At 32.1% G+C, this 60,948-nt stretch overlaps 2 protein-coding genes across 2 annotated transcripts; both read right to left on the reverse strand.

Annotated features, from left to right (window-relative positions):
- Positions 1-15,465: 15,465 nt before the first annotated feature.
- Positions 15,466-30,092, reverse strand: LOC139499526 (solute carrier organic anion transporter family member 2B1-like). Its single transcript, XM_071288242.1, has 11 exons — positions 30,019-30,092; positions 28,809-29,114; positions 27,473-27,831; positions 26,494-26,580; positions 25,188-25,379; positions 23,113-23,277; positions 21,569-21,755; positions 20,924-21,035; positions 19,150-19,304; positions 16,956-17,020; positions 15,466-15,730 (listed from the first exon to the last, which is right to left on the reverse strand). Exons 2-11 carry the CDS (start codon positions 29,099-29,101, stop codon positions 15,471-15,473), a joined length of 1,875 nt encoding a protein of 624 aa, XP_071144343.1. The 5' UTR covers positions 29,102-29,114; positions 30,019-30,092; the 3' UTR covers positions 15,466-15,470.
- A 13,041-nt stretch (positions 30,093-43,133) lies between these two features.
- Positions 43,134-58,539, reverse strand: LOC139499527 (uncharacterized). Its single transcript, XM_071288243.1, has 5 exons — positions 57,417-58,539; positions 51,317-51,403; positions 49,076-49,159; positions 45,120-45,215; positions 43,134-44,495 (listed from the first exon to the last, which is right to left on the reverse strand). Exons 1-5 carry the CDS (start codon positions 57,948-57,950, stop codon positions 43,260-43,262), a joined length of 2,037 nt encoding a protein of 678 aa, XP_071144344.1. The 5' UTR covers positions 57,951-58,539; the 3' UTR covers positions 43,134-43,259.
- Between the last annotated feature and the right edge of the window lie 2,409 nt (positions 58,540-60,948).

Consider the following 60,948-nt stretch of genomic DNA (forward strand, 5'->3'; position numbering starts at 1 on the left):
ACATCAGCAATCAACATTCTCATAATCATGATAATGAAAAAAAAGAATAAATCTTAAAAACTAGATTATATATAATTTCAAATGATTGTATACTGTTTAAAATTTACATTACAGAAACGTCTATCTGACAATCGTAATGCTTCTTATTTAGAAGGAGTTTGATTTTGGTGTATCTTTTTCAACCAGGTCTTTTAATTGGAATCGTGATGTTCAGTCTTACGTTTTCTATGTTTTTGTTATTTTTTTTTTTTGTTGTTGTTGTAAAATCACAAAAACGGCAGTGTTGAATTCTCGCCAATAGAATACAGGGTCTTGCAGAACAGTTGACCATCATGCAGTTATAAAAACCATCAGTTTTAACTGAACCAACTGGAAAAGCAATGTTAAATGACCCCTTTGAAACAAAAATGAATATAGTTTCTAATCTCAGTAAAAAGCAAACTGAATGAGCCAGATTAATCGATCTGAGTACCATCTTGGGTTTAAAATTCGCCTGTAAAACAAAATTACGCTATTTTCACCTAATTGAAACGCGTGTTTTTTTCTTATCGCTCCCTATTCGGTTTTAAATATGCATGAAAGTGTTTCCTGACAATGAATTATATTACACAGCGAATAATAAATAACATTTATTTCTCATATATAGAAAAATAACGAAATAGACATACATCACTTTTATACTCGACTTCGGCACTAAAATCTAATTCTGAATCTATTTCCAAAGGACTTCAACTATTATAGTTAATATTGTACGTTTGAATCACTGAATTACCTCGTCGTTTGAATCACTGATTTACCTTGTCATTTAAATCACTGAATTACCATGTCGTTTGAATCACTGAATTACCATGTTGTTTGAATCACTGAATTACCTTGTCGTTTGAATCACACAATTACGTTGTCGTTTGAATCACTGAACTACCTTGTCGTTTGAATCACTGAACTACCTTGTCGTTTGAATCACTGAACTACCTTGTCGTTTCGACTGTAAAATTAGTGTTTGCATATTCACAATAAGCAAACAATGGTGTTACCTTAGATTTGGTTCTCTTGGTCTTCGAAGAAGTGTTTACTGATTCCACGAGTCTGGATTGTTTGCTTACATCCTGAAAAAAGTGCATACATAAAAGCTGTCCGTCCAATGTTGTTCGAAGCATTTAAGTTCGCACTATTATCTAAAAAACACTTGATGATCTGTAATTTGTTTGGTATATATTCCTCGTAAACTTTTAAATTACACGCCAACAGGTGATACAACAGATCTATTACAACAGTTCACATTGTGTCCTCCTTCAATTAAAAGTTTTGAAAGTTTGAGTTTCCCAAACGATAAGGCAATCACCAATGAATTTTCCATTTTCTAAATTCCTTTGGTTAAGCAATAAAGAAATGTATGTTCAACTTCTGTTTCAAAAAAACAATGAAAGGTGTAAAGAATTGTTTGGTACTGTGTCTGCTTTATATGCCTCAGAATACTTTGAACGTCATACCACAGCATGGTGTGGTCCATAACGAGACTTTTAGAATACTTTGAACGTCATACCACAGCATGGTGTGGTACATAACGAGACTTTCAGAATACTTTGAACGTCATACCACAGCATGGTGTGGTCCATAACGAGACTTTCATAATACTTTGAACGTCATACCACAGCATGGTGTGGTCCATAACGAGACTTTCATAATACTTTGAACGTCATAACACAGCATGGTGTGGTCCATAACGAGACTTTCAGGATATAACATCTCAATCACAAATAAAAGTAGAAATGACAAGATTTATTCGTTAAGTCTTTTTGCGCTATCAATATTGTAAGGACAATGATACGTATGAATTTAAGTTAACCATGTGACGTTATGATACCTACATGACATGATTATTTAGTAAAATTGAGAATGGAAATGGGGAATATGTCAAAGAGATAACAACCCGACTAAAGAGCAGACAATAGTCGAAGGCCACTAATTAGTCTTCAACGCAGCGAGAAAGTAGAATTAGGAGTCTTGTGCCCTTATTTAATTGAGATACAAATATTTGAAATTTAAAAACAACCAAACTTGATTATTTTTACAAATCAATGTTTATTTCTTTGAATGGTTTAACACTAGTATTTTTGGGGGCCTTTTATAGCTTGGTGTTCGGACTGAACCAATGCTCCGAGTTGAAGACCGTACTTTGACCTAGAATGGTTTACGTTTACAAATTGTGACTGGGATGGAGAGTTGTCTCATTGGTACTAATACCACATCTTCTTATATCTATTTGTTTTAATGTTATAGACACACTAGTAAAGATCGATATCTGAGCAAACAAGATGCATCACTGCGCACACTATAGGGAAACCTTGGCGGCTTTCAAGGTTTAATGCAAAGAAACAGATATTGCAGGGCCAAACAAATTTTTCTAACTTATGTAAAATTAAAACCAACAGATTACAAAACAGTAGCGCAGTTATGAACTTCATTAATCTACTTATTAAGCATCCAATTAAACTAATTCGTAGAAAAGAAGAACAAAAAGACTTAACAACATTGTATAATACACATAGAAAACTAAAGATTGAACATCACGATTCAAATTAAAAACAACGGGGTTGGCAAAAATAATGCAACAAATCAAACTCTTTTTAGGGAAACATATGCAAGCATTGCGGTTGTCAGCTAAACATTACTGAAAATTACTAAAAAAAAAAATGTTTTCTATTGTTTGTCAATCAACAGAAAATAAAATGTATGTTTTACACATGTAACACCTACATGTGTAAGAATATTAAGTGATAATCATTTCAGGTAGTGTCTGTGACATAATAACATTTAAAATAATTGATTTGACCTGATGGTATTAGCGACATTTTGAGTTTGCTATCATCCGTATGACATAATTTACAGGTTAAGGATGTCAACTCGTTAATTTCAAAATAACAGGTTTGTTTAAAGACTGTTATAAATTAATAGCATATAAATAACTGAACTTAAAAAGAATGCGAGAAATGATTATCTCTAGATTTTCATACATTTAATATTTGCGGGTTTAATTCGCCATTTTCTACATGAGAAAAGGCGTGTACCAAGTCAGGAATATGACAAGTTGCTATCCATTCGTTTGATGTATTTGAGTTATTGCTTTTCGTCATTTGATTAGGTACTTTCCTTTTTGAATTTTCCTTAGAGTTAGGTATTTTTGTGATTTGACTTTTATTTTGCATCGTTTTTCATGTAAAAATTATGACAAAATAGCAGAGATTGTATAAGATTTTCAAAAATGGCTATTCAAACTATATGAAATAAAACTATAAAAAAGAAAAATGGCTTTAACGGTAATTTTTTTATCGGCATTCCATGGCTGAAATTGAAGATTTCGAATATCTGACAAAAAAGTCAAATACAAGAATAATGAACACCCTTAAATCCGACAATATAGGTAGTCATAAACATATCTAAAATTTAACTCCCAAAAATAAAGACTTATGAAGTTCCAAATAATGAACAATTTGAAATTGATCATTCTAACCAACAAAAAGACAACAACCCGACCAAAAAGTAGAAAACAGCCGAAGGCCACCAATGGCCACCAACACAGCTAGAAAATCCTGCACCCGAAAGACGTGCTTCAGTTGACCTCTTAACACATTTACTATTGCAGTGATAATGTACATCATACTTAACTCCGAAACATATAAATGAACTAAAATAAAAAATAAAACAAGACTTAGAAAGGCTAAGGCTCTTGACATTGGACAGGCACAGTAAAACTCAGTTTGAAAGAATTCCGAGTCCGATGTCAGAATAAGTCATGAAAGCAACTAGGCAAATGCCAATGATACATACAGTAACAGAGGACTACTAGCGGTTACTGACATGCAAGCTCCAAACCTCAATTAAACGTATTGAAAAATTATGTCTTCATCATATGAAAATCAAGCACAATCCCTCCCGTTAGGAGTTAAGTATTATAAAAATCATTCAATAATTAGGAAGAACATAACCCGTATCCTTTTCTTTCCCTTTTTTTTAACATTAATTAAAATGCCGTCACCGTCAGTGAAATACTACAGATTAGGTACTGTACCAAATGTATCGATCAATAAAACAAACATTATAAACCCTCAACTACGACCCTGCAGGGTAAACAGGTGTAATTCTAAAGACAATCAACAATGAAAAAAGCTATGTTCCTGGTAGCCATGTCCAGGTCAGGTGCTGAATGTAACACATTTATAACTTTGCCTTTATAGTATGTATATACTATATATCGTAATAATTAAAATACAAAATCAATTCTGTTCTGGTTACAAAAAAACCAGTTGATTTCAATACCTAATGGTTACTAACTGATACTCCACCTTCAGAGTCACAAAATATGCTTCTCAGTAGTAGATTCCGAGTTTCTAAAAAGCACTTTGAGATACCATCAAATAATCGTTTTAAAATGTTTTAGGAGCTAAACTTTTGACATAAGTAGTTCCAGGTTTAAATTAAGCACATTGACAAAATTATATATTCTATTTTGATCAAAGAAAAAAAGGTTATGTTACAAATGCATGCGCTAGATAATTAAGATTATTATTTAGGCAGGATCTTCGCAATTACTTTCATAATACTATGCAACTGATAGAGTTAGTGTTGTTTGGTTTGTTCTGTTTTGTTGTTTTGTTCTTATTTTTTAATACGACTTAGAAAGGTTTTTTTTTTATAAAATGCATGGGTTCACAAAGTGGCATACAAAAAACAGATAACAATCTTTTAAACCCTATATATTTAATATAAATAAAGTATGAAACAATGACTTAGCAGTACTCCTTGCACAAATCATTAACTATATATATAACAATATTTTAACTTCATTTTTTTATAACTTTAATATAATAGCATGTTCGTGTTACTTATAAATAAAATTAACAATGCAACAAAATTTTATACAAAATGAAGAGTTATCTCCCCTTTTCAATGCATTTTCAGTGCTTTCTATGTATTTTTATTTCTCTTTATTTGTTGCAGTTAATAAAAAAACAAAATTTAACTGAGAAAGAATGAATTTGTGATATGAAATAGATGAAAAAATTTTGAAAACAAAATATATCATGTGCCATCCACTGCCTGGTTTTTCCATGGACACCCTCTTAACAACTACCAAAAAGTGAATTGTCCTTAGATTTGGTTCTCTTGGTTCTTGAACGTGTATTAACCGAGTCCATCAGTCCGTGGCGTTTAAGTAACTGTATTGTTTGTTTACATCATGACAACAATGCATACATCAGTGCTGTTCGTCCGTGTAAATCTACTGCATTCAGGTTTGCTTTATTTTCTAGAAGACAATTGATGAGCTGCAATTTCTTTGATATATTTTCACTCACTACTTTTAGAATACTCGCAAGCATTAGAGGTGTAACACCTGATGAGTTACAGCAATTAACATTTTGTCCTCCTTCAATTAGAAGTTTAGCAAGTTTCATTTTCCCGTCAGAAAGTGCGTTTATTAATGTATTTTCCATTATTTGAATTCAAACACTATTGAACAACGACAAAAGAACAATATATTATACTTCTGTTTCTACAAAGTCAAACAACTGCGAATGAATTTTCCCTTCTCTTTTCTGCCTTAAGTAATAAGTGATACGTCATAGCTTATAAAATACACTAAATTGGTTTTTAGAGTATTACGCTTTTAGTTAAATACGTCTAGTTAAAATGTCAAAAACTTAATCATCAACACCAACCTTTACAATTTTGAAGATTGTATAATAACCTAAGATAAAAGTACGAGTTCGCACGAAATCTTTAATGTTTCAGGGGAAAAAATACGTTCTGTTAATTGAGACCTTATATATTGAATGTTTTGTTTCACACACACAGGGTAAAAGGAAATTATTTTGACAAGTAATAATTATTCAGAATTATGACATACCAATGCCTACTTTCTTTTGATATTCTACGTCATTTCAAAGAAAGTGAAAATAATTGTTGATAAACATTTTCAATTTATAAACCTATTCTGGTTTCACAACATTAGAATGACCTAATTCAATGTAGTAGTATCGACGACACATTTATATACTATTTAGCTTCCAGCTTATACTAAACGACTAAAAAACACAAATTCATTGCTTTCTTTGATGATTTTATTTATAACTTATAACTTTTTTTAATTTAGAATTGAAATCAGTAAAAAAAAAAAACAATAAACAATGTTTCTGAAGACATAAACACTAATTTGTGAACAATCTTGATTTTTTAAATCTCGGGAAAAAAGTAAAATCACAAAAAATAACGAGCTACGAGGAAAATTCAAAACGGAAAATCCCTCAGCAAATGGCATAATCAAATGATAAAAAACATCAAACTAATGACTTGGTACAGACATTTTGAAATTTAGAAAATAGTGAATTGAACCTGGTTTAATTTTATAGCGCTAAACTTCTCACTTGTATGACAGTCGCATCAAATTTCATTATATTTTCTACGATGCGTGAACAAAACAGACACAATAGGTAAAAAAGTCAAAATATGGGTACAGCAGTCATCAATGTGTAACAATCTCAAAACAAACAAACATTTAACAAAAAAAGCACAAAAAGCACCTATCAAATTCAAAAATCACAGACATTGCTTCGCATGTTGACGTCAGAAATTTAAACGTCACTTAGGAAGAAATATAAAATAATTTTGTCGTTCAAAGTATTTTCAAAAAAAATATTTTTTCACATAGGGAATGGTGGTACACAGGATTAAAAAATCAAAAGTTATGTAAGAACTAATTTTTTAACACATTTTAACGGCAAACATAAAATTGTAGGATATTGCCAAATTTTGGAAAACTATATTTATTATATTCATGTGTATCTTTTCACAAAACAACGTAAGTTACTCAGATTTTCAGGGGTTTTCTTCAAATACGTTTCAAATGACCAATTCGAAGTAGACTCCTCTTTGATATCTCTGTTGTCGTCACTAAAATTAAAATATCTCTGTAAACTTTTCATTGATTCTAATGTTATGTGCAAAAAACAAGTAATTATGAAGCTGTTATTTATTTAAAAATGTGGTGCGTTTTGTGTTTTGATAAGTATAAATTAAACTTACACGGCTGTTGTCGAACATTTATAGAAAATCTGATTATATAAGGTACATTATCGGTCGTCCCACTGTCTATATCACTCTGTTCAGCTCTTAATATTATTCCGTATCATGTCTTTGTGACGTCAAATACGTTGACCCGGCCTTAATAACTTTGACCCGGACATATCAGCGACGTCATAATGTTTGAACCGACGTTAATAACTTTGACCCGAACTTATCAAGTCATCTTTTGTGTGCTGGTGAAACAAAGAAAACACTTCTGAAACACGCAAATATAGCCCGATAAATCGATTATCAGATTATCTGCATATTGATATTGTAAAATATCAGCTGCTTGACATAATATGAAGGCTTTTTGATCTCGTTCGCTACGCTCACTCGACAAAAAGCTTCATATTATGTCTCGCAGCTGATATTTTACGATATCAACATGCAGATAACCTGATAATCGGTACTTATGTAACCAGTTTATAGAAAAAAATAGATAAAGGAGAAGAATGATCTCTGGTGATCCCGAATGGTATGCTCATGTTTTTTTCTTTAATTGTGCATGATAACAATTAATCGAGGTACTAAGGTATTGAACATCGGATGACAGGCACGTTATGTTGGATGATGCATAGATGACAGGGGGTAATATAAAACCTCATAGACAAAAATGTATATCTTACAATTATTCATAAACATTATATAAATGGCATACTCAACGCAAACATATTTTTTCGATACGTGTGCATATATATCAATGGTTTTGTAACTTTTATATATATTATTCGTTAAGATAACATCCATCCGGGATTCGAACTCATGCATATTAATATAATGTATCTATTTTCTAACTCAATATTGTCACGGGTATTTATTAAAGAAATTAATTTTTAACAAACAAGCGATAAAGAATGTATTTTTACACTCCATAACATCTGCATATTCATACGAAGTTCATTCGTTTATCAGTATACGTATGAAGAAATTATTGCGGCAAAATAAAACCGGTATGGACTCTTAAGGTTAGATATAGGAAGATGTGGTGTGAGTGCCAATGAGACAACTCTCCATCTAAATAACAATTTAAAAAAAGTAAACCATTACAGGTCAATGTACGGCCTTCAACACGGAGCCTTGGCTCACACCGAACAACAAGCTATAAAGGGCCCCAAAATTACTAGTGTAAAACCTGTCAAACGGGAAAACCAACGGTCTAATCTATAAAAAAAAAAAAAATAAAAAAAAAAGATTATGTGCCCATTTAACCAAAAAAATTCTCTGCTTGCAACATTTTAAAGGGACAAAACACTAAAACGGTTAAAATGACTTCACCAAAACTCATCGTTGCTGACTTTTTGTGGTATAAGCATTGTTTTTAAGTTTCATAACATTTGATTGAGGCAAACTTAAGTTAGTGATTAAAACGAAAATTTCAATTTGAAAAGGAACTAATTCTGAAATGGTAAAAGTGACGACACCCGAATTCTCACTCGGTCTGTGTTTGGTGGTTATGATCATTGAGTATAAGTTTTTTTAATATTTGGTATTGACAAACTAAAGTTGGATAACGGAAACTATTTTCGATACGTATGTAGATATATATCGGACGGACAGACGGACAAGTGTAACACTTAATTCCACCTCCCCTGCGGCGGGGGATAAAACATGTATATGGTCAGATCTTATTGTAAATAAAAAGCAAAGGTCGAATTTGTTAAAAAAATTTCAAATATTATCAATCGATAGTACTTTTTGATGACTGCAAAATGTTGTTGAATAATTCAAGTCATTACAGCAATTTCATTATGTATTGTAAGTCATATATTTAGTTACCATAAATACTTCATTATTTTCGTCTATATAGATGTAAGAAGATGTGGTATAAGTACCAATGAGACAACTCTCCAACCAAGTCGCAATTTGTAAAAGACATATATTCCGTTTTGTGCTTTTTATGTGCTTTTTATGGGGATTAAGATTATAACACAACGTTTAACCTATTATTTCTGTTTGTTTTGTTCCTGCATCGTTGCAAATACCAGTGAGAGGTTAGGCTAGCTGTAAAACTAAGTTTATTCTACCATTTTCTAAATAAGAAAATGCCTGTACCAAGTCGGTAATAATACAGTTGTTATCTATTCGTTTGATATGTTTGAACTTTTGATGTCGTCATTTGATGAGGTAATTTGCGTTTTGAATTTTCCCGGGAGTTCAGTAATTTTAGTTTTTATGAGAAGCGGAAGATACTAAAGTGATGTTCAAGTTATGACGTCATATAGTGCACGACAACACGTGGTTAAAACGAAACATCAAGCATTAATCTACTATACACAACATTAACAATATTACTGAGCACATCAACCCACTTCAACAACCATGGATGATAACATGAGCTCTGTAAGTGTTTGCACATCCTGATCCCAAATGGAACACCATGCTGCCGTATTGATCATGTAATTACATATTCTGGAAAAAAATTTCATTCGAGAATGTGTCATTCCAGGGAAAAGGGAAAAACTTTTGGTAAAGACAATTAGAACACTAAATTCTCATCTTTGAAACAAATATCAAATAAGTTATAAACCAACCAAACTCAAAGGGGGGACTTTCAGAAAAGCTGTGGTTGTGTAATCCATAAATAAAGATACGACTCATGGCTGTTTATTGATGCTGAAAAATGTTATTTCTACACAACATAATTTGAACACTTGAGCAAGATCCATGTATGTTGTCTTTATCGGTGCTAACATTCATTTTGTACTAAGTTAAAACTTAAGGTTCTTCATCTTGTTGATACTATTGAACTTTGGTAAAGCTTACATATAAGATCGTGCTTCTCTCATTCTGTTTGTGAAGTCGCCACAGTGAATTAATTCAGGATCGGTTGTCAGTGTTGTATGACCTTTCCGTGAGGTGCTTTCTCTGTGTGCTTCGTTCGCATCTGATTTGCCAACTCTTTTTGAAATTATTATTGAAAAAGAGGGACGAACGATACCAAAGGGACAGTCAAACTCATAAATCGAAAACAAACTGACAACGCCATGGCTAGAAATAAAAAAGACAAACAAACAACAGCACACACGACACAACATAGAAAACTAAAGAATAAACAACACGAACCCCACCAAAAAACTAGGGGTGATCTCAGGTGCTCCGGAAGGGTAAGCAGATCCTGCTCCCCATGCGGCACCCGTCGTGTTGCTTATGTGATAACAAATCCGGTAAATAGTCTAATTCGGTAGGTCACATTCATGAAAGGGAAGGGGATTGTAGGTACAACGTAAGGAACATATCCGATATCATTTGTGAAACGGTTATTCCATAACGGTCAACCAACTCGTGATGGCGTCCGTAAAATTTTCAACTTCACCATTTGGAAGAGTTGTGTATTGAGCTGGTTTACAACTGATCTAGGTCATACCAACTACACCTAGACTCACTACATTGGTTTATGAAAAATTAGAATGTGTTTAATACTGTTGTCTAAATTAACCTCGCTCGCGTATGTGAAATGATGAAATATAAAATAATTCATAAAAGTTTGACACCAAGAAAAAACATAATTACATTTTTATACATATGTCAAGATGTCGACTAAAGCTAATTGCAAATATTAAAAAAGGGTTATCATATTGTGTGTTAACATAAAAAAAGGTAACATCAATGAAAAAAGATCACATTTAATGCCAAATTAAAATTAACAAGTTACAAAAAAAAGACTGCGTCTTAAATCTCAGGTCGCAATATTTCAAGAGGTCTTTTTCAGAATACATTATAGCAATATTTTTTAAAATATTTTTTCTAACATAGCAATTGCATATTGTCATCTCAACAAATTATACATTCGACAACATGGGCAAGACATCCTAATTCAAAATATCTTCCTGCAGAATAATTTGCACGAAAGCTGTCTACATGGTGAATGGTACATGCACCTGATTGTCTATAAGCTGCAATACCGACACAATTTAGAACCAAACAAAAAGGTTAAGTTTCGATTATTGTACCCTATACACAAACTTCTAGAATAAACGAGAATCGTTGAAAGCACCTCATAGAAGTTATTACCGTTAAAACGAAACGAACTAACAACACCATAGAACAAAACGAAAAAAAAAGACAAAAGACAACCATCAGTTTACCTAATACAATATAGAAAACAAAATTCTAGCAAATCTGATCAAACCAAATACTTAAGCTAATCTTAGGTGCAATCGAAGCGGAACAAAATATCTTTCCTCTTATGGTACTCGTTGTAACACTCGTGTAAGTACAAATTCAGTCATATGTATATTTCAGTGTCATAATCGAACAACAAGAAAGCAGATTATAGTTCCGACAACTGGAGTACACTCTTCGTTGTCTGAGAACATTGTTTACCACGTACTATTATTCATACAATGTTTGATTGGGGTCCTTCCGTTTCGAGATTTCCTCGGAGTTCGATATTTTTCATGTGTTTTTCCTTTTTTCATACAATGTTTCAGATATTGTTTTTCATCCTTTTTTTTATTTAACCCTTGGATTTTCTGACCATAAGAAAATAGATACAAAAACTCAGATATGTCTGGTCAAAATGGGAACGTTGAATTTGATCTTAACGATAAGGAAATACACGTTATTTACATGCTACAAATATGTGTACTGACAGGAGCGATACAACGGACGGACATGTTGAACAGAATCGTTTGGCCTTTCTTAATCACCTAAATTCAACCCTTTTTATAGACTTGGGTTTCTATTGGTTTTAATATAATGTGTCTTAGTACAATGTAGTAATGATTTGTGGATTTGTTTGATTTTTGCGTTTGAATCGTAAGTTATTCGACTTATGAGTTTTTAATTTCCCCGTCGTATCTTTAATTTTTGTTCACCAAACATCAATGTCAAGTGGTAGTCGAAAATTATGTCCTTTATCTCGTTTGTCCTAATTCGCAGAACCTTTTATTTCCTGTTTCCTGTTATTTTTAGTTTTCTGTTGCCTTCACATTTATTATGTAGCTTAGTGATAATAAGGGAATAAATCGATAGAGTATATCATGCTTATAATAACAATTTGACAATAAGGAGGCGTGATATTAAAGTCAATGAGACAACTACCCACCAAAGTTAAAATAAAGGGGGTGCAAACAAGTCTGCTTTCGCTGCCAGAAAGCGCTGTTGTCCAAATTAGTTGCTAAACCAGTATAACTAATGAGGTCCCGAATGAAGTAAATACACGGTATGCACTACTTTAACAATAGCTTAGTAATATACAAAAAAACACACAAATTTATCAAATGATTACCTAGCTACCTCCAATTTATTGTTATACCGTTTCAGCTGCAATATGGTTAGTTAAATATGAGTTATCGCTCTTTTATCAAAAAAGAAGTCCTAATTATAGTTGTTAGGTATTTGTATCTGGATAGCGAATTAATTAATGCTCATCCAATCTAATCTGTATAACGGAGATACGAAACTATCTTAGACGAAAGACGATTATCTTGTCAAACAAATTAGTCTCGCTTTTTTACTGGGTTTGTCCTAACGCGAGTAACACAACGGGTGCCACATGTGTGGCTGAATCTGCATTCCCTCTCGATCACCTAAGATCATCCACGATTTTGGTGGTGTTTGAGTTAAAAAAAAGATATGTTGTGTTTTGTTGTTTGTCTGTACATATAAAAAAGAAGATGTGGTATGATTGCCAATGAGACAACTATCCACAAGAGACCAAAATGACACAGACATGAACAACTATAGGTCACCATACTGCCTTCAACAATGTCTGTTTGTCTGGGGTTTTTGTAGCCATGAGTTGTCAGTTATTCCCGATAAATGGGTTTGATTGTCCCTCTAGTATCTTTCTTCTCTCTATTGTAGTTTTTAGAAAACCATACTTTGGTTCAGTTCTTACTGCATAAATAGAATATTGTGTTTTGAATTTTCCTCGGAGTTCAGTATTTTGGTGATTTTACTTTTTACAACACATATTGTAGCAAAATTTCTTTTTAGGTAAAGCTGCTAATTATTCATAAATATATTTCACACGATATCAACTTGAGGTTTTCTAGTTTTTATGTTTTCTAATTGGAATATGATCTTTGAAACCCTAACGCCTATGCACAAAAACAAATGTCATGATAAAGAAATGATGTTCAACAAAATTATCTTTAATAAACATCAAAAGTATGTTATTTGGTACACTTCTTATTATACTTTTTAATTATAAATGCAATCTAGCAACAATGTGACCTTATCCTTCCTTTTCCTTTGCTTTCAAGAAAATACATTTCTAAACAAGAATATATGCTCTTTCTCTATTCCGTTAATCAGTTGACTGTGGAATTTAGGTACATTACATACATAAAAGTTCAAATCGTAATGAACATGTGTACTAATTGTAAAGTTTAAGTAAATACAATTATAATTAAACTGTCTTATCCAAAACCTTCGGCATTTAAATATATGTATTCATATTTTCACAGTCCACCGTAAAAAAAATCTTGAAAAACGCCTGAGCGGAGGAAGACAAAACCCAATCTTACTATTATTACTGGGAAATACATATCAATGACCATATAGCGAGGCAACATTCGGGGGAAAGACTTAGCACAACCCTAATTAGACAAACTAACAATCCATTGACATAGTATTGCTATCACCTTTCTTATAATAGTGAAGGGTGAGATTAAGTTTAGAAGTGTGAAATTAGAATTTTAATTTAAACCACAAAAACTTTTATGCAATCTCTTTTTCACAATGCAATGAATTCGTATTTCATGCACAGCACAATGCCCATTGGTTTCAAGGCCTCATGCGTGTCCAAAATAACTACTAGCGCATAAATTATCATTATTATCTATTAGCGGATACTTCTTTCAAGAATAGAAAGGACATGTTACATCATGAAAACACAAATAGGGAAAATCATTTGAACATATTCATGATTTTAATGTGAATTATTTTTATTCATATACAAACATAGTAGGTAGTTAAGTGGCCTACTGTAGAATAAAGTGTGACATTGCAAATAAAACACAATGTGCACCTTCAATTGAAGTTAATATCTTATACTAGATTTGCATTTCTTAAAAACCTGATAAGAATTAGGATTTATTATAGTATATGTCAATTTCACAAACAGGAGAACATATCAGGTTACATAACGAATTAGACTATTTACCGGATTTGTTATAATATGAGTAACACGACGGGTGACATATGTGGAGCAGGATCTGCTTACCCTTCCGGAGCACCTGAGATCACCCCCAGTTGTTGTTTGTTTTGTTTTTTGGAAGGAGGGGGTTCGTGTTGCTTATATTAAGTTTTATGTCTTGTGTCATGTGTACTATTGTTTGTCTGTTTGTCTGTTTGTCTTTTTCATTTTTAGCCATGGCGTTGTCAGTTTATTTTCGATTTATGAGTATGACTTTTCCTATGGTATCTTTCGTCCCTCTTTTACAATTATGATTTATAATACATTTTTCCATATAAGGTGTAACAACAGATGCAAGAAGAGAAGAACTGCTTAAACCTCAACAACATCTTTTTTTCAAATATCATTTAACGATAGCGACGTATTCCTCAGTAATTAGTTGTTTCTGTGGTCATTTGAATTTTTTTTTTCTTTCGTTTTCGTTTTTATTTCACGCTTTGTTCTCTCTTTTATTGATTGAAATCATTTCATATCTTGTTATGTATTTTTAGTTTTTGTCGATCCACTGGCAAGGTTCAAACATTCTACGGCCATAGTCAGATTTTATGGATTTTAACCTTCTTTATATTACCATTGCAATTGCTTAATTTTTTTAACTCAGTCCTTTAATTTGCAAGACATTGAATCTAATTTAAAACTATAGTATCTGGACAATTATAAAATTTTCTCTAATTTTTGTGCTATTTTTACATTTCTTGATCGGTGTAAGAAAAATATTTCTCCTCACTAGTGAAATATCTGTTCTCAGCAAATGATTAGTCAAAATTTGATTATGACGTCAAAATGTTTTGTTTTCTTCTGAACTTTCCTATTGTGACGTCATGAAAAAAGGCGACCATGTCTGACGACGTCGCATATTAAGAACACATGTTTCTGAAAGTCTTTGAAAAAGAAGGACAAAAATCATCAGAGAAACAGATTCCGAAATTATAACTCGTGTATTACGATATAGCTCCACTCTCAACAGTTAAATCTTAATCATTTAAAAAGCTCGGCAAACCTAGCGCTTTAAATAATAAAATTTAACTGTCTCGAGTAGAGAAGTATCGTAATACATTTGTTGCAGTGTAGGAATCAATATATATGCATTATTGAAACAACTTTTAAAGATTAAAGGTAAAGAACATATTTGTCGCTATGAAAAATACAAAAGGATAAATAAATGTTTAATGCCACAACAAAATAAACAAGACATAATAACAACTTATATAACTATTGTTTTATTCATTTCATGCCCATTTTCAGAGTTTTTTTTCTTTGCGTCATCTCTTTTTGCGATATGAAATATGAATATGTAAATAACGAAAACAATCAACCCTACTCCAACTTCAACAGAGTTCAATGTGTATCGCATAGCTTCAATATCATACAATGCGCATGCTCCTTTTGTTCCACAGGAAGTACTCCATTCTTTACATACACTGTCAAACAAGTGACCAAACACTATCGGTGCAGGGATGAAAACTAGAAGTAAACAATAAAAAATGTTTAGGATTAATGTATGACGGTTTTCCACTTGAGTAACTAACCACGTTTTATAGAGAATGTTGTTTACGATAAAACTTCCGGAACAGCATAATGTTGTATTTTTTTTTTTCACTCTTTGTGGTATTTTTTCAGACTGTCTGTTCTGTTTTCGATACAATGGTATGCATAGCTTATTATTGATATACACGATATATTCCAATGAGGACGTTTACTGAATTATAAAATCTAATACATTGGATTACAGATACCATAATCACTAAATGTGAATTTGTGTTTTTTATTAAGTATATAATACTTTGTAATAAACAGTTTACCTTATTAGTACGTATATTTTACAAGAAGTTATGAAGATTTTGTTTTGAAGTATAAATTAGAATATTTTGTGTTACAGCTGCTTATTATTTGAATGAAATTTGTACACAAAGGTTTTTTTTTCTAAAGGTCCTTTTTTTTGGAAACAACACAACGGCATTTATTTAGTTGATAGAAATCAATAATTACATGTATCAATACTATAATAAATTTGGCAAAACTTCATTATGCTTGTGATGTTGGAATGAAAATGTCTTCCCATTTATATATTAACTCCGTGAAATTGCACCCCATTGATAAATTTGACATTTCAAAAACAAATTTACCATCGCAAAAAGCAAGGCATGTTTGGGTAAACTTTTAAATCAGATGAGACCATCCCTTGCTTGTTTCGTTCTAACAATTTAGGAAAGGTTGAATTTAATTCGAGGAATTCATTTTTAAAATGAATGAAATAGAGAACGTCATCTTTTATGAAACATATTTCTATTTTTCTTATCGGTCAAAAAGAAATGATAAAAAGTGTCTGCTTCCACAATTTTAACATCATATTATGGCTACAACAAAATATTTTGCTCAAAAATTAAATACTCTTTTTCGGTTGACATGTTCTTTATTGCCAATTATTTCGAGAGTTTGAGAGCGATTTTATTTTTTGGTAATTGTATTTTGGTTAATTTTATTCGTGAGTAAATAAGCTTGGTGTAAAATATGCGGAACCGGGAAATTAAATATCCACAAAAATGCCTTTTTTATACTCCATCCAGGAATGTTGGAACCCACAAAACAAACATCTATCTAAACTATTAGTTCTTAATTTGTAACACAATCCGTTTAAAACTCTGACATCAACTATGCATCTTATATGTTAAGAAAAAAAAGTAGTTACCTGTGAGTGATAAAATGAATGATTGCATTCCAAAAGCAATCGACTTGTCTCGATCATCTAGTGACCTAAAATAAAATAATAAAAACTGATTCATTCTTTGTATGGTACTTGTTAATTTCAAAATCATACAGTAATGATATTGTGATAAACAACAAAATTTTCCAATCCATCCACCAAAGCTGACCAGATTATGGTGTATATTGTATATAAAGGTCCATTAATGCAACTCACATACAAGTGAGAGGTTTAGATATCTATAAACATGGTTTAATTCTCCATTTTCTACTTTAAAAATGCCTGTACCAAGTCAGGAAGATGACAGTTGTTTTCCATTCATTTGATTTTATTCACCATTAAAATGTTATATTCACCATTAACATGTTATATTCACCATTAATATGTTATATTCATTATGAAACAGTACATATTATTATGGCTTGAACTATAATTATGTTCATCCTTTATTACATGGTTATCCTTTTTTTATATAGATTAGACCGTTGGTTTTCCCGTTTGAATGGTTTTACACTAGTAATTTGGGGGTCCTTTATAGCTTGTTGTTCGGTGTGAGCCAATGTTACGTGTTGAAGGCCGTACATTGACCTATAATGGTTTACTTTTTTTAAATTGCTATTTGGATGGAGAGTTGTCTCATTGGCACCCACACTACATCTTCCTATATCTATTATGTAAAAACATAACAGAGCACAATAAATAAAAATATACAATGCATTTAAAAACTGAAATTCAATAAAGCCTCACTGTTTTCATATCAAAACTGTTCTAGGTGTTAGGAACATAACATGAAAATCAGTTGGTTTAATCAAAACACGATTAATGGCATGTATTACTTATAATATTCGGAAACAACAACAATAGAACTTGTATGCAGAATCTTAGATCAAAGAGCACTTACTCAAATTCAAACATGATCATTACATTCTTTGAATGCATTTGATGTTTGTCTAGGTGATACATATATCATTTAAATAGTGTTTCTTAGTTTTTATCATTTAATACAACCCGTCATTGTGTTATTCAAATTGTTTGAAGTCTTGTCTTTAATTTTTGCTAATGTTGTTTGTTTATATGCCTTTTTGTGCTTCGTTGCATATTTAATTGTTTTATAGTGATTAAGATTATAACACAATGTTGACTACTGTATATCTATTTTTAACATTTTTTCCTGATATTTCTGTATGTTTTGTTCACACATCGTTGTCAATATAATGAAATTTGATGCGACTTTCATACAAGTGAAAGATTTACCTGGCTATAAAACCAGGTCTTAGTCACCATTTTGTACAAAAGAAAATGCCGGTACCACGGCAGGAATATTACTGTTGTTATCCATTCGTATGATGTGTTTGAGTTTAAGATTTTGTCATTTGATAAGGAACTTTGAATTTCCCCTAGAGTTCAGTATTTTTGTGATTTTTAATTTTTATACAATTTAAGTTACTTACTTGTACAGCCCTTGGATGGTGTAAACTTCCCAAAATAACGTGTATGGTGAAATGGTGTAAGGTGTATGGTGCAATGGTGTAAGGTGTATGGTGCAATGGTGTAAGGTATATGGTGCTGTGGTGTATGGTGTAAGGGGAATGGTGTAATGGTGTATGAGGAATGGTGTGAATGTGTAACGTGTGAATGATGGTGTACGACATTTTATTAGTTGAAAACGAAGTTCTTTTTATTTTGTTTTTTTTTCAAATTGTAAACATAAACAATAATAATAATCTTAATATTTGAAATTTATTGCATTATGGGTAATTTCGGATCTTGTAGATAGAATGGGTAATGGTGTATGGTGTAATGTGTAAGGTGTATGGTGCAATGGTGTAACGTGTATGGTGTAATGGTACAAGGTGTATGGTGTAATGGTGTATGGTGTATGGTGTTATGGTGTATGGTGTATGGTGTAAGTGGGAAGTTTACACCATCCAAGGACTGTACTCTAATGCTGCAGTTACGAATATTATAAGATCAATTGCATAACTTGTCAGTACTTTAGGTTTTTAATGCATCATAACTTTGTATTTGACTTGGATTTCCAACTGCAATGCAAGTAAGTTATGAATCATGCGCCTATGATGAATCTTATGTAAATGACAAAACTCGCGGAGTTTAGCAAATTATGACCCTATTATCTTTGACTTTGTTCTTGCACTACAATATTAGACATAATGCTCACCGTAAAATAATAAGAGAGACTGGAATGACTCCCATAGTTCCCACAAATGTGAGTAACACTGCCACAGCTACGTATGGTATCAAATATGGACAGTTACTCTGACATATACCAATTGATATTGTACCATTGGCTGCCTCACTACAGTTGCTATATATCTGCATAAAACGAATTTACATGTTCATGTTGATAATGAAAAATGATACGTTATTTATGGTGGATATTATCATATGATTAACTCTAATACGGTAATCTACAATATGCAGCAGTCCGTCTATTTATTTGGGTTTTTTTTGTGTTCACATATCGATGTAAATGTCGATGTATTTCTGAGAATCAGCCTCTATATATCTTTATTAGGTAATAATCGGGAGTGTATTTGTTAGAAAATGTGGTATGAGTGTCACTGAGACAACTCTCCATCCACTCTTGAATTTAAAAGTTATAAAAAAATATTCCCTGCTGTCATGACTGTAACGTGGTACATTGCTAGAATCGAATGAAAACAAAATTGAACAATTCTAACACTCATTATACTACTAAATACGAATTAGCACGAGTACAGGTACGCATTGGACACAATCAGCTTTTTACACTCGTTGGTAGCGTTAGTTGAAAAGATTTCATTCGTATAAACGTATTAGACATCAACAACATACACCAGTACGACATACTCACCTACTGCTAGAGTTGGTTAAAAGTATTATATAGACAAATTAACAAATAGAATTTGTGGAAGAACTTTACCTATTTCTTTTTGAACAGGGATAAGGTATTTCTTTATTTTTCCATTGTGAAAACCTAGATAGTTGTAAAAGATGCGAAATATACCAAAGGGACAGTCGAACTCACAAGACGAAAAAAATGGACACCACAATAGCAAACATGAAAAAAGACTAAAACCAAATAGTATATATTATAAACACTACATATATAACCAGTAGTAATGTATGAACGTATAAAAGAGTGGCGAAAGATACTAGAGGGACAATCAAATTCATAAATCGAAAACAAACTAACAACGCCATGGCTGAAAAACAAAAACAAAAAAAACCAGACAGACAGACAGACAGACAAATTATACTACACAAGACAAAACATAGAAAACTAAAGACTACGCAACACGAACTCCATCAAAAACTGGGGGGGATCTCAGCTGCTCTGGAAGGGTAAGCAGATCCTGATCCAATAAAACACAAATAACGCCTTTAATGTGTTTGAATGTTATTATTAGTTACATAGTGTGCAAGTGACCTAATACGGTATATATGGGGTCAGTAAATTCCATATGGGGTGAGAGCGAATGGAATTTACTGACCCCGTATATACCGTATTACTTCACTAGCACACTATGTAACGAATTTATCTTACCGACTATCTTTACGTGTAAAATTTAGACCAGTGACCTATCAAAATGAGCAAGTCTTCAATACAGTTGGCATTAACATGATTAACTCCATTGATCCTACAAAAACAGATGCCAACAATGACAACTTGTTAAATTTGAATGTGTTTTATGAATTTATTTCAATCTTAATCATCAATTTCTTCGTCTGTTGCAATCTTTAAGATTTTTTCTCAGTACTGTTTTGTTTTTCTAAAGGGACGTAACACCACTACTAACCGTGTATGAAATAAGCCCCGCCTCCCTACTAGCCTAATATCAAATATACCCGGTTTCCACGAGGTCGCTTTTAACCAATCGCATTCCTAGAAATGTATAGGAGGTAAGATAAAATGCAATGCCATGCAAGTCTTCTTCATGTTTGTCACTTACATTAGAAATCATAGTCGTACATCCAGCATGACACGGTGAATAAAACGTTCTCCCAACCCCATCACACACTGCCATAAACTGTACACCTTCACATTGACAACTTTGTGATGAACTATAAGTAAGAAAATATGTGCTCATTGTTACAATACAAACATCAAAATATAACATAAGTATCTGTGGTAGAAATTCGTATGAATGCTAGTAAGACGAAAAGTGACATAAAAGGAAAGGTGTATCTCTTTAGTATCTTTGAGGACATAATTTATATCGTTTTCGTCAATAATTCACTCATTTCAATTTTAAAACTCATTACTTTATCAAACTATATTAATCTATGTTTGATGTTTTGACCCATTATTATGTGTTCTGTGAATACCAGCGGCCTCGGTGGCTGAGTGGCATAAGTAGTGAACCCAACTTGTGCGAATGCACTGGACTCTAGTCTTATTTGACTTGGATTGTCAGTTTTCATTTCGAAGGTTGGTGATTTTCTCCGGGAGTTCCGGCAACCTCCACCAATAAAAACTGACCGTCACCAGATAGCCTAAAAGCGGTGCTTAAAAGTGGCGTTAAATCACAAAAAAATAATCAAATCAAATCAATCTATAAACCCCATATAGACTCTCCTTAAAAGCTTTATCTTACCTGTTGTCTTTACCAATGATATCAGGATTCTCACAACCAAATATAAAGTTCAGTGAGTTGAGTGACGTACATATTGCCGCAATAAGCAGACACATTTTTATACAGCCTTGTCTGCCCAGCTTAAGTCGTGACGTCAGATAACCTCCAAGAAAAGTACCTAGTGTTGCTGTCACTAACTTTTCAGCGCCTGTTTAAAACATATAGATATAAGAAGATGTGTTATGAGTGCCAATGATACAACTCTCCATCCAATTCACAATTTGTAGAAGTAAACCGTTATAGGTGAAAGTATGGCTTTCAACACGCTAATTTGAAACAAATCAACAAAAACCTTTTATTTAGACACGTGTTTCTTTCTGACTGATATCCTTTGTATTTATAAGATGAAAAAATACTTAATAAAATATTATACATTGGAAACTGTATTCATATGTGTTTTCTGAGCATTGTGAAAAGGGGTAGTCTCTATCAGATAATACATAAAAGATGTTAAACGTAAATCATATCTGACAGACCTAACAGGAGTGTCGTAATATATTGATATATATGATTATCAATATACAGTTCCCAGTTATACACGTTGCGTTTGCAATGATTTTTTTTTGTTTTTCGTTATATCATCAATATTTATATATTATAATAAAGGAACCATGTATATGATATACTTTACGGAGAATACAAGCTAGCACAATCTACATGAATGTATATGAATTAAAATTAGAATTGACATGCAGATTGCAAAGTGATAAAAGGAAAAAAAATCAAATTTTGCTAGAAAGAACTTAAATGTGTTTGATAACAAGGAAACAAAAATATGTACTACATTAAACGAATTCAAAACTTTGAAACTACTTTTTGTAAATACACAACATCTTTCCAATTAAAACCGAAACTAAGTAGTCGTCATGGAAATCATAGGCAAATGAATGTTTGGAAAACTTATAGACATTCATTTTCGCTGATCAAGTACAATTTTTTTCAGAGGCAATCTATAGCCCAACTTCGGGTGCGGGATTTTTCTCAATGTGTTGAAGTCCCATGGGTGGCCTTAAGCTGTTTTCTGCTCTTTGGTCGGGTTGTTTGCTCTTTGACACATTCTCCGTTCCCTTTTTTAATTGTATAATAGTATTGCAAACTGCCTTTGAAATATCTCATATTTTTTTCATTTGCAATCAGCCTTTTCAGGAACCTCTTGTTCAGTGATTGTCGTTTGTTGATGTTGGTCATAAGTGTTTCTCTTTTCTTGTTTTTATATAGATAAGACCGTTTATTTTCCTGCGTGAATGCTTTTACACTAGTCATTTTGGGGTCATTTATATCTTGTTGTTCGGTGTGAGCCAAGGCTCTGGTTTGAAAGCCGTACTTATAATAATGGTTTATTTTATACACATGATAATAACCAATTAGAACGTTTTGCTGTGCCCTTTTAAAAATCCTTACCGAGAATGCATTCGTGAACGTCGACTTATTCAATACCTACCTAATATAATGCTTGCCTTCCATGTTGGGATATTGAACTGGTTTTCTGTGTATTTAGTACCTACCTAGTATAATGTTTGCCTTCCATGTTGGGATATTGAACTGGTTTTCTGTATATTTCGGACCAAAGGACAATCCTCCAATAACACCAAACAGTTTAAACAATAAAGCTAATATAGTCAGACTGTACACGGGTTTTCGTAGAATTCTGAATAAAGCTATTGGAATATCTATAAATGAAACAAAATGATAAAATGTCATTTACAACAAATGGATTGACTTGCATGCATCACAGGATACGCTTACCCTCAGACGAATGGGTAGGTTCGAGCCTCAAACACTATCTATATATATATATAGACTAAATAAAAACAAATTATTTCAGTCACGTCTTTAATTGTCTGTCACAAGTTAGGAGCCTGTTACAATGGTTTTCGTTATTTGCCTACTGTCATAAGATTTTTGGTTATTGTATAAAGCAAATATTCGGTTGTTCGTTTCGGTTAATTTAAATGTTTAGCATACTAGGGTCTTACATAGCTTACTTTACGATATGATTTCGCTCTGTGTGAATTTATATAGCTGTTTTGGTAACATATAAAATGCAATGATTTGGCTGAAAAGTTATGAACCAAAGGTTCGTTAAATTATTCCTATTTAATATTCCAGGAATAAAGCTATACGCCATAGCGACCACAGTTCTCCACCGATGGTCTACTTAATGCCATGATCTGCTAACATTTACGAACCCTTACAACAAATCGTCGGGAGGTCTGTTTGAAGTCTCATGAAATGTAATATGTCCTTATCCAACATAAACTCATTTTTCAGAAATAGCCTACATCCAGGTCATCGACCCCTACATTGCAGACCAGGAATCTAATGTTCAGTGGTTGTCGTTTGTTTATGAGGTTCGTAAGTTTGTTTCGTTTCTTGTTTTTATATAGATAAGACCGTTGGTTTTCCCGTTTGAATGTTTTTACACAAGTAATTTTGGGGCCCTTTATAGCTTGCTGTTCGGTGTGAGTCAGGGCTCCGTGTTGAAGGTCATACCTTGACCTATAATGGATTTACTTTTATAAACTATTTTAGTCTCTGATGCATGATTTTTTATTATTAATTGTTTTTGGCTTTTAACTAGCTTTCAGTAACTGCGAGTACTCTCAAATCGTATTTTCTTGTTAATTCGACCTGTTGATACTGTTTATAATGCTTTTTTGTTATTTTAATTATATTAATATGGAACTTGTCTATATACCAACTTTGATTATTTGAGATATGTTTTAATTTTCACTTACTACATTTGTATAAACTTCAAGATTTACCTGTATTATTAAAACAGTTTTTTTTTCTTCAAAAGTTATAATTTTCGAAGGGTTAACTATTTCGCAGTGGTGTCTTGCCATGGCTTTGTTTGGACTTGTTTGTTTGTTTTTTTGGCCTTGAATGTTTGTCCCTAATACTTTATTAACTGTGCATTTGCATTCAGATATCGCAGATCAAATTTATGTGTTCATAGTGTATGAATTTACGTATTTTTATTGAGCTAAGCCTGCCAATTGATATTTTACCGTGTGTTTTTCTATGCTGTGATGTTATGCTATTGTTTCAGAAAAAGGGAGAAGGTTTGGTACCATTAAAACGTTTAATCCCGCTGCAAATGTTTGCAAGTTATCTGTCCTAAGTCAGGAATCTGATGTACAGTAGTTGTCGTTTGTTTATGTAATTTATACGTGTTTCTCGTTTTTTTATATAGATTAGACCGTTGGTTTTCCCGTTTGATTGGTTTTACACTAGTAATTTTGGGGCCCTTTATAGCTTGTTGTTTGGTCTGAGCCAAGGCTCCGTGTTGAAGGTTGTACATTGACCTTTAATGGTTTACTTTTTTTTAATTGTTATTTAGATGGAGAGTTGTCTCATTGGCACTCGCACCACATCTTCCTATATCTATCTACTTGTGACTTGGATGGAGAGTTGTCTCATTGGTTCTCATACCATATCTTCATATATCTACATACCTATTGTTTTCTTTTTAAATGTGTTCTTGTCCTGAAAATGCATGCTATATTTTTGTTGAACGATCAATCGATCAATCTATCTGTTTGTATAAATATCAAATTAACAAGCTTAATTTTCTAACCTTTCAAAAAAGAAAAACAAGAACTTTCGCCATCATGTTCCTGTTTCTCATTAACTGCATAATCAGCTTGTTCAATATGTCTTGGACAGAAAAAGAGAGGTAAGCCTGATGCAATCCCGAGGACTCCAAACAGAAGAAAGCCAATCCACCATGCGCCAATCCACCGCGGATCTGTAGGTTCCATTGTAGTTTCTATTAAAATAAAATCGTATTATCAAATTCTTTTTGTTTCATTTTGAGTAAAACTGTATTTAAAACCAGGCTCTTTTTCGGAAAATATCTGTACAAAGTTAGGAAAATGACTATGTATTCCCATTCGCTCTGTTGGTTGATTTAATCATGTTAATCTAACGTTTGATATTGTATAAGGTTTGATGGATTTCCGCCTCGATCTTTTCAATTTACCATGGAGTTCTTTAGTTTTGAGATATTTTTCAAATAAGGGCATTTGTATGGAGATGGAAATCGAACAAAACCATGAAAATAAAAGCAAATATTTATAATAAGAATCAGTTTGCATGATACTTTACACTGCTACTTTTGCACATATACTTTTCGGAAACGGTACAAAAATGTTGTATTGCTTGGTACTTTCAAAATATTACACCGTTTGAATACCATAATTTCACAGTACTACAATTATACTGCACATTTAAGAGCTGTGTAGTAATAATACGGTATGATAAATTTTGAAATTGAAATATCTGAAAAGCACTGGACTGTATGCATATTGTATGTTTTATTTCATATTTGTTGTGTCAAATGAGGTATGGGCCGGTTATGGCCTCAAATTTCAAGTTCATCTGACGAAAGATTTTGGACACTTTTTAAACACTTAAGTGTCTATTTCGGTTGATTCAATTAGTTTATGTGAAAGATTTTTACTGATTTAGTCATTTAAAACGCTCTGATTCAAGCTAAACTATGAAAAATATATCAAATATGCCAAAAAATGTCAATTTTCGATGTTTTTGGTCAAAAATGAAAGTTACTGCATCCGTGTTCACCATCAACCGCTATATATGTTATGTATTATCATTATTAATACTAAAAATAAACACAAATGCGGCCACTTTCATTTAAGACGGAAACGGTCAAAAATTTAACTAAAATGCTAAAATTGTGAAGATTTCAGTAATTTAGCATGAATTCTAAGAAAGGAATTGATCTATAAATCAGAAATGAATCTGCATCTGAATGATAGACATGCAACAATTTCAACTTTCCTCTTGAATAGTAGAAATCGTAAATTCAAGGATGAAATAAAATGCAAAATACAGTATAAACTGAAACTGTATCTAATTACCTTTTAAATCAACTGGTATTTTGCCAAACACTCCACCTAAGGTAATGGCTAGAAATGGTCCGAACAGAGCCATTGTGCTGGATATCCCTGTAATACATTTCAATACCTATAATTCGTATATGATTTCATTTGCATTTAGACAAATATTCAAATTGGATTGGTCAGTTAAAAAAGCTGTCTTCAAAAGACCATACATGTATGTTGGTGTGTAAACCTTGTGTCGGTTTCAATGTGATATATTCATGCGCGAGATAAATATCGAAATCAATGTGATGCTGGGTTCCACGATAGGTCAAAGTTAAACAGAAGACAAATCAAATATTTTAATTTAGGATTAAAATTATTTTAATTTAGGATTAAAATTATTTTAATTTAGGATTAAAATATTAAACGTATTTTTTTGGTTGGGATATTTAAAATGTTTACGACCGTTTGTCTCAAGTTTGTATGCATAGTCTTAAAACTATTGTTATTCCGCTATATTTGTACGTGTATGAAAGTGGCTGGATTGAAATGGTTTAATTTGTCACTGCAGCTGCCTAATCAGGTGTTAACCTCTTCAAAACTTGTTGTTTTTATAAGATACGTAAGCTTACTAGATGTAAAGGGGGAGATTCAAATGAAATCTCATAAAACATAATAAACCCCTCCGCATGTTTGCATCTGTCCCAAATCAGGAGCCTCTGGTCTTCGTTAGTCTTGTATGGGTTTGTTTTTTAATTTATTCATTAAAATGTTTTGGGGTATAGTATGACTCCAGATTTACTGAACTAGTTCACATTTGTGTTTAGGGGGCATATGAAGTCCGCCTTAATTCGGGTGCGTGATTTTCACGCTGTGTCGGAAGTCCAATGGTAGTCTTTAATCGTTTAACTTCAATAATTGTATCTGGTTTGTATGCTCTTAATGGACCCTGTAATTTTGAACAAAAATAAAATATTCTTTTCTAGCCTGCATAAACTAATACTGTGTTTCCTACCCAAATAAAATCCGGTCCTAGTTTTATCAGGCACATTACTGTCAATGTAAAATGTTCCTAGGGAACTTCTAGGGGCTTTTCCAAAACCTTGTACCCCCATAAAAATACACAGAAGTATAAATGCAATTTTCATTCTATAAACAGATCCAGAAGAGTTTTCGTGTCCTTCTGTCATACAGTCTAGGGTTGTATTTCGGCTTATAACACATAACAAGTTAGAAGTTGTGTTTCTTTGTGATATAGAGTTTTCGTTATCATTTGGTATCCCATGGTCCGATAAAAATCTTAGGAAACTTGTGGATACGCCAGACAGTCCATATATAATAGTAAATAATGACAGCACACGTGGTATGTGATATCTGCAAAAAATAAGGCAATATGTTTAACCACGCCACATGTAAGGTTTTTCACGTTTGTATTACGTGCTACTTATGTTCTATTTTCACACTAAAGTAAACACCTGTCCATTTGAAACAGTACTTCTGTATCCCTATTTTTGACATTTTTACCTATTACGTCTGGGTTTTATTGTTCAAGCACCGTAATAATTGAATTTGATGCGAGTGTCATACAAGTGAAAGGTTAAGCTAGCTTTAAAACTAGGTTTACTCCACCATGTATTATATTAAAAAATGCCTGTACCAAGTGATGAATATGACAGTTGTTATCTATTCGTTTGATGTGTTTGAGCTTTTAATTTTGTCATTTGATTAGGGACTTTTCTTTTGGTATTGTCCTCGGAGTTTAGATTATTTGTGATTTTACTTTTTATGTATGTGTAACATTTAAGTGTTTTAAAATTTTCTGACATTCTTTGGTTCAAGAAGAAATCATCGGAGTCGTGTCGTGTCGATAGATAAAATTACGATGGCTAAATTCAATATTGGTGTCCATTATTAAAGTAAGAATTATATACGATTCAGAATTCGATTAATGTATGTTGTTAATGCGATGTCGCTTTGTTCTTTTTTTTATATTATAGAACTGTGTGGTGCTTTGTTGTGATAAGAACTTTTTGTTGGTTCGAAATCCTATTAACATTGGAATGTTATTGATTGATTTAACCTGTAATTTATTAATTTAGATGCAAATTTGCATGAAAATTTTCAGTAAGTGTTGACTAACATGAATAACTATTTGTTAGAGTCATCACGAGTTGTTGGTTTAATCAAATATGTGTCCTTTGTTTTGTGGCCTCCTGTTTCATTAAAGAACGTCAATTGTCGAAATGTGCATCTGGTGCAGTATTTTTTTTTTTTGGTCATTAATGGTATAATAGAAATTAGATTAGTTTGAGATTTTTTGGTAAGGGAAACTATATCTTATATATAGATACCTGATTCCAAAATGGCTAACGAATAGAACAGTTACAGTAAAACCAATATCGTTACAACTGAGTATAAATCCACTCTGTGAACTCGATAAATCAAACTGTCTCTCGAGTGTAGTGATCTGTGATGATATATAGACGGTCAGAGCATTGGTCATTAGAACAGTTAGTCCATATATCACAGAATAAACAGTAATATTGTGGCATTTCTGAAGACACGTCTGCTGTCCATATTTATCTTCATTATTTGTTTTATTGTTTGTTGCACTGTAGTTTTCTTCTGTGATACTTTTAGCCATTGTTCTCTGGTTCCTTAAAATAAATAATCATTTTGAAATAGGAAAAACAAGAATGTGTCCGAAGTACGCGGATGAACCCACTCGCACTATCCTTTTCCATGTTTCATGGACCGTGAAATTGGGTAATAATCTAATTTGGCATTAAAATTATACAGATTATACTATAGAGAACATATGTACTAAGTTTCAAGTTGATTGGACTTCAACTTCATCAAAAACTACTTCGACCAAAAACTTTAACCTGAAACTCCCACTTTCTATGTTCCGTGGACTATGAAATTGGAGTCAAAAGTCTAATTTGGCTTTACAATTAGAAAGATCATATCATGAGCAACAAGTGTACTAAGTTTCAAGTTGATTAAACTTCAGCTTAATAAAAAAATACCTAGACCAAATACTTTAACCTGAACGGCCGCACAGACGAACGGACGAACGAACGGAGCCACAGATCAGAAAACATAATGCCCCTCTACTATCGTAGGAGGGGCATAACTAATAAAGAGATGTGGTATGCTTGTCCATGAGAAGACGGTCTATCAGAACTCATGTCATAAGACTGTAACAATGAGCATACCACATACAGTATAATCTGTTTTAAAAAAGGACATGGCAAAATGTGAAGCAACTCAAACGATTAAAAGCAACATTAAGATTTATGACATACAATCAACAAACACAAATATTAAAAGGCAGCAACCCCAGCATTCGTTGGTTTATAGGATCATAAGTTGGGACAGACACATTAGGAAGCTAAAATATTTTTGTAATTACTAATAACGTGTAAACAAAATTCAATTAAGCAGTTATATTTAAGGCCTTTCTCATCAAACTTATCTAAATATAAAAAATAGTAATTATACACAAAATATTGCTTTGAATTAAAAACAAAATTGTTTTGAGTTTTATCGGTTACTTACAGACGTAGAAAGGTTGATTACAGCCGCACACAAACTCTCATTTGAAGTAAAAACCTAAACCAAGGACATGTCCTAAAAAACATTTTACGTAAACGTTACAATATTACAACAGTACACATAACGTGATACAGTAGTTTTCTTTTGTGAGAAGCACCCAGGGTCATACTGTAGTAAAATCGTGTTTATAATATTATTAACACATTTTTACTTTTCATGTATGTTGTTATTGATATTTAAAGGAGATAAATTTCAATAAGTAAGACAAATTGTGAAGATTGTACATAATGTGTAAAACATTTTGAAAGAAGTTGCAGATCGCTATGACAACGCTTGAATATTAAACCGGATCTAATATTTTTACTAAAATTAATTTGGGTCGTTTAATTTTCATAAAATTTTGACAAAATATTTACTTGACCTAAAAAAATATATGAAAATTTAACTTTCACGGAAATATTTCATTGGATATATATATATATATAGCAGTTTGACAAACACTAATTTTGATCATTGAGAAGCTTATTTTTTCCTCAACAATCGAAAATAATTTAAACGTTTAGTTCATTTTACAGAGTTATCTGTAGTGTTAGGTACCACCTTAATGAGGACGTGTTTAACCGTTTTTCCCAAGGTATGACATCGGTTACAGGATATTTAACTATTGTATTGTATAACGGTTATAAACCGTTCCTCCCTCTTTTCCTGTAATCATATAAAACATATTTATTTTATAGCATGACATGATATAATGTAAAAAAACAAATACCACGTAGCCATAGAAATAGACTTTTCCAATAACGTCAGACTTGGCACCATGTGTTCTTGAAGAAAAACGAAATTTTGATTTATATGAACTTGACTAAAATGTGTCTAATAGGGTTTAGACAGGGGGAAAAGAATACAAAGTTATAATATGTTTACTGCAGAGTATAAATATATCCGAAGACAAATTAACTACTAAATAATAAGAACTCTTGACAATGGCGCGTTCTTTCACATCTGTTTGTAAAACGTCCTAACAATGTTTTATTCATAGGAACCATGGTTATACCATTTTGTAAGCTTTTAAATCAATTAGATTACCATAATTTATAGAAATGGTAAGCAATGGCGTAGGATTATTTTATAAAATGTCATACAACTGTTACAGAAGAGCCAACCATTATTTTTGTATCCGCGTGATGGATGGATAAAAACTGTCTTACGAAACATTGTTGAACTGGTTTATATTCTAATGATTCAACTTGACCTGTTTACAACTTACCAGTGAAATGCAGTCAAATGTATAACAAGTTTTAAATTAGAGAATGAAAATCGAGATAACATGTGCCAAAGAGACAACGACTCGACCAAAGAGTAGAAACATAACAACTGAAGGCCATCAATGGGTCGTCAAGGCAACGATCCCGCATCCGTCGGCGAGCTTCAGCTGGCACCTTTGTGTTTAGGGATTGTGCAATGATAACAATATATTTATGAATAAAAACAAAACAAAATGTGTCATTATTGGAACAAGTTAAAAAAAACACTTGTTGAGTAGTTGTAGCAGTCAGGTTTTGAATGGATATCAAAATTACAAAAGAGAGCTGCTATGATAATTCTAAAAACAGATCCTTTCGCTCTTTCTGAGCCCTTATTCATACACGACAGTGGAACGTACGGAGAATAAAATATCATTATTCAAACACGACAGTGGAACGTACGAAGAATAGAATATCGCAAGTTGATGATCATTTATCATGACATTTAAGTGTATCAAAATTAATGTCTCATGATCATATCTTACTACCAGTTTTCATCATTTTTAAGACAAAAATCTACACCGCTTGCGAAAAGCTGTTCAATAAAACCTCTTACTCTCTAAATGGAAAATAGAATTGTTCGAGATTTTTTTTATGCATTCTGGACTATCCTTGTGGAACAATTTGCCTACATGTATATCATTACGAATGATTAAAAATGTTAATTCTTTTAAATACAAATTAATAAATCATTAATTTTATTGATATCAACCTATTAAGAAATATAAAATATTAATTATTTAATCATATTTATTCTTTCATTACATTTTACGGAGTTGTGTTAAACATTGGTCATTATATTTGGCTTTTATGCTGTGTGTCATGTTCGTGTTTTCATCATTTAACGATGTTTTTTTTTTTATATAATTGTCTATGATGAGGGCCCCATGGAAGATTTGTTATAAAGATAACTCTGTAACCCTCTTAAAATAAAGTATTGTTGGTGTTGTAAATGTTATTGTTGTTGTTCCTTCTTTTAATTTTCATTCAGGATTCTTCTCCTCATGCATGGCATTTTCACTATCATTTGTTTTATCTATATTTACTTCTTTTCTTTTTCTTTTTTGTTTTGTTATTGTTTATCAAAAACACTCCATTATTTTTTAGGGTAATGATGGGGTTCATAGATGAGAGAAAAAATAGCATAAAAATTAAGAATAAACAAAAATGGGTTGCAAAGGTATAAAGGATAACAATTAGGTATATAATACAGATTACAGAAAAGAAATTACAAAAAAAAAATACAGAATATAATAGAAATGATATATTTGCAGAAATAATAAATAAAAATACAATCATTTTCATGGAAATTTCACAAAATATGCGTAATTTTTAAAGATGAAAAAATGCCTTAATGAATTACAGCAACTATTCTTGACGAATAAGAATATTAACTTAACCTCTTACTGACTTACCATTAAATTGTTGTACATTCACTACCCTGTTCTCACAAAATATAACATGTTATGAACAACTGTCAAAAATGAATAATTGGGACATATAATACACTCTTATAGGGTCAATATGTAGAACATGATTGTATATTTTGTTAACAAATACATCTACATGGGTATGACATTATTAGATTCTGTTGATCCGTTATTGGTTGTTGTTTTTTTATAATGTTTTGTGTATTTGGGGTCTTTATTCTAAACTTTTTGGGCCATTTTTCTCATTTTTTTTTTTCATTTTTTTTGTTTATTATACTCTATTCTTTATATTTCAGAACTCTATTATTCTCTATTTTTTTATATTTCAGAACTCTATTATTCTCTATTTTTTATATTTCAGAACTCTATTTTTCCCTATTTTTTTATATTTCAGAACTCTATTATTCTCTATTTTTTATGTTTCAGAACTCTACTATTCTCTATTTTTTATATTTCAGAACTCTATTTTTCCCTATTTTTTTATATTTCAGAACTCTATTATTCTCTATTTTTTATATTTCAGAACTCTATTTTTCTCTCTATTTTTTATATTTCAGAACTCTACTATTCTCTATTCTTTATATTTCAGAACTCTACTATTCTCTATTCTTTATATTTCAGAACTCTACTCTTCTCTATTCTTTATATTTCAGAACTCCGTTCTTTGCAAGTACTTTTGTTCTGCACTTTTTGTTCGGTTATATTTAAGCACTCCGTTATTCTTTATTGTTTTGGTAGTTCCTCTGTTCTTTATATGTTTGACTTTTGTTCTGCACTTCTTGTTCATTATTATGTATTAAGAAAAAACCCATCCGTACCCTCATTTAAGCCAGTAAGATAGATACACACATAAAATAACTAAAAACACATCCATAAAAAAATAAACGTCTATTTACTATAATGCAATCTTTATTTACATCAAAATTATGGTTGATAAAAATGTATAAATAGCAAACTTCACATCAGAAGAAAGCAGGGTATGTTTTAACCAAATAACGCGAACAATAACATGCATATGGGTCGATCAAAAGTTCTTCTTTCTTTTCTTCGTATGAGCTTCCTATTATAAGGAACACCCCATAACGGGTAATATTAAATATTATAAAAGGGGGAAGAAACAGGGATAAAATATATTACATCAAGGTAAAATCCAGTGGTGGTGCGCTATACATAGACAGTGAATTGTAGAAAAAGAAAAACCGAATCATAGCATATAAAATATAAAATTATGTACATAAAAATGATAAACCGATCTACAGAAGTCATATAACTCAAATAATTAGTCAATCATTTTACCAGCAAATAGCTTTCTTAGAGCTTTATAACAATGAACATTTGCTACAAAACATAGTGATCTATATGTACAATAACATTCATGATAATTTATAAAAATGTATCCACTATTTCACTTTTTCATTGTCTATGTTTCAGCATCCATATCTTAATGTTCTCTTAAAACTATAAATTATTTTCCAAATTTAAACGATTTTCTATAATATTTTTTAAATGTTAGTTTGTTGTCACATCAGACCATAATTTAACGTAAACGTCATTCTCATGTTTTGATTCGTCTAAATATTAAATTTTCGCTTCAGATATTAACCTTTAACATAGACTTACCTTGAAGGTCTCGACCATGTTGACGTCTATACATGTTCATGTCAACTTTGTACGTGGAAATTTATTATATACATGGTTAATAATTATGGCTAGACTTTGATATTTAAAGATGAGAATATTGCTCATTTAAACATAAAATACCAGAAAGCATAAACCAATTTAAAACCGCAAACAATGTGAAGGTTTTTTCCACAGTAATTCTTTGTTGGTTCATTTCTGATATATTTACTGCTTTTAGCGGATTGCGGATGCCCAGCAGAAGACGGTTACCCTGTCTCCGCATCCGGTCTTACTTTGATTTAAGTTCATGCGATTCATTTCATGGCTGATTGTTTTCCTCTTTGGTGAAAGCTGTATGGTGACATATAATTCCTATAATCCACTCCATTAGACTTTGTTGTTCATTGTTTATCATCGTTTAGTTTATTATTTCATTCTTTTATATATTAACCAGGCCGTTAGTTATCTAGTTTGAAATGCTTGACAATTGTCCTTTTGGTGTATGTTATAGGTGTATATGCTCAAACCTTGACGTTGTATATGTACCAACCTATAGTTTATGTCTGGTGTCATTTGGTCTCTGGCATAGACTAATACTCTCAATGGCAATCATACCACACCTTCTTGTGTATTAAACGTAGTACATTATGGGCTGTGTATTTGATATGAATAAAAAGAGATATAACAACAATTCAACTATATAATGTATACTAGTTACCCATTACAAATACGATCAGATGTCAATATACGCTTTATGATCGAAGTATGTGCCAGTAACTGCACAGTATGACAACTACTAAATCGTCCTTGTTGTTGTTAAGGTATGAATGAACTTAACATATTTGTTTTTCACAGATTTTTCTGTTTTAACTTAGGTCTTTAGTCCTGCCAAATGAACTATTTCTTATTTTCATGTCGAACGTTTTATAGCCGACTTTACGGTTTTTTTTTTCTTTCTCTCATTGTTAAAGGACGTACGATTGCCTCTAATCGAATACATACACGTCATTTAAACTTTGGTGGATATAGCTGTGGTGATGTGAAAACAACGACATGCAACAGAAAAGGCAACAGACAAATGTTTATTACGTAAAACATCTCATGTGAATTTAAAGTTTCATATGTAATACTTTTGTTTAATTCATTTGGTAAAAGTGGGGCAAAAAGACACCAGAGGGACAATTAAACTCAAAAAGTGTCCAATCAGAGATCAATTCAGAAACCGAATTATTATTGTATCAAAATTTCAAGTGAAATTGTATAACTGGTTGTGTACTGACAAATAAATGCAGTTATTAAAATTATGACATCTTCAAAATCAACTTGACATGATGGTGTCCCTCAAGGGACCGTTTTAGGACCCAATATACTTTTTGTATGTTACAATGAATGTATTTGCCAAAATGATTTGAATATGATTAATTATACGCTATCTTTACCACGGAAATATCCCTAAGAGAACCACATCATGTCAATAGTTTCTTTTTCTTGATTTTTATGAAAGAGAAAGACTGCATGTTTTGTCTGCAGCTTAATAATGTGGAGTTGTACGCATGATTAATACAACTACTTCCTGTGTTCAATGTGGAGTTGTACGCATGATTAATACAACTACTTCCTGTGTTCAATGTGGAGTTGTACGCATGATTAATACAACTACTTCCTGTGTTCAATGGATTGGAATTTACAACTCTCATTGTACAATGGAAACGAAGTCAAACTTGGCCTCTATGGAAGGGAATGATCAGGTTTGCTTCATTTCTACATTTCTACTCATGGAATTTTTGTTTTTGTTTTATATTATCTCGTCACTGATTGTCTTTTGTAGAAAAAACGCACGGCTGGTGTACACAATTTTAATCCTGGTATCCATGATGAGTTTATTTTGTATACACATGCAACCTTAATACATTGCATAAAGCGACACATGCCCAGAAGGGGTATTTAGAGATCAGAAGATGTTGTATGAGTGCCAATGAGACAACCCTTCATCTAAGTCACAAAGTGAAAGAGTGAATTTAATAGGTCAAAGTACGGGCCTCAATACGGAGGCATGGCTCGCACCGAATTGTTTTGTTTAATTTCTTGATTATAATGTGTTTGATCATAGCGTCCATACGCGTAGCAAACACGTTGTTAGTCGCTATTATTACAGTTATATAATATTTTATATTAAAAAAAACATTGTTTTAAATTGTAGTTATAAAGTAGCTCTGTTATGATCCACTACAGTTGAAAGTCAAGGTTCGTTCAAAGAATTAAACACTTCTCGCGCATTTGTCATTTTCCCTGACATGTGAAATGTTGTGTATAGTTAATTTTATTCTTAGACTGTTTATCGTTCTGTCCAAAATCGGTGATATATTTCTGTCCATTGATCAAAAATTGTTTTTAATCTTTACATCATATTCCCATGTAAATCATTGATATGGTATCTTTATTTATTCATTTGTATCCTTCTTTGTTATAGGATGTCAGTACAATGGAACCTATAGAATAATAGAATCTGAAATTCAGTACGTTGGTACGTATAAAAGAGGTTCTCAATTGGGGTTTACATGATAGAGAATAATGGTCAAATAATAAAAACACTGACTAACGTTAATGTAACAAGAATCTCACGTAATTTCACCTCAAATGAGCATAAAATTTCTCATATAAAAATTTGAACTTCAATATCACTTTAACAGTACCACAAACATTTGATATATAAACTTTATTTTAGAAATTCTCGTGAATTTCACGTTAATAAAAATGCATGTGATTATCACGTGAATTTACGTGAAAGTCGCGTGAGTTTCGCATTAGATTTATGTGAAATCACATGAATTCCTTTCACTTGAGTTTCACGTATAAGCTCGTTTGAGGTGAATCCAAGTGAGATTCACATGAATTTAAATTGATGTGAAATTCATGGGAGTGAAAGGAGTAGGTCCGGTAAGGACCGATTTTGGCCTCAAATTTCAGGTTCATCTGACGAAAGATTTTGACCACTTTTTAAACACTTAAGTGTCTATTTTATTTGAATTAATTAGTTTATGTGAAAGATTTTAACAGATTTAGTCATTAAAAACGATCCGATTCAAGCTCAAATATGAAAAATCTACCTAATATGCCGAAAAATGTCACTTTTCAGATGGTTTTTGGTAAAAATGAAAGTGGCCGCATCCGTGTTCATCCTCAACCTTTATATATGTTATGTATTATCATAAAATACAACTTATATTTCAATATTAAAGATGAACACGAATGCGGCCACTTTCGTTTTACACGAAAACCGTCTAAAATTTAACTAAAATGCTAGAATTATGAGGATATTAAGTAATTTAGCATGACTTAATGGTGCTAGTACCGGATATATGTGCATTGTATTGTCAAAAACAGCCCATATTTATGTAGCAGAAGCATTCTACTGTCCAATAAATAACTAAAGGTTTACATTTTAACAATTTTGTAAAACTGCTATATTTTGGGGTCAAAAAGGGGTCTTACTGAACCTACTCCTTTCCTTTTGTAGAGATAAAGGGGCTAGATATTAAGGAATAGAGAAAAATGGAATGCATTAATAAATAGAGTGACATTAGTGGGCAAAAACAAAACAAAAAATATGAAGAAAATAGCCTAACAAAATAAAGAAATGAAGGACCTCCATAAAATTGTAAAAGATGCAAATTCCTTGTACAAAATGATAGCTGTACTAAAAATTTATCAGTTGTAAACGTTTCTGCTTTTTTCTAGCGATATTACACATTTTTACACTTTATTTGATCATTTTCAGCAATTTGGATGAGACATCGGTAAGTCGTACTAAGGAAGTTTTTGCTATTATTTGATTTCGTAGGCAGCTTCCTTATAGTAACTGCGCCTTACATTCATATTATAGATTTTAAAGTTTATAGACATAAACATCTTTGACTCTGACTTTGACTTTGACTTTTATAACATAGATATCTATAATACTAAAATTACGAGGTCCAATTTATCAGCCGGCATCAGGTAAAAACGACATATCAAAGAATTCAACTTTATATATAGCTAATATAGGACAATTGTGTAGATTAAAAATTACACCACTCCAGACCCTTTTGTTTTCCACATAATTAATATTGCCAATAATTAACAAGTTCCGGGTCGAATCCGGTATCGATACCAATAGTATATTCACCTGTTACATATTACCTTATCTGTACGTTCCGCATCTAACAGGCGCACCACCAAATATATACACGGGTCATAATCACAAAGTCGACATAACTAAATTCAATCATTGTCAAATTGTTCCCTATTGTAGTTTTTTTAATTAGTAAGACTTTCTAAGGTAACAATACGAATACTAAAAATTTGGACTAAGGCGTAGAGGTACAGTTTTCAATTTGTTAGCGGGCATGACGTAAAACAGCGAATCAAAGATATTCATTCAAGAACTTTATTAGACAATGCTGTTGATTAAAAAATACTCAAGTCCAGGACCTGAATATTACCAATAATTGAAAAGTTCCAGGTCGACGGGTTTAAACAGAAAGATTTGAAAGCAGAGAAAACTGTGTATCTTATAATATTCGGCACGACTTTATCAGATGACAATACCAATACTAAAATAAGGCTTACGCAAAGTTATATACTTTAATTCAGTCACGGACCCGCGATATCACGGGTGTGTTCTAGTATATATATATAATTATATACTAGATTCATTCCTTAATATAGTTTACTTGTAAGTACCATATGTTGGCTAGTAATTATATGAGACTGTGATGAACAAAGTTGATTGTACTGATGAAGCAACGACCCATAGTACAATATATCACAAATTGACAACTACAATCACAACTTTCTTACGGCATAATTAGCAGTTCTTATAGAAAATAAGAAATACAAAAAAACATATTCACATATTAACAACAACAAAAAGATGAACTCCGTTCGGTAAAATCGTAACACCTCACATATATAAAACTGTGACAAGCAGAGTTGAGTGTACTGAATCTAGAAAAGTCTTGTCCATGGGACAATACAACACTAATTAACAAAGGTGATTACAAATGCCTTACAAGATCTTTTGCAGTAGGGAAAACAGGAACTCCATTAAGTTCAAATCAAAAAGTGGAGAAGACTATTAATTCTGACAAAACCAACAGTATGATTATGGTAACTTTATTTCCTTTTGTTCGAAAGTTTAATGACATTATAAAAAATAGTTCCTTATATTAGAATCAGAGAGGAGACGTTTATGTGCGAACGACAGATGACAGACTATACGTTAACAATAAACAAGCCTTTATTTAGTTTAAGGGGGCTCCTGGGTATAAATCAATTTTTTTTTCTAATATAGGATTTCGTTATATTTTTTGTATAAATGAACTTTATCATATACTTAAAAGAAAAATGAAATAAAAAGATGGGGTCACCGTTCACTTAAGCTCACAATCTGCCTCTGGAAGAAGCATACATTTTTGTTAATGTCCTTTTTTTCTGTTGAACTAATAGGAGAAATAGATGTAATATCGAAATAAAAAAAATAATTAATTACAGAAATCGCTTAAATTTTAGAATTATTTAGTTTATGTACAGCTTATTTGAAAACAATAATAAAAAATATAGGTCACCGATGAGTTAAAAAAGATATTTCAAATTTAATGCAAAAAAATGGCATTTTTGCACCAAAGGCAGATAATTTGGAGCTTTTTCAATGATATAAACATTTTAAAAGTCATCTAGGGCAAAACCGAATCAATTTTTTGGATTGATTTTTGCAACTACATGTACTCTATTAGGGATAAAAGGTTGAGCTGTTTACAACACAAAACTCCTTATATCAAACCCACATTTGTCTATCAAGAGATGTTATTCCCGCAGCCAGCTCACATCACATAAATTATCTATTGTATTTGTTTTGTACCATATCATAAAGTAATATCTTATAGTGTAATAAAATTAAATAAAACTTGTAATGAAAAAATAAAGGTTTAATTTTTTGCTGACATTTTTGTACCCAGGAGCCACCTTAAAGTCAAAATACGCCGTTTCAGAATCTAATGCATCCTGGGTAATACTTTCATATGTGTACACCAAAACGTCTTGATTGGTTAAAAATGTCATAAACAATGGAAATCTATGAAGTGAAGTTATTTTCAATTTGGGGTACAATGAAATTACCCATGATGCTTTAGAATCTGAAACTGCCAATTGTGACAATTAAATTATTCAAACAAACGCTCTCACATTTGTAAATTTACTGAAATATGCAAAGTTGTGTTTAGTAAATAAATAAAAAAATGATTTGAGGTATCCATTCATGACACAAAATCAGTACAAGCACAGCAAAATACAAAAACGAAAAATTAAAGTCACAACACTTGCAATGCTCTTTTTGTTTGTTGTTTTCTTGTGTCTAACAACTGTGGTATAGTTTCTTTTGTAATGACTAGTAAACTGATCTTTAAATCATTTTCCAGTGTAGGTTTTTTTGTTTTCAATTTTAAAAGATTCTAATTCTATTTATTCGATTTCTTTTTTTCCATTTCATAAGGGGAGTCTCAGATTCAGTACAGTGCATTGTAAAGAAATCAAATCTTTAAAACATAATTGCACAATATGTCATATGTTGTTGATTTAATGTACAACAAGGATAGTCTTTCTTACATTGGGAGAAACCGCAGATTGGATGAGTTTATTTTCTGATGATAAAATCCCATCAATTCAATTAGAAAGATTTAGATTTAATAAAAACTACTGAAGGAATCACATGAACTGATAAATCGTAAATTATCTGCCTTTCCCTCGCAACATAACAGTTAAACATATAAAAATACATTATTCCTAGATCTAGTTTCCGATTTATACATTAGTATGGCTACTCAATGTTCGTGTTATAGCAACATAAGTTACTGTCATTTAACTCTATATAATATGTAGGTCTTTAAACTTTTCGATTGAAAAATCTTATGTTTGTGTTCTGATTATAACCCCTGCTATTTAATGTTAATTAAACATTTTTTTTTTCTTCATATATTTATCCATTTTTTTTCTCCAAATGATATTGAACATTCATTTTACTTTGGCTATTTACTAAAGTGTGTAATAAAACACTAACTTTTCCAAGGGAAAATCGGGTTACATAAGCTGACCTCAGTTTACACTGTATATGAGATGCGATTCCTGGGCAAGAGGGGTCAATTCGGATAGGTGGCTTGTATCAAAATGAAGTCGTTACCAATCAGAATGGGGATAGTCTTTAGCTGTCTCAGTGTCTAGAACGTAACCGAACCATTGCAACTACGTGTACTCTATTAGGGATACAGAGTTGAGGTGTTTACAACACAAAATTTAACTCCTTATATCAAACCCTCAATTGTTATATTTATAAATTAACTGTTTACAAAATTTAGATTTTTTTGAAATGATAAGGCTTTTCTACCTCAGGCATAGATTACTTTAACTGTATTTGGCAACACTTTTAGGAATTTTTTATCTCAATGCTCTTCAACTTTGTACTTTATTTGGCTTTTTTTTTTTTTAACTTTTTTGGATTCGAGCGTCACTGATGAGTCTTTTGTAGACGAAACGCGCGTCTGGCGTATATAAAAAATTTAGTCCTGGTATCTATGATGAGTTTATTTATTTGTCTATCAAGAGATGTTATTCCCGCAGCCAGCTCACATCACATAAATCATCTACTGTATTTGTTTTTTTTTTATTTTCGCTCCTCGTGAATGGTCTGAATAGGGTTAACAAATATTATAATAATTGCCAAAAACTACTGCATAAAGATAAATGAGCGAAAAGAAATAAAGAAAAGAGAACAATGGTATGCAAAAGAATGAAGAATAAACTGTCAAAAATAAAAGAACTAAGTAAAAAAAATATGGATTATAAAAATGAATCGTGTACAAATTAAAAATATCATGAAATACAATACAAATCTAAAAGTATTATGATTTTCATAAAATTTCAAAGAAATGGTTGGGTTTTTGTTCTCATGATAACGTAAGAAACACTAGTACTGTAATCATTAACTTCACTATTCTATCTGTATTAGGCAACAATAAAAATATTAGAATTTGAATTAAACTTCAAAACCTTGATTTTAATAATAACTTTCTTTATTGAAAAGCACTTTACGCCCATATGGACCAATGGCTTAAAACATTATACATAATATACAGTTTACATAAAACAATGAAAATAAACAATGGACACACTTTGAACTATAATTTGTCTTTTTTTTTAAATCAATATATATATATATATATATATATAAGAGATTCAAATTATATCAAGGACTCCCTGCCCTCAGTCTTAGTGACTTTTTTAAAAAGGAGCCTAATTTGCAAGTGTCCTGTTTTGTTTCAGGATTGAGAATATGTTTTAATTTATCTATATCATTTAAGTTATTATATTTATTTTCATTTAAAAATTCTTTTCTTAATTGTTCATTTATTTTACATTTAAAAAAGAAATGAAACTCATCATCTAGTACATCACAATGTGTACATAGTCTTAAATCTCTGGGAATTTTCCTGTATCTTCCAGTTTCTATTAATAAGCAGTGGTCACTTATTCGAAATTTAGAAATTAGTTGTCTATATTCAAAGTTTTGAGAAAGTAGGTATGGTTCAAAGTTATAGCTTTTCTTTATTTTTTTAAAAAGTTGGAGTTTGCTATTCTCTTGTAAATTAAAAATTTTATCATTATATAAATTTTCATAGGAGTTTTCTAGATGTTTTTTAATGTAAATGAAATTGTACAAATAAGAGGTAGCAGGCTGATATTAAGTCCAAATCTTTTTTTATTTTGAAACAGAGTAACTTTAAGCCATGACATTTGCCTTAATTTTGATATACATCATTATCATGTCATTTTCCTTCAAAAATAGTTAGCAATTGAACGTTTAAAAAGTTTCCTCATCTGATGATTCATGGTCGCCATTTTTGTTCAACTGTTCAAGTCTTTGTCCAAGTTTACTCTGAAATGATGTGGAGTGATTCAAACGGGTCTCGGTAGTTTTAAAGTCCTCTTGTTCCATTTCTTCATTTATTTGAAATCCTGCTTGGTCTGCAACTTCAGAGTTCTCTGATTCACTTCTTCCAAATGAGTGGCACCCTGCAATGGCTGTTGCTTGAAGATTTCCAGATTCCTTTTCACCATCAGACTGGCACCCTGCAACTGATACAACTTTAAGCACAACTGCATTACTTTTCTCGTCAGAACGCCATTCTCCAACGGCTACAGTTGTAGTCACCTCTGGTACATTTTCTCCATTAGAAAGACTTCTCATAGTGACCTTTTTCTTATCTTTATTCTGATTTATAAGATTATCATTTATACTTTCTTGTTTGTTGTTTGTAGGAATCGAAGACTCACTTTTAGTATCAGTTTTAGAACAAGTTGGTTTGCGAAAAATATCTGTGTTTACATAAATTTGTTCCTCAGACATCTTATTTCCCGTTATATTTGTATTTCCAAATGCATCCGACATCTGGTCCTTATGGTTCTCAATATTTCTATTCGGAATATTGTTACTTACAAGATTTGAAGTTTTTTTCTTTAAAGGTAAACAATTTAACGAGTACATATCTTCATGAACATTTCCTTTTTCTACACTATTGCTGTGCATATAAGGGTCGCCATCTGCTTCTAAATTATTAAGTTCTGCATCAGTTACCAGTCTGGAAGCTGATTGGTCAGTTGTTTGAACGATAGGTTTCACGTTAGCCATAGTTTCGTAAACGTCTGCAGGATTAATTCCCGCCTTCTTTGAAATAATGTTTCTTTTTTCCTCATCAGTGCTATTACTATGAATTCTATTATTAGATTGTGGAACAGGTTGGACAAAGTCTGATCCTTTCTCTTGCCCTTTGGCAATGTCAGGTGGTTTAGTTTTGTTAATAGTGTCACCGACATGCATCGATTCATATTTAGCTGTAGACAAATGATATTCGTTCCTAGGAACTTGTAGAGTATTCGAATTTCCCTGAACCACTTGCTGTGCTTCTTGTCTCTTGAGCCCATGAACAGACATATATTTGTTATCTTCTGTCGTTATCTTCGGTGGCTTTCTTGACTGTTGGTTTTGCCTACCTTTTTTTTTAGTCCTTACATACTCGTTTTGGATACTTTGAGTGAACTAAAAAAACAGAATTATTATTTACATTATAGCGTTTTGTGGATTAAAATGATCAAGCAATAATTCAAAAATGTGTTGAAACAATAATCACACCGATAAGTGTACAAACTGAAAGAAACTTGAGTATAAAATTTAAATGCAATGAATAAGGAAACTAAAAGTTTCAACACTACATCGATTCTTCAAAGAATCAAAAGTACGAATTAATCTGTGGAAAATAAAAGACTTAAATTATAGGTAATGTAGTAACGATTACAAAAATGAAGAATGTACACAATTCTTTAAGAAATTGCAGGAAGATTTGATAGTAAAATAATTTTCATCAGAACTTTATAGAAATGGAAAAATGCGATAATTAGTAAACGAAAACAATACACAACATGTAAAATAGAGCAACACAAATTGAACAGTTTTTAGAGAGGCGAAAGATACTAAAGGAATATCATTACCCATTTGTCATGATATGATAAACTGTCATAGCGATGGTAAATCAAGAAAAACAGCAAAAGACAAACAGCAGTATACAAATAAAAACACCACATAGAAAATTAAGCAACACGAATAAAAAAAAAAAAAACACAGTGTGATCTTATGTCTTCCGGGTGGGTATAAAGGTGTATTAACCTGTGTTTCCTTGGTCTTGACTCTACATGGAAGTTCTTCATATTTATTCTCCTCGACAGTAGATCCGCTTGCTCCATTGGCAACATTCTGTAAATTCTAAAATACAATAAATACTATTAGCACAAGTTACAACCGCCATTCTAAATGTAAGGCAAACAAACATCGTCGGTTTCATAAAGAGTGAGAGGGTGATATCGCTTGATATCAACATGATGTATTTAATTTTAATATAAAAATGAATGAACCTCGTCATGTTGAATAAACATTATATGACGTTTTAAACAAATCACAACGGTTTATTGTGTACGCCTTTGAATATATTACCCAGAAGGCATTATATTCTGAAACGGCCACATTGTAGAGTTATAGCAAGTTAGTACTCAGTACTAGACAGACTTCAAACGTGTGACAAGGTACTGTATTACAGCGATTGTCATGTCTTAATTATTTTTCGATCTGATGAAAACTTGGCAATAATTGACTTTCAACGTCTATATGCAATCTAAACAATAAATTAATTGATGATAAATTCATAAACCAATAGTTTTGAATAACAGAAATGCATGAAATATTTGCCCCTAGACGTTAAGCGAGCATTAACATTTTTATAAACCTTAAATCACACAATTATGACTTCCCGAATATGTATGAGATATTTGCCACTTGACGTCAAGACAACAACAACATTGTCGACAACCCTCAATCAAAAAGTTATGACGTCCTGAATATGTATGAAATATTTTCCACTGGACATAAAGAGACCAACACCATTGTCGACAACCCTAAATCAAAAAGTTATGACGTCCCGAATATGAATGAAATATTTTCCACTGGACATAAAGAGACCAACACCAATGTCAACAACCCTATATAAAATAATTATGACGTCCTGAATATGTATGAAATATTTGCCACTGGACATAAAGAGACCAACATCATTGTCGACCACCCTCAATCAAAAAGTTATGACGTCCTGAATATGTATGAATTATTTTCCACTGGACATAAAGAGACCAACACCATTGTCGACAACCCTAAATCAAAAAGTTATGACGTCCCGAATATGTATGAAATATTTGCCACTGGACATAAAGAGGTCAACAACATTTTCAGAAAAAATAAATCACATACATGTAGTTATACGACGTACCGAATATGTATGAAATATTTTCCACTGGACATAAAGAGACCAACACCATTGTCGACAACCCTAAATCAAATAGTTATGACGTCGTGAATAAGTATGAAATATTTGCCACTGGACATAAAGAGAGCAACACCATAATTTTGTCGACAACCCTAAATAAAAAAAGTTACGACGTCCTGAATATGTATGAAATATTTTCCACTGGACATAAAGAGACCAACACCATTGTCGACAACCCTAAATCAAATAGTTATGACGTCGTGAATATGTATAAAATATTTTCCACTGGACATAAAGAGACCAACACCATTGTCGACAGCCCTAAATCAAAAAGTTATAACGTCCCGAATATGTATGAAATATTTTCCACTGGACATAAAGAGACCAACACCATTGTCGACAGCCCTAAATCACATACTACGACATGAATAAATGTTCACCACTGAACGTTAAAGAGGTCAACAACATTTTCAGAAAAATTAAATCACATAGTTATACGACGTACCGAATATGTATGAAATATTTGCCAGTGGACTCAAAGAGACCAACACCATTGTCGACAACCTTAAATCAAATAGTTATGACGTCCTGAATATGTACGAAATATTTTCCACTGGACATAAAGAGAGCAACACCATAATTTTGTCGACAACCCTAAATAAAAAAAGTTACGACGTCCTGAATATGTATGAAATATTTTCCACTGGGCATAAAGAGACCAACACCATTGTCGACAACCCTAAATCAAATAGTTACGACGTCCTGAATATGTATGAAATATATGCCACTGGACATAAAGAGACCAACACCATTGTCGACAACCTTAAATCAAATAGTTACGACGTCCTGAATATGTACGAAATATTTTCCACTGGACATAAAGAGACCAACACCATTGTCGACAGCCCTAAATCACATACTACGACATGAATAAATGTTCACCACTGAACGTTAAAGAGGTCAACAACATTTTCAGAAAAATTAAATCACATAGTTATACGACGTACCGAATATGTATGAAATATTTGCCAGTGGACTCAAAGCGAGCAACATCATTGTCGACAACCTAAATCACATAGTTATGCCGTCCTGAATATGTATGAAATATTTGTCACTGGACATAAAGAGAGCAACACCATTGTCGACAACCTTACATCACAAAGCAATGACCTCCCGGATACGTAGGAAATATTTGCCATCGGACTTTAAGCGAGCAACACCATTGTCATCAACCCTGGCTAAATCACACAAGTTATGGCGTCACATGCAAATATGTATGAAATGTTTGCCACTGGACGTTAAGGCCATAGTTGTTTTGTTTTTTTTTTGCGTCCGCGTGCGGGTAGGTTTTCGGCCAATTCGTGTCAAAAACAAACACAAACTTTTTTTGTTCGTCAATAGAAAATCCGTATTTTCCAGGTTTTTCCAGCCATGTTTTAGTGTATTCTTATACTCAAATCTATTTTGCGCTTTAAATAACAAGTACGCTCCTTATTTAAAGCGTTTAAGCGATCTTGACTTCGATAGATGTGACAGCAGAAATGGCCAGTATAAATGTGCCGGCGAGCGAGATCGTTTGTGTTTCACTTTTCAAAGATAAAAGGATCGTTCTGGCTTCATATGCCTTTCCGCTCGCCGGCACAGAAACTTTTTCTCAGATCCTAGAGAGCCTTTACGTAGCCAGCATAAGAGACACGTTAAATACAAGATTCAATGAACCTATCACCATAGGGGATAAAACTCTGATAAAATGTTATGTTTCATCTAGCTCTAACGGGAAAAAAATTGAAATGAATACATCTCTCAAGGCTATAGATGCTGTTAAAATGTTTGGTGCATATGTAAGCCAATACTTTAATTCTCCTGTTAAGTTTATACTTTAGTTCTCATGTTAAGTTTTGATTTATTTGTTTTAAATTTTGTTTTAAGAATTGTTTTCAATTAATAAAACATTTGAATGTATCAGAGCTTTTATTTAATATTAAGATTCACTAAATTTGATATTGAAAAGATCAACCAATTTCACTGTAATGGTTCTTCCTTGGTACAGGTCTTACAGTAGGCGTTCCTTACTTGCTTGAAGCAAGAGTTACCTCCCATTTGCACAGTTATCTTATTTTATAATTGAAATAAATTTTTATACTTTTTTAAATGAAAAATAGTAGTTTTTGCAAATATTTCTAATAAATTTCTTTAAATGATATCTACTGTCTGATAAGATAGGATAAATTAGTATGTACATTTTTAATTCCACAAGATATTAAGATATAAAACATAATTTCATTAGTTTATTTTCTGAAAAAAAAGTATGCAGAACAAAATATTAATATATTGCCAAAAAGTTTACATAAAGTATTCCAATTATAGGAAGATAACTCTGCAAATGGGAGATAATTCATGCTTAAAGCATTATTGATTGGATACAGGGAATTATTGATTATACATAGGTTTTAATACAACATGACACATCTCAGATCAAAACATGTCTCTTCTCAAAGGCTTCAGTATAAATGGGAAATGTTTGAAATACCAAGACCATTTCTCAGAATATAGTCATATCAAGTTTGTACATTGCTAAATTTCCTGTTTGTCATGTTTGTTCTTTCACTTAGATATGACAGTATTGATCTAAAGTCACTGTTAATCAGTCCAGAACTTAAGCAGACTCTTGTGTTATTTTCTTTGTGTGTGTTTTTTTTCCTTGCTGTCTGGTAGGTTTTCTCAGAATCAGTTGACGCAAAACAAAGAAAAAAACAAGACACAATCAATCATTGAATTACATAATTGTGATACCACTTATATTAAATACCTCAGTTCCCTTTATTTCATCAGGGATAGATGCATAAGTACTAATGTCCTCTGTTGTTGTATCTATATTCACAGGTTCAGAATTCTACAACAAATGAATATTACTCATTTTACTTTACAATTTACAAATTATATGCTTAAGTTACAAATACGATGATTGGGTGCATTAACCCTAATATGTTTATAACTATTGCAATAGGAGTTAATTTAATACGTAAGGATGAAGATCATTCATGTAATTAAGTCTCGCTTTATTGTAGGTTACAAGGAAGTAATTATTTACATAGGCGACAATGGTAGCCTTATTTGGTCCTGCCTTTTCACTATCAAAGATCCATTAAAAAAAATTTCGAATTCTGAATTATCAACACCTTTGGGTGTAATTGCAATGGTCAAACACATATGGTGCCGCAGCTTTTTTGATAGAAAAATGGCATTTTTTAAGGGTACTCAACGGTTCCGGAATTTTCGAAATAGTATGAATGAAGAACACCCCATGCTTAATTTGGCACAGAAAATCTTGCTAGTCTTAGAGAGTTTTCTCTAAATTTCTCGCTATTTCTACACCAATGGCCAACACTCATTTCTCACTATTTCAATTTTAATTTCTAATTACCAAGGCAGCAGAAAATAAATTTACTTCTACCTATTATCTTGGATGTAAAATCTAGGTGGCGCCAGCGATCTATATTTACTTCCTTTTAACCTGTAAAGCCTGGTATATTGATTACATTTTCATTGACATATTGGTTTTGATTAATAAATATACAAGTAAATACCCGTAACTGATTTCGGAAACTTAAAATAATCACGTAAGACAGATATTAAACATCAGTATCACCGCAACTTTACTAAATGGTGAAGATTATTCCACAAACGGATGGTAAACGTTGAAATGGGTATTATGTTTTTATATTTCATATCGTCATCCTTTGATTTCAAGTTTTGTAGTTTGAGCATTTGAGCGTTCCCAGGGCCGTAACTACATTGAGGCAAATGAAGCAAATGCCTCATGTTAGAAATAAAAAAAAAAAAAAAATGAAACAAAAGATTGTCTTTATATCAAATTGTTTTCACGGAAAGTGTCTAACAAGAAGCAAGTTCTCTTCACTCTCTGGTGTCGCCCCTGCATGTTTTTCGTGATCCATGTTTCTTTTTTACTTTTAGTTTTCAGAGTTGATGGTCTATTATTTGAACTTCTTTGTCCCGGGTTTGTCTTTTGCTCATTTATTGTCCTACTTTGTGACAATAGTCTGAGTGTTGATTTTCATTTGTAAACGTGTGGTTTTGCAATGTTGCATGCCCACTGATGTCCAGATATTTTGCGAGAAAATATTTTAAGAATATACAAAACATAGAAAAAAAATGGTCGTTTCTGCATAGAGAATTAAATTTGATATCAAAGAATTCACAACTGGCTTCTTTTGGTTGATAAAACTAGATAGCTGACATGGTTTAAATTAAAGTAAGGTCACCAATTTTACGGTATCAAATAATTTGAAAAAAAGCAATAACGTATTTCCATATGACCATTTCCATTGATGGGTTCAACTTGCATTATGTCATGTTCAGACCCTTTTACAGAAAATAAATGAATATGGAGTAAATGTGCACGAAACCTAATCGCACACAAAGTCAATGCATAAAAAAAATACTAATGATCAATCATTTGGTCAAAGTTGCTGGAGGGTCTTCAACAATAAAAGAATCATTAATACCGTAAATCAGGGTCAAGATGGTCCCTAGTGTCGACTTAAGCAGACGTACTAGTATTTAAAGCATAATACTGCACTGTCACTATATTTCAATCTAGTCATAAAAATATCACCAAAGTCTAAGCACAATACAAGACTAAAACAGACAGACAGAACCGGTATTAATGATTATGAGAATTGCGAATTTTGCTAAATATCCTACATATCGGTCTTTTAATGATGTCCATAAAACCTTAAAGACTTAAATTACAATGAATCTATGTTTTTGCTTTCAGACCAGAATATTGTCGAAAGAAAGCTAAAAATTTATTGCGTTTCAATGTCAGAAAGAGTCCGGGAAACGCTCAGAATGCACGATTTTGCGTTATTTTTCTCAGAGCTTCTGGGGGCCTCGAGCGGCCGCCAAAAGCTCGCCAAATTTTTTTTATAAAAACGATATATTTGCCTCACTATTTGAAGAGGCTAGTTACGGCCCTGGTTCCTGATGAAGGTTTTATGCATTGTTAATTATTTGACTAGTGTTATACCTGAGAATCGAGCGGTATGTCTGTATAAGTATTTCCATCTTCCATAGCATGGTCTCGACTGGAGGAAGTTGTCGATAGTTTATTCCGCTGTAAAATTGTTAAGTTTGATTACCTATATGTAATAGTACATTGCGTTGCAGGTCAACGAACACTAAATGAGCTACCCAGCTAACACATAATATTTTCATGATATTATTGACTGGTTATACATATGTTTTTCAAAAATATTTACCAAAAAATATTTTATAGACATTTTTCTTACATCAGAAATTATGCATGAATGATATTTTAACAATAATATTTCATCCAAATGTTTGATTGCTGATATAAAAACATTTTTTGTAAATATTTTTTTAAACTTTAAATACTTTATTGAAAAGCACTTTACGCCCATATGGGCATTGCAATGGCTTAAAACATGATACATGATATACAGTTTATATATATAAAGTAATGAAAATGATCAATGCAGACACTTTGAACTATAATCCTTGTCTTTTTTTAAATCAACAACATATTTTTTTGATTTTATATAGAAAGTATTAATTTACTTAAAGACTGTTTCATTAACATTTTAAGATAATATGTTTAATAGATACTAGAACACACCCGTGATATCGCGGGTCCGTGACTGAATTAAAGTATATAACTATGCGCAAGCCTTATTTTAATATTAGTATTGTCATCTGATAAAGTCATGCCGATTATAAGATACAAATTGAAAACTGTACCTATACGCCTTATTTTAGTCCAGATTTTTAGTATTCGTATTGTTATCTTAGAAAGTTTTACTGATTAAAATGCTACAATAGGTAACAATTTGACAATCTAGTAGTGTCAACCCTGTGAATATGACCCGTGTATATAGAATATTAATCCTGAATACACCGTTTGGTGGTGCGCCTGTCAGATACGGAACGTACAAATAAGGCAATAGGTAACAGGTGAATATACTATTGGTATCGGTATCGGACTCAACCCGGAACTTCTTAATTATTGGCAATATTAATTACGTGGAAAACAAAAGGGCCTGGAGTGGTGTAATTTTTAATCTACACCTTTGTACTATATTAGTTATATATAAAGTTGAATTCTTTGATTCGTCGTTTTTACGTGATGACGGCTGACAAATTGGACCTCGTAATTTTAGTATTATAGATTTGTAAGATGTACGATAGAAATGTTTTCCAAATGTGTGTTAGAAGCACATGTTTGATGAAAAAAGAAATATTTTATAAACCTTTTTACATATATGTCAAAGATATATATGGTGGTTTATATTCAGATCAGTTATTAGTGTTTGTATTGAATTCCTAATATTTTGTTAATTTATGAAAATGCTTGATCAGTTATTCATAATATCAGCTCTTAACAGCCTAATTGTAAATTGAAAATTAAAGGAATAAACTATAATTGCTAAGAACATTTAGTATTCACATTTTTAGATATTCAATCAATATCTATTGAACACGTTTACTTAAAGAAGAAATACACGTGACATACGCACAATTTAATATTTATAGGGGCTTCAAAATAATTCAACAGAATTCTGCACTTTACGGCCATTCGCCACAACTCGGCCGAGTCCGTTCCTCCATAGATAGAGAGAAGCGGGTCTATCGAGGTTTGCCGATTGACTTTACGGCTGTATATATGCATCCGAAAACTGATCTTATTCGGAACTTATTTTTAATGTTGACGGTTATGTCCATGTGTTTGTAATTAAAATGTTTAGTACTGAAAACTGTTCCTTTTATAACGTTTTTGGCTTAACTTTTTGGAATTTTGGATAATCAATGCTCTTTAACTTTGTACTTTGTTTGGCTATATAAATATTTTGATATGCGTCACTGATAAGTCTTGTGTAGACGAAACGCGCGTCTGGCGTACTAAGTTATAATCCTGGTACCTTCGATAACTAATTATGTAAGTCTACTTCAATAAATGAAAATGCAGAATTAGATTCAGCAACGCTGATACATGTTCTGATCATCGTAGAATGGCTCTAATTTTAACATTCTCCAAAGAGCAAATCCATATCTTGACGATTCCTAAAGATGCGTTTTCCAATAGAGGAATCCTTATCGAGCAGCTGAGGCCCACCGCTGTTTGCAGAATTTTCTCGCTGCATTGAAACGCCATTGATGCACGTGGCCTTCGGTTGTTTTCTGCTCTTTGGTCGGGTTGTAGTCTCGTTGACATATTCCCTATTTTCATTTTTAATTTTAGCAGGCACTTTAAGGAGAAAAGCAGTTGTATGATTTTAAATTCAAACATGAAAAGTTTATTGATTACTTTTCATCGCTTCAATGTTATCTAATGCGCATGCGTAGAGGTCATTTATTATCTAAGAATTGAATGCTTCATTTTGTAAATTATTTAGGGTGTAAAAACGTTGACCGAAGTACATACTGTATGAAGCGTGGAAGCGCTTCGTTCGAAAAATGTGCGCACGTTTTTACAACCCTATGAAATTACTAAAAGAAGCATTCAATACTCATAAGTACATTTGTTCGCTATATATGATCATGAAAAATCGATTTTTATCATTGATTTCTTTTCAGCATAACTGCCTGTGCACTTTAATGCCCATAGAGAACCAACGACTTCGACAGGAGAAATGAAAATCCTTGTCAGTTAACTTTGATGTCGACCTAACCGGCCACTGCAGCGCGGGATTCGAAATCACAACTTCAAAAATCCATACGCGAATATGAATAAACAGCTGCGCCATGAGCGCATGATACGCCCGACGTCTTGTGTGGAAGTTTTATGCAATAATCATAAATAGTTTCTGAGAAAGTTTTAAGCTTTAACCATTTATAGTTTTTGAGACACGGCGGGACATGTGACCACACCCCCCACCCCCACCCTTTTTTACAAATATCACTAAAATAAAATTTTGAATCAAACCAAAAAGTATACAGATCTTTAGATTGATATAACAAAGAAGTGTGTACAGTTTCAAGCAATAATCATAAATTGTTTTTGAGATATGGCGCGACATGTAAAAAAAAAACCTCCCCTTTTTTACAAAATACTCAATAACTCAAAAATAAAATTTTGAGTCATCACCAAAAAGTATACAGATCTCTAGATTAATATAACAAAGAAGTGTGTAAAATTTTAAGCAATAATCATAAATCGTTTTTGAGATACGGCACGACATGTAAAACCCCCTTCCCCTTTTTTACAAAATACTCAATAACTCGAAAATGAAATTTTGAATCATCACCAAGAAGTATACAGATATTTAGATTAATATAACAAAGAAGTGTGTAAAGTTTTAAGCAATAATCATAAATCGTTTTGAGATACGGCGCGACATGTAAAAAACTCCTCCCCCTTTTCTACAAAATACTCAATAACTCAAAAATGAAATTTTGAATCATCACCAAAACGTATACAGATATTAAGATTAATATAACTAAGAAGTGTGTAAAGTTTTAAGCAATAATCAAGAATCGTTTTTGAGATACGGTGCGACATGTGAAAAAAAAACACACCCCTGTTTTAGTTACAAAGTGCCGTAACTCAAAAAGTTTAAATCTTATTTTCACCAAAAAGTATGCAGATCATTTGAACATCATAAGAAACAACAATATTAAGTTTCATGAAATTTAGATAAGTCGTTCTCAAGTTACGGTGCGACATGTTTACGCCGGACAGACAGACGGACGGACACCGGACATTTATATACCATAATACGTCCCGTCAAAATTTTGACGGGCGTATAAAAAATCAAAAGCAAAGAAACAGCGCTTTTCTTACTGTTCTTCTTCTCCTAAAACTTAGAATTAAATAGAATTGACAGTCCCAGGTACCAATTAGAAACTAGAGGCTCTAAAGAGCCTGTGTCGCTCACCTTGGTCTATGGAAATTTCCAAAATTGTTTGTTTTGTAATGTAATTTTTCAATATTTTAGACATGAGTCACGTCGTTTAGCAATCTAATCAAAAAATCGATCTAACTTGTCGTAACCTGCGTCATTTGAGTTAAACAAAATCAGAAATCTTTATTTTAATTAGACTGGTCGTGAAAAAAACAGATATTTTAACATGAATAGTAATTTTCCCTTTGATCTTCGAGTTGGTTAACTTAGTTAATTTTAGAAAAGTGCAATAAGCGGGCTGTTTTTAGTTAAGTGCACTATCTGACCCCGTTCACGGACAGTCGGTTGACTGAATTTTAAGGAAATGCAAAGAATGTGAAGAGCTTTGACCGGCGAAGGCAGTAATTACAATGACAGAATATAACAAAAATTAATATAAACGACTAAGTTATAGTTACCAATTATATTCAATTACAATGCAAACTTAACAAAATATCAAGAAAAAACATATTAAATAACAAACTATAACCAATACCTTTCCCTTACTCTGGTCAAACTTCTAAATATAATCCTAAACTCAACAAAACATGATTTCCTCAGTAACTTGAAGCAAATCAATATCCGGAAGAAGCTTCAAGCTGTGCCCGCGTGCATCACGGGGGCACTTATATATCCTGTTGTGATATACAAGACAATATCTGAAAAAGTCTAATTTTTGGCAATAAGAAAAAAAAAAAAATTCTTTAAACCCGGTATTTTAATAGCACAACTCGAAGAACACACATTTGGGATCTATGAACTGTTGTCTGTAATTCAAACAATTGTTTAATAAGGAAACAATGGCAATTTTAAAAATGGTACAAAACAAATCCAGTTCTTTCCTGTTACCAAAGTGAATCAATTTGAAAAAGTTTCTAATGGGAATAAGGAATGGTATCCGGTCGTTCCGGCCCCAAACCGATCCGGCCCCAAGTCAATCCGGTCTATGTGAATATTAAACAATGGACACAGATGGATTCATGACAAAATTGTGTTTTGGTGATGGTGATGTGTTTGTAGATCTTACTTTACTAAATATTCTTGCTGCTTACAATTATCTCTATCTATAACAGTACTTTCTGTGGAAAATGTTATTGAAAATCTTCAAATTTTAAGAAAATTGTTAAAAATTGACTATGAAGGGCAATAACTCCTTAGGGGGTCAATTGACTATTTTGGTCATACTGACTTATTTTCAGTTCTGACTTTGCTGTACATTATTGCTGTTTACATTTTATCTCTATCTATAATAATATTCAAGATAATAACAAAAAAACAGCAAAATTTCCTCAAAATTACCAATTTAGGGGCAGCAACCTAACAACAGGTTGTCAGATTCATCTGAAAATTCCAGGGCAGATAGATCGTGACCTGATGAACAATTTTACTTCCTGTCAGATTTGCTCTTAATGCTTTGGTTTTTGAGTTATAAGCCAAAAACTGCATTTTACCCCTATGTTCTATTTTTAGACATGGCGGCCATCTTGGTTGGTTGGCCGGGTCACCGGACACATTTTTTAAACTAGATACCCTAATGATGATCATGACCAAGTTTGGTTAAATTTGGCCCAGTAGTTTCAGAGAAGATTTTTCTAAAAGATTACTAAGATTTACGAAAAATGATTAAAAATTTACTATAAAGGGCAATAACTCCTAAAGTGGTCAACCGACCATTTTGGTCATGTTGACTTATTTGTAGATCTTTTTTTGCTGAACATTATTGCTGTTTACAGTTTATCTTTATCTATAATATTTTTCAAGATAATAACCAAAAACAGCAAAATTTCATTAAAATTACCATTTCAGGGGCAGCAACCCAACAACGGAATGTCCGATTCATCTGAAAATGTCAGGGCAGATAGATCTTGACCTGATGAACAATATTACACCTGTCAGATTTGCTCTAAATGCTTTGGTTTTTTAGTTATAAGCCAAAAACTGCATTTTACCCCTATGTTCTATTTTTAGCCATGGCGGCCATCTTGGTTGGTTGGCCGGGTCACCGGACACATTTTTTAAACTAGATACCCCAATGATGATTGTGGCTAAGTTTGGTTAAATTTGGCCCAGTAGTTTCAGAGGAGAAGATTTTTGTAAAAGTTAACGCAGGACGAAGACGACGACGGACGACGACGGACGACGGACGCCAAGTGATGAGAAAAGCTCACTTGGCCTTTCGGCCAGGTGAGCTAAAAAAGGGACTGTTTTACCACTTGTATCATGGCTTACATTTGGTACTTGGATCGTCTTTTGTAGTCTGTAGAATTTATATCTCCACCGGCAGCAGCAGAAAACAGATACTATAGCTACAAATACGGCCAACCCAGCACTTCCATATACTATAATTTCTGTTAAGGATAGTGCACTGCTTGTCAAAACAGTATTTGCATACAAGATAGGTGTCATTTGTGGAGATAATTCTGTGGTTTCAAGCAATGGCGTTGTCAATAGTGTCACCTCTGGACAAATGCAATTACTCGGTAATTGTCTGAACCCAAAGTTGATCACACAAAATGTATCACATCCTAAACAAAAAGACGTATTAACTATTGTTATTCGTATAAATTCTTTAGGACAAGACCAGACGCACATGTTTTTAATTATTGTATTGTTCACGTTATTGGATGAATTACATGGTTCCGGATATATTTGTGATGAAAGCAGATGCATTCCGAATGGGCACTGTAAATCACATGACACATTTGAACAAACAGGTGCGCAGCAAGTGGTATTTTCATTAATATCATGATGTAGATCACACATTCGAAGTGATTTTACCTCCTAAAAGAAAAAACAGTTAAATCATGATAATGGTAGCAAAGTAATTAATTTCAGTTAGTATTGAATTATTGTTAGTGTCGAAATTTATCATGGGGAGTGTAGAAAGGTTGTTGTTTACAATTGTTTTTTTTTTTTCTTTTATTTTTAATTGTAGTCAGTTTAAAAGCTAATTATCAAGGAACGGGTAGTGAGAACACTTGTAGACGTTTAATTTTTAGGTTTTTGATGTTCACCTTTGTTTTGTATTTTGTTTTTTCATATAGTTCAAGTATTACAGAGCTTACTTAATTTTTGATTTTCTCTCTTTTTAACATTTCTCTCGTGTACATGCACTGACTATCCATTGTTCTATAATTCTTTATTTTATAAAACTATTGTCCTAAAAAAGTTATTGTAAGCATTAATTTGTATCATATGATCTCATATGAATTTTAAATTCGGAAAGGTTCATGCTTGGTTAAATAAAGAATATATCTTATTTCAGTACGATAGGCCTTTTGTTCATTGTATGTGTCCGTACAATGACCTTTAGTTTTCCTGTCATATATCAACGCTGTTAGGTCTCTAATGGATAGTTGTCTCGCTGAATTGGCAATTTTACCACATCTTCCTTCCACATTTGTGTTATCTCCAAACTCCGAAACAGGGGAGACGTTGCTTCGCTAAACTATCATTACAGTCAACGTATCGTAGTAAAGAGGACGTAACCGTTGTTTCGGAGTTTGGTTATCTCCAGGACCTGTTATGTTGCCTTTATTATGACTCGCGGCAAACGATGGTATATTCAAATAACTATGTAACTGTGCGTAGAAGTTCAATTTGATATTGCGTTACGTATGAGTTAAACTGGTTCCCGATCGCAATTAATATTCAGTATGTTACACATATACCTCGTGAGAGAGTATGGCTAATAGCTAATACCTGGAACGTAGTACCGGGAACCAGGATACGTCTATTGTCTATCTATTGTCGATTTCATTAAACAAAAATCGAACTATTTGGAATGATAACTAAAATGATGGTGCCTGTATTTATAACAGGTATGATACCAATTTAACTGCATCAGGTGTAAATTGCGACATGTAAACAAATGTTTCTTATATTAGGTGATGCACGAGTCTAAAACATTTGAGAATTCAGAAGTATTCCAAATATTAAAAAAAAACAATTAAATAAAAATGTATAACTACTGCTTAAATTGCTGAATAAAAGCAATATACATGTTTTTATATTGATATTTATAAAAATAGAGTACTATGAAGAAAAATGAGACTAAATAATTAATATATATACTAGATTTTTATATACTTATCTTTAAAACGTATTGCAAGTAAAATATTAAGATCATCCATAAAGATATAATGTACACCATTTCGCTAACTACAAAATATGTACGAAATGTACAGTATTATAAATCTTCCGGTAAATTCAAATTTTTGAAGGAAGTCTTCGTCTAAATTTATATATCAACATTCTTCTATTGTCATAACTACATGTATATATCTATTTAAATTGTAAATGTTTCTCGTGTTATCAGTTGAAATAACGCGGAAGGATATAACTTACCTTTTTACATTATTTATATATACACGCATATATATCTATTAAAAAGTACGAAAAATTAAGGAAATACAGGAAATTTCCAAAATTGTTTTTTTGTAATGTAATTTTTCAATATTTTAGACATGAGTCACGTCGTTTAGCAATCTAATCAAAATATCGATCTAACTTGTCGTAACCTGCGTCATTTGGGTTAAACAAAAGCAGAAATCTTTATTTTAATTAGACTGGTCGTGAAAAATCAGATATTTTAACATGAATAGTAATTTTCCCTTTGATCTTCGAGTAGGTTAACTTAGTTAATTTTAGAAAAGTGCAATAAGCGGGCTGTTTTTAGTTAGTGCACTATCCGACCCCGTTCACGGTTAACTGAATTTTAAGGAAATGCAAAGAATGTGAAGAGCTTGTACCGGCGAAGGCAGTTATTACAGTGACAGAATATAACAAAAATTAATATAAACGACTAAGTTATAGTTACCAATTATATTCAATTACAATGCAAACTTAACAAAATATCAAGAAAAAACATTTTTAATAACAAACTTTATACTGCACTCGTTCTATTTGAGCAGTCAAAATGCGTTGACCGTATATTTCTATGTCATATACAGTCACTGACCTGATATTACTTTTCCTCATGAATATTTAAATAGAAATTGTCGAAATTATATTTAATTATTCATACGACCTCTTCAACCTGTTCTTGTTTCAAGTGTAAACAACGATGCGTTTAACGACTCAAACTTGTTTCTTTTACAATTTTTGGGAAAACATATTTCACTTATTAATATTTTTTGTTTGCAACCTATAAATCATTATGTTTTATGTTTATTGTTGATATTTTAGTCTGTAAACAAACGAATTCGTTCACCATTGATTGCAGTTTTCAACAGGTAACTAGAACACACCCGCGAAATCGCGGGCATTCAGAGCGTAGTTTAAAGTGTGTAAAGTGTTGTTGGAAGAATTTTGTAAAATATTGAATGACTGGAGAATTTCAGCAAAAGGATCATAAGTCATAGGTTATTTGGGACAGGAAAATGCTTTTTTTTTTTATCCCTCCTCCTTTATTTCCAAAATTTCCAATTTTTGGTTTTCTATCAATTTCAATATGATTATACATTTAGTATGTTATGAACATATAAGTAAGGAGCCTGTAATTCAGTGGTTGTCGTTTGTTTATGTGTTACATATTTGTTTTTCGTTCATTTTTCGTACATAAATAAGGCCGCTAGTTTTCTGGTTTGAATTGTTTTACATTGTCAGTTTGGGGCCTTTTAAAGCTGAGTATGCGGTATGGGCTTTCCTCGTTGTTGAAGGTCGTACGGTGACCTATAGTTGTTAATTTCTGTGTCATATTGGTCTCTTGTGGAGAGTTGTCTCAACATGGCAATCATACCACATCTTCTTTTTTTTTTTG

The sequence above is a fragment of the Mytilus edulis genome, chromosome 12, assembly GCF_963676685.1.
Source record: "Mytilus edulis chromosome 12, xbMytEdul2.2, whole genome shotgun sequence".
In the NCBI taxonomy this organism is placed as follows: Eukaryota; Metazoa; Mollusca; class Bivalvia; order Mytilida; family Mytilidae; genus Mytilus; species Mytilus edulis.

What these genes read in the sequence shown, in the direction of transcription:
- LOC139499526 (XM_071288242.1), bottom strand. Translation starts at nt 29,101, where the DNA reads ATGGCTAAAAGTATCACAGAAGAAAACTACAGTGCAACAAACAATAAA. An exon ending in ATCATTGGTAAAGACAACAG is followed by an intron (nt 21,036 to 21,568) that starts GTAAGATAAAGC and finishes TCTTACTTATAG; the next exon opens with TTCATCACAAAGTTGTCAAT. An exon ending in GTACGACTATGATTTCTAAT is followed by an intron (nt 19,305 to 20,923) that starts GTAAGTGACAAA and finishes CGTTTTATGCAG; the next exon opens with ATATATAGCAACTGTAGTGA.
- LOC139499527 (XM_071288243.1), bottom strand. Translation starts at nt 57,950, where the DNA reads ATGTGTGATCTACATCATGATATTAATGAAAATACCACTTGCTGCGCA. An exon ending in ACATACCGCTCGATTCTCAG is followed by an intron (nt 49,160 to 51,316) that starts GTATAACACTAG and finishes CATTTGTTGTAG; the next exon opens with AATTCTGAACCTGTGAATAT. An exon ending in ATGAAATAAAGGGAACTGAG is followed by an intron (nt 45,216 to 49,075) that starts GTATTTAATATA and finishes ATTGTATTTTAG; the next exon opens with AATTTACAGAATGTTGCCAA.